This window comes from Gymnoscopelus braueri, assembly GCF_963280865.1.
Source record: "Gymnoscopelus braueri genome assembly, chromosome: 23".
Classification (NCBI taxonomy): domain Eukaryota; kingdom Metazoa; phylum Chordata; class Actinopteri; order Myctophiformes; family Myctophidae; genus Gymnoscopelus; species Gymnoscopelus braueri.
Window position 1 is genome coordinate 9,476,370 of NC_137625.1, and position 72,089 is coordinate 9,548,458.

The 72,089-nt window shown below is 41.3% G+C and overlaps 3 protein-coding genes across 4 annotated transcripts; all 3 read left to right on the forward strand.

The window, feature by feature from the left end:
* The first annotated feature begins 6,486 nt into the window (after window positions 1–6,486).
* Window positions 6,487–8,148, forward strand: LOC308079871 (galectin-5-like). 2 transcript variants are annotated; one of them, XM_080421491.1, is made up of 4 exons: window positions 6,487–6,557; window positions 6,952–7,040; window positions 7,563–7,719; window positions 7,831–8,148. In XM_080421491.1, exons 1-4 carry the CDS (start codon window positions 6,537–6,539, stop codon window positions 8,011–8,013), a joined length of 450 nt encoding a protein of 149 aa, XP_080277617.1. In that variant the 5' UTR covers window positions 6,487–6,536; the 3' UTR covers window positions 8,014–8,148. The 2 variants fall into 2 exon arrangements, 1 of the variants encoding a protein (XP_080277617.1); XR_013932643.1 differs by lacking the exon at window positions 7,563–7,719.
* Window positions 8,149–14,337: 6,189 nt separating this feature from the next.
* LOC308079394 (galectin-5-like) lies at window positions 14,338–15,916 on the forward strand. The gene is made up of 4 exons (XM_080420860.1): window positions 14,338–14,431; window positions 14,723–14,811; window positions 15,344–15,500; window positions 15,612–15,916. The coding sequence occupies exons 1-4, from the start codon at window positions 14,411–14,413 to the stop codon at window positions 15,774–15,776; spliced, it is 432 nt and encodes a 143-aa protein (XP_080276986.1). The 5' UTR covers window positions 14,338–14,410; the 3' UTR covers window positions 15,777–15,916.
* Window positions 15,917–50,829: 34,913 nt separating this feature from the next.
* LOC308079395 (galectin-5-like) lies at window positions 50,830–52,366 on the forward strand. The gene is made up of 4 exons (XM_080420861.1): window positions 50,830–50,901; window positions 51,248–51,336; window positions 51,795–51,951; window positions 52,063–52,366. Exons 1-4 carry the CDS (start codon window positions 50,881–50,883, stop codon window positions 52,225–52,227), a joined length of 432 nt encoding a protein of 143 aa, XP_080276987.1. The 5' UTR covers window positions 50,830–50,880; the 3' UTR covers window positions 52,228–52,366.
* Window positions 52,367–72,089: the final 19,723 nt, after the last annotated feature.

Genomic DNA, 72,089 nt, shown 5'->3' on the forward strand with positions numbered 1-72,089 from the left:
TGCTGTGAGCTTGTAGATCTGTCATTTCTTATCTACCTTTTTGGCAATGTTCCACGTATGTTCCATGTATGTTCCATGTATGTTCCATGTATGATCCATGTATTTTTATTTTATTGTCCTATACAGTTCAGTTCATGCAACTACACTAGTCTGTAGTGTTAGTGTAGTACCAAAACCACTTTGTGTCAGTAGATGGCAGTGTGTCTCAATGGAGTTCTGAAGCTGAACTGCCTTTTATTTTGAAAGGAGCAGGATGTTGTTCAGTTATTGTGAACAAGACACAAGAGAAGGGGCTGTATACATTGGGTATTCTATTTTATGCATTTCAGGTGATGTAGTGCAAAACCATGAAAACTGTATGGACTGTTGTGTTTATTAGTTAATGTAAATAATTCGTTTTTGTTTGTTTGATGAAAAAGAGTAAGATTTATAATTTGGGAACACTTATTAGCCTGTTAGCTACAATATTAGCATAGCTACAATTTTAGCACATGGTGTTGCTGTGGCCATACTGCTTACTGCAGAAGTCCTGCTATAAAGCTAAAGCTAATGTGTGTGCTGTATATCCACTGGATAAAGCAATATGTAATCTGGACTGTAAAGGCGGATTATGATGGGATTATGAAGGTATTCCTTTTGATTTTTAATTACTGTATTACTGTTGATATGACTATTTCTTTATTTGCTATTGTTATTTTAGATGGATGCATTTGTTATTTTTGTACTGTTTTCCATATTCATTAAAAAATTAATTGTTCATTATTTCATCTGTGGTATTTATTTGTAAAATATTGAACAAGGTTGAGGTACCAAAATGTGAAATATGTCCACAATATCACATCAAATTTCTGTACCACCCATTTGCTGTTGTACAACGTGTCTATGGTATTAGTAGATGGGAATCAAATCATTAGCAATTGATTTGTAAAAGGTAAGTTAAGTATTTGTTAATAGTTAGTAAATGAGGAGTAGTGGCAACTTTAGAATAACTACCCAATAACATATATTAACCATTAACAAATACTTAACTCATGTTAGTAAATGAGGAGTAGTTGCAACTTTAGAATAACTACCCAATAACATAAATTAACCATTAATAAATACTTAACTCATGTTAGTAAATGAGGAGTAGTTGCAACTTTAGAATAACTACCCAATAACATAAATTAACCATTAACAAATACTTAACTCATGTTAGTAAATGAGGAATAGTTGCAACTTTAGAATAACTACCCAATAACATATATTAACTATTAACAAATACTTAACTAGCCATTAGTAAGTGTTTTACTAATAGCTTGTTCATAATCCTTTGAACATATATAAGGCATAGTTATAAATCATTAGCATACAGGTAGTAAATATTTAACAAGCTATTAACAAGTCATTAACTAATAGTTTGTGAGTAATATATAAATGATCTATAAGGGATAGTTATACCCCCTTAACTAACTGTTAACAAATATTGAACAAAACAGTAGTAACTCATTAACTAATGGTTTATAAATTATCTATTAACTAGTTATAAGGCATCTATAAGACATAGTTATAAATAATAAGCATACAGTTAATAAGTCAGTTAACTAATACTCTGTGAGTGATCTATTAGCTATCTATAAGGCATATTTATAAATCCTTAACTTACTATTGAAACATATTTAACAAGTCATTGATAACTCATTAACTAATAGTTTGTTAGTAATCTATTAACTATTTATAAGGCATGGTTACAACTCCTTAACTAGCTGTTAACAAACATTTAACAAGACATTAATAACTCATTAACTAATGGTTTATAAATGCTCTATTAAGCAGTTATAAGGCATTGTTATTAATCCTTAACTAACTATTAATAAATTATTAACAAGTCATTAATAACTCATTAATTAACAGTTTATGAATGATCTATTGACTACTTATAACGAATAGTTATTCTAAAGTGTTACCGAGTATTTTTATATTGCAGTATTGGTACTTTTACTTAAGTAAAGAATTTGAGTACTTTTTCCACCACTGGCCGCCGGGTCTATTGCCTCTCTTCCCGGTAGCTTTTCACGGGAGGGGCCGTCAGGTAGCGTCAGCTGTTGGTAGAGTCCACCGGTGAGAAGTGTCTTCTTGTATGCAAGCTACATAGTCCACAGAAATGGCAAATGCATCCACTGCACCGACTACATTGACGATGGTAGTTACAACGGGGCAGTTTAACGTCATGCCCAGGACACAACACACACACACACACACACACACACGCACACGCACACGCACACGCACACGCACACGCACACACACACACACACACACACACACACACAACAAAGGTTTTGAAGGTGATAAAGGTTTTACAGATGGTGTTAAAGGTTTTAAAGGTGTTAAAGTAGTAGTAGTGTTAAAAGTTTTGATAGTGTTGACAGTGTTGAGTACCGTTATACGTAGTTTAAGATTTTTAGGGTAAAACAGTGGTTGCTAGGGTCTAATAGGTGGTTTCTAGGGTATAATAGGCAGTTGCTAGCTAGGGTCTATTGGTTGCTAATCTCTGAAAAACAGCAGAGGGCGCTGTTTTTCCTTTTTATTTGACGATGGGTTCCCAGATTGATTGGTTGCTAGTAGGGATGTCACGATACCCGGTGTTACTGGTGTTATGGGTGTGCGGGCACACCACCGAGTACGTTACTTGCACACCGATAGCACTGTTTGGGTAAAAACAAAAAGAAGGAAAAAAACGTTTTTCATTTTTTCCTTACAAAAGAATAAAAGTTAATTTTTTTGTGTGGCCTCCATGGTCGTTCTTTAAATTACTAAGCTTGTTATCAATATTTAGTCAGATGGACAGTACATATTGTCTCCGCCTGCTCTCTGCCTCAACGAGTTAAAGAGTGCAGGCAGGCAGGTCACATGCAGGGCACAGAGCCACATAAGCGTATCACGTGACTCGAGCAAGAAGGCCGCTCTAAACAAACTGCAGACGACAAACAATGGCGGAGGCGGGGGATTTGGTGTCAAAACCCAGGTCAAAGGCGCCTGTTTGGCGATATTTTGGTTTTAAACCCAATGCTGATAGGGAACCTGAGAATGTCAATGAGGTTATCTGTAAACTGTGTCTGGGTAAGGTGCAAGCATCTGGAGGCAACACCTCTAATCTACAGACTCACCTGCTATCGAAATCGAAACACAAGAGTGAGGCTGCAAAATTGGGTCTTGCTGGAAAGTCTAGGCCAAATGATTCACACACACACACACACACACACACACACACACACACACACACACACACACACACACACACACACACACACACACACACACACACACACACACACACACACACACACACACACATACACGTCATATCGCGACGCATTGTGATCTTGTAGATCAGCTATTTTCAAAAGATTTTTATACATTTGAATACTTGCATAATGAGTACTTTCTACTTTTGGTACTTTAAGTACATTTTGATACAAATACTTTTGTAGTTTTACTCAAGTCAATTTAGAATTCCAGAATTTTACTTGTAACAGAGTATTTTTCTACATTGCAGTATTGATACTTTTACTTAAGCAAAACATTTGAATACTTTTTCCACTGCAAAAAATGGAATAAAGACAAACATAAGAGTAAAACAGGTAGTTAGTTGAAGCAGAACATATTTTAAAGCAAAAGAAAATAATAATAATATGGTCCAAACTCCCTATATATATATATATATATATATATATATATATATATATATATATATATATATATATATATATATATATATATATATATATATATATATATATATTATAACAGTTAAATGTTCTCTGCATTTAACCCATTCTAAGTAACAGGAGCAGTGGGCGCTACTTAGGCAGAGCCTCAGGGAGCAGTTAGGGGTCAAGTGTCTTGCTCAAGGCCACTTTGACACATGGCTGAGGCCTGGACTCAAACCTGGGACCTCTGACTTCCCAGGCAGGCTCTCTAACCAGGGAACATGGAATAGTTTTATGTATATACTTATTTATTTATGAACGTGTACTGTACATGCTGTTTTTCTACAACTGTTGTCCTGTACCTCCATCAAATAAAATGAAATGTAATTTGAAGCGTGTGAGGTTGCGTGACAAGGAAACAAATACTGTACATTTTCCAAAAGTTTCCCCTCTCTCTCTCTGTATCTTGTTCCATCTGTGAACATCAACTTGAATATCTAGTTTTGGATAGACAATGGTCTAATTGTACCATACAGTACTCGAGTACTGTACTTAAGTACACTTTTTAGGTATTTTTACTTTACTGGAGTATTCCATTTTGACCAAGAAGTCTGTGCCCAATATATTACGGTCCTTTGCCTGCTTTTGGGTACCGACCCACTGATTGAGAAACAGTGCCGTAGAGCAAGGGTCTTCAATGTTTTTGTCTCCGCCAGGCTGAAAGGCATGGCGAGAGAGTATGTTTTGCCCCCTGTCCGTCCGTCCGTCCGTCCTTCCGTGTGTCCGTCCGTCCGTCCTTCTGTCTGTGAGCAGCTAATCTCCGCCACCGTTGGCCAGGTCGCTGTGAAACTGCACACACACACTCCCTTGATGCCACAGCAGAACCTCTGCCCCACATTTTTCAGATCAGCCTGTCATAGCGCCACCATGAGGCCAACTTTTGCCAAACACATTTTTGGATATTACTCCTACAGATTTTGTCCAAACAACACGCAAATCGGTACACAGTATCTCTATAGTCATGTGATCAATACGGATCTCTCCGATTTTCCATATGCCATCCTGATTGCCTAAGATTGTCTTCCAAAGTTTGCAGGATTGGTTCATTTTTAACATTTAAAAAAAAAATATGCCTCATTAATAATGTAATTTCCTATAGTTTGTATAGTTTTAATGTACAGAGATCATTTCTTTTTTGATATTGCACTGTTTAGACTGATGCTAGGTTCTTTGTTGACCTATGATCCTATTACTGAGGCACTACACTGTCTCTATGCATTTGATGTACGTGTTTACCTTGTTTATTGTAAATCACGCTGGATTAAGAGCATCTGCTAAATGCCTAAGTTGTAAATTGTAAAATTTAGGTCTGTTTTACAAACCATACAGTATGGTACTGCACAGGCAACATATTTGTTCACTTTATGGGAAAAAACTGAAGACAAAAGTATGACTAAGTTACAGAAGTGTTACATTTTATCACCAACTTCATGTCATGGTGGACTGGAAACAAAAGTCAGCCTGGGAATATTAATTACAGCGGCCCTCATATTTGTGATTAAAGAAATAATAATAATGATAAGTAGTGAAAGCTCATCTGTCAATCAAATAAATACAATAAAATAAATACAAACTAAAGGGCCCCAGCATGATAATCTATAGGGCAAGACCCCTATGGTCTTCTTTACAAACCAGTATTGTACTGCACATGGCTTATGAAACTATCTCATATTTTGACACTACTTGCCTTTTTTTTTACGTTATGGGAGGAAACTGATACAAAAAGACAAAATAAGAGAGAAGTGAGCAGTTACAGAAGTGGTCAATTTCATCATCAACTTTATGTTGAAATTTGTTGACCAGTAAATCATATTTCACACTAGATATACTGTAAATGGTGCTAAATAGCAGAAGTGGTTCTCTGACACGTGCAATGTTCGAATCCAGGTTGTGTTAGAATTAGAATGTCGGAATAATAGGGGGGGGGGGGGGGGAATATCAGCACTACACGTTGAAACCATGTCAATTCATTGTTGGGCATTTCAACATTGAAAAACCATCATCTATACTAAATTGATTCAACAACATTTTTTCAAATGTTGAAATGGTATCTGTAATTAAACATTGAATCAACATAGCTTTTTCAACCTCAACCAAAAATAACCAATCTGACCAAAATCCAACATTGAATTAATGTATTTTGCTATCTGGGCAGGGACCACATGCAATACCTTCACCTTAATCTAATGACAGAGGTTATAGTAAGTAAAACAGTTCATTTCCTTTGTTATGAGATATGTTTGTATTGAATTTATGCCCCTTAAAGGTTTGGGTGTGAAGCAGACAAGATTTAGCTCTATTTCAAGCAAAAGCAAAAGCTGGTGAATAGCCTAAGTAATTGTAATTTTCAATAGCCATAACGGTACAAAAAATGTACGTGAAATTATCTAATTAAATCTACAGTATTTGAATGGAAGTGGAAGATTACTGAGCTACACAAATTGATTTAGAAGTAAAAAAAACTCCCTCCAAACTCTTTGAATACACTGGATGTGTCAAATGCAGATATCAGCATTAAGTCAGCAGAAAAATGCATCATTACTCCCCCTCCCATTAACCCCAGCCCGCCACCCTGTGCCGCTCAGAATTTTAGGTTGCATGGCACCCCTGCATGGCACCATTCCAGGACCAATGCCCAGAGTTCCTTGGAATCAGGTTAAAAGGGCGTTAGGGTTTACACCCCTCTCTCTCCTACCATATAAATATGACAGGGAACAGCAGCCTGTACACATCTCTCAACATTACTAGACCTCGACACAAAGAGCTCAACTCTAAACCACAACAATGGCAGACTACATTAATCCGGTAAGTAAGCTTTTTCCACATCGGTTATCGGTTTATATATATATATATATATATATATCGTCAGGTGCTATACAAAAGTATAGCACCTGACGAAGCTCACGGCGAAACGTGTCGTGCTAATAAAATACTATAATGCAGTAGTAAGTTGTCCATCTGTTCCCTGGAGTGTGCAGTCCCTTCTTTGAAGGTCTATTCCCTTTTTTACAATAAATATATATATATTATTGGTAAGATTTATTTGATTAGGAAATAATTATTTGACACAATTCACTTCCCTAAGAAATTGGTGCTATATTACCTGATAGGACAACTCAACTGATTATGATGATGATGATGATGATGATGACGATGCTGTTGATGATGATAAATGTGTCATTCCTCATATGTCCACTAGGGCGTGCCATTCAAAGCCAACATGCCAAGGGGTTTTCCCATTGGCAGCTCCATCTTAATCCAAGGCAAGCCGAACTCCGATGCTGAAAGGTGCATAGATGACATATACATATACATATACATATACATATCTGTCTGTCTGTCTGTCTGTCTGTCTGTCTGTCTGTCTGTCTGTCTGTCTGTCTGTCTGTCTGTCTGTCTGTCTGTCTGTCTGTCTGTCTGTCTGTCTGGTTGGTTGGTTGGTTGGTTGGTTGGTTGGTAAGGTAATACATAGCTGACAATTAGAGGCTCTAGCAGTATTGTACCTTTTCCTATATTAGAATATCCAACGTTTTTGTCAACTTTTGCCTCACAAACAGGAAATACTCTTGCTTCATATTATGCAATGTTTGTATTTATTATATAGATGGATAGACAGACGGACAGACAAACAAATAGATATAGATGGATAGTCACACTATACTACACATCACAACACCCTTGTGCTATGTTAACTATACCACCTTGTGATCGTGTGAACACTTCTTATCTGCGAGAGACGAGAGATGTTTATGGTATTAAGAAAAAAATCACATCAGGAGAAAGTCTGTTAACCTCTTTTCCATCTTTCAGTATCTTAATTGACCTTCATTTCAACGGGGGCGTCGCGTTTCATATCAGCACGAGGTTCACCGAGGACCTAGTGGTGCGCAACACTAAGATGGATGGGAAATGGGGTAAAGAGGAGAGACAAGGACCCATGCCCTTCAAAAGAAACAAGACATTTGTGGTACACTATAGCTTAATACCCAATACATTTAATTTGCACTTGAGCTTGTACATCGGCTATTTTTGTCCCTGTGACGTTGTGAACACTAATACCATCATGTGTGTTTTATAGTTGAAAATCAAGGCTGAACCGGACAACTTCAGTGTCATGTCCAACGATGTCGAAGTCTTTAACTACATCTACCGCTACCGTGAAATGGATCGCATCGACACAGTGGAGGTGCATGGAGACCTGAAACTTATCTATGTGGTTACAGACGCGAACGACCAACATGACCAACTTCACTTACCATGATGACATCATCTACAGGAGTATCATTATAAGCTTTATTCTACAACTTTGTATGATGCTAATGTTTTGTTATCATTTCATGATTTTATGAATGGTCAATTGTCAATTTTAGCATAAAATATTAATTGATTCTCAAGAATAAAGAAAGGCTTTTCTTTTTAATACACTTTATTGAAATTATTCAGGTTTTACAAATAATGCATGGTTACATAACATGTTAATAGACATTTCAATACATGGTAGACATTTCAATACACGTTAATAAATATTTCAATACAAAAATTTAGTGTTTTTCTTTTTTTTTTACATTGTCAATAAGTGCCATGGCTTCAGTTTTTTTCCTCTGGAGTCAATTGTTCTTTGCCTTTTTAGCTCAGTTTTGATCTGTTTAAAGACCACCTCTCCAGAGATGGACTCCTGGTGTATCACCATGGCACATCGCGTTTTCCATAGTTGGTTGACCACAGTGCACACCACATACCAAAGGAAATCTTGGTCCATGGCAGACATTCTTTCATCGAATACTCCATACATTACAGCATTATAAGGAACATTTATATTAAAACCAATTTGTGCCATTTTCCCCCAAACATATTGTGACCTCTGACAATCTAAAAGCAGGTGTTCAACAGATTCGTCCTCATTACAATTATCTATAGGGCAATTAACTGTTTTCACAAAACAGCTCCATTTCACTACTGCTCTTACTGCCAGTCTCCTCACTGAGACCAGCCACATCATCCCTCTTTTTTTCAGTAATGCTTTTATTCCAAATATTTTTTATACACAGAGAGTCATTGAGACCTTATAGGGGAAAATGCCACCATAAAGGTCATCACACACTTTAACATAAATTTGTTTACTGGGCATTTCAGGCCAGTCAATATTTAAATGTACAACTTTGCTGACTAAATCCCCATACATAATTTTAAAATAAGGAACAGAGCTCCTTGCACAACCCTTCTTTTTGCTCCAACTCACCTATCCACAAGGCTCCTCTTTTCATACTGGAAGCCACATTTTTGCAAAAAGATATTCTTAATTTGAGTCCGAAATCCACATTCCCAAGCCCGCCATCTTTTTTGCTTTTGTACATCAAGCTTCTTTTTGTAACCTCCCTGGTAGTTCCCCATATAAAATTAACAAACTTTTTATTGATTTCTTTCAATGTCTGGTCATTGTTGCCAAAAATAAGCCACAATACATGTTTTTATGATAAAAATCTTTGTTCGATAACCACATTTTTGGTTTTCCCATTTCTCCAATTCTTCTTTTATTTCGTTGTCCTTATTTTCCCAGTTTTTCTCGTAACAACTTTTATAGCAAAATTTTATACCCAGAACTGTCATTGTGGTTGTGTCTTTTATACTAACTATAGGCCGAGCTTCCCTCCTCCCGAACCAGACAGACACCTTCTGTTTTGTCGTGGTTCAGCTTTGACCCTGAAACCTCTTCATAAAGTGACAGGTGCTCATTAACAATATCTAACTCTTTCTGTTTTTTTTATTATGATGGTGATGTCATCGGCATAAGCCAGGACGACTACCCGCTCACCACCACTAGTTTTTGTTACTGTGAGCCTTTTGTCGTTTTTAATTCTCCTTAATAATGGGTTAATAGCTAAAATATAGAGGGCTGCCGACAACAGACACCCTTGTTTGACCCCCCTCTTAATTGCGAAAGCCTCAGTTAAGACCCTGTTTACATTAACCTGCACTGTGGACTCGGCATACAACACTTTAATTATATTAATGAAATCCTGTCTAAAACCATATACTTTTAAAACTTCCCACAAATACTCTCTAGAAATAAAATCAAAGGCTTTTTTCTGGTCCAAGCTTACAATAAAAAATTCATCCTTTGCATAATCACACGTAATGTCTCTTAAAATTCCCAAATTATCCCACATCAGCCTTCCCTTAATGGCACGTGTCCGTTCCTTTTCAATAAGCCCCTCCAAATCGTTATTTATCTGATTAACCACTATTTTTGCGAGTATTTTATAATCAACGTTCATAAGTGTAACATGTCTCCAATTATCTAAATTATGTGATGACCCTTTTTTATATATTAGCGATATAACTCCATGATAAAAGGATGCATTCATTTTGCCTGCCTTGATTCCATCGTTAAGAGCTGTAGTTAGCAGATCCAATAATTATTCAGTACAAGAGAGATATAACTCACTAGGTAGACTGGGCCCGTCTGGGCCCGGTGACTTACCCTTACTTAACTGTGATATTGCTTCCCTTACCTCATTTTTAATAATTTCCCCACCCGCAGAATTAAGGCCAACCTCGCTCAAAGCATTGAAATTGAGAAAGGCGTGCAGCTTTGACTCATTGATAGGGATTTTCTGGTACATTTTTTCACACAATTCTCTAATGGTTTCTCTTTTTTCCTTCTCCTCCTCTATCATTTGCCCATTATCATTTAGGATTACACTGACATGCTTATTTTGGAGTTTCTTTTTATGTATACTAAATAGGTTAATGATATCACTCGAACCTTCTGAGTCACCCATCCCTGCCTGTAGAAAGAAAGGCTCCCCCCCCCTCATCAAACAACAAAATGGGTTATGTGGAATATGTGAAACTGTTTCTGCTTCACTCCTAGAGTGGCTTAGATCTTGACTGCTTTAAAGACCCCGTAAACAGGAAGTACCCTAACCCAGTATGAGTAGGCCTACAAGCAGTTTTGTGTATTCCATTTTTGTCAGACCACAGAATAATAAGTAATAAACCACCGAGACAAATTAGAGTGATAAAAAAGACAAAAAAAAGGATATAGAAATTGGTTTCAAAGTCATGAAAAATAAGCTGTAGTTCTTCTTGATTGATTGATGTCTTTATTGATCATGAAATAAAACATTATGTCACATGTAACATACATCTGACCCACCATAATCAAAAGGATGACGCAAAAAAGCTTACAGCTTGTTTCCATTGCGGTCCCTTCCATAATGTGTTGGTGAGGTCACCTGTTGGGGTCCTCTGAAAGGGGGTCCAATGGTGCGCCTCGCCAGTCCGGATATTACGTTTGTGATGTTGACCCACCATTCACCGTACGCATTTGACAATTTTAATATAGGATAGGCCACGTCCGATTTTATTGAATTTCGTTTGCTATCCCTTGGCCTTATGACAAGGGATAGCCTAAAAATGTGTAGAATAAATAAAAAGTTTCAACATTTTTGTCAACTAAAATTTGCGTTTGAGCCTGCAAAACATTTATTGGCAAGGCGCGAGACAGGTGGCTTGTGTAAACAAACCGGCGTGTGATTCCAAATGCAAAAAAATAAAGATAACTGATAGTAGGGGGAATTATGTGAAAAATCATTACGCGGTGGATACAGGCATGACATTTGGCACACATGTAAACTGTAAACAAAGCACCATCATTTGGTGCAAATGTGTGTGCATGTCTGTGTGTAGGGGACACAGAGAAACTGTCAGAACCTTGCCTAAAACATCCGGGACAACGCTCCATACGTCCCAGACTTCCAAACTGTGGAACAAACTCCACTTTGCAGTTAGAACTGCAGACTCACTCCCAATTTTCTGCCATAATCTGAAAACACTCCACTTTAGCCTGTAGCACTTGACCTAGCCTTGACGACCATGCAGTCTTATGCAAAGGTTAAAATATAATTTCCTATAGTTTGTATAGTTTCAATGTACAGATCCTTTTTTTTTTTTTTGATATTGCACTGTTTAGACTGATGCTAGGTTCTTTGTTGACCTATGATCCTATTACTGAGGCACTACACTGTCTCTATGCATTTGATGTACGTGTTTACCTTGTTTATTGTAAATCACTCTGGATTTATTTTAGAGCATCTGCTAAATGCCTAAGTTGTAAATTGTACATTTTAGGTCTGTTTTGCAAACCATACAGTATGGTACTGCACAGGCTTATGAAACATATTTTTTCACTTTATGGGAGAAAACTGAAGACAAAAGTATGAAGTATGACCAAGTTACAGAAGTGTTACATTTTATCACCAACTTCATGTCATGGTGGACTGGAAACAAAAGTCAGCCTGGGAATATTAATTACAGCGGTAATTAAGTAGTGAAAGCTCATCTGTCAATCAAATAAATATAGTAAAATAAATACAAACTAAAGGGCCCCAGCATGATAATCTATAGGACAAGACCCCTACAGTCTTTTTTACAAACCAGTATTGTACTGCACATGGCTTATGAAACTATCTCATATTTTGACACTTTTTGCCTTTTTTTTACGTTATGGGAGGAAACTTATTGCAAAAGTGAGCAGTTACAGAAGTGGTCAATTTCATCATCAACTTTATGTTGAAATTTGTGGCCCAGTAGATCATATTTCACACTAGATATACTGTAAATGTTGCTAAATAGCAGTAAAAGTGGTTCTCTGGCTGTGTGTGTGTGTACTTTATTTTTTGTTTTGATTGTATTGCTGTATTGTTGTATTGTGCTTTCTGCTTTGGCAATGTAAACGTATGTTTTCTCATGCCAATAAAGCCCATTGAATTGAAATTGAATTGAATTGTGTGTGTGTGTGTGTGTGTGTGTGTGTGTGTGTGTGTGTGTGTGTGTGTGTGTGTGTGTGTGTGTGTGTGTGTGTGTGTGCGCGTGTGTGCGTGTGTGTGTGTGTGTGTGTGTGTGTGTGTGTGTGTGTGTGTGTGTGTGTGTGTGTGTGTGTGCACGTGCGCGTGTCCACTATGCAGAAACAAGAAGATACATGGTTGGTACAGTATCAATAGTGCAGCAAATATTCAGATGGATTGAAAAACGTATATATTTGTGACAAAACTAAAACTGCAGACTAGAAACAAATCTATGTTTTCCACTGAAAAAAAGAATACCGGTACATTCATATTATTTTTATTTTATTTATTTTTTAATTGGCGTGAATTATTCTTGCCCTAACTAACCCTAGCATCCCTATTCTGGGTATGTCATTGGCAAACTTTTGGTGGAAACAGCAGCGGAACAGAGCTTAACAGCTATTTTTTAGAAAGCTTTTTTTTGTGGTTACAAAACACTCACATACAGTAGTGTCTTGATTGCATCATGCCCTGAACACACATCTCCATTCTGCCTTCTGCATGACTGTGATTGCTTTATGAGGCAAAATTTGCACGCACATTCCCACTAGGCCGCAGAAGAAATGCCACCCTTTTCACATTGCCCTGTTATAGTGCCACCAGCAGGTCTACTTTAGCAAAACACATTTTTGCAACAAAATGCCTCAAATCATGAATGCACGCACATTCCCACTAGGCCGAGGAAGAAATGCCACCCTTTTCACATTGGCCTATTATAGCGCCACCAGGAGGCCACAATAACCTACCTGACCTGGCGGAGACCTGTGCTCCGAGGAGCACTTTTTCTAGTTATTTACTGAGATATGCTAGTGGTCCAGAGCTAAAAAAAGATTGAGAACCACTGATCTATTCCTTTCCCATGGTTGCCCTTATTCTGTTCTCTTAACCTTCCTTATTAAACTCATGTTAACTGATTCATTGCAACTGTATGAGCAAGCAGAGACATGCGATTGATTATGGGCACATTTCCTAATAATGGTGACTCGACCAGACAATTCGGTACAGTTTCCCTTGAGATTCTAACTCCAATTTCTGTGGAAGTTCTTGACATCAGACTTCCCAGTAACTGATAACATTGATGCGTCATCATACTGTTTCTCAACTAGCGGACGATAAAATAAAATAAAATACAAATCTTCACTTTCCTACATTACTAAATGCATGGTCAGGGACCACATGCAATACCTTCACCTTAATCTAATGACAGAGGTTATAGTAAGTAAAACAGTTCATTTCCTTTGTTATGAGATATGTTTGTATTGAATTTATGCCCCTTAAAGGTTTGGGTGTGAAGCAGACAAGATTTAGCTCTATTTCAAGCAAAAGCAAAAGCTGGTGAATAGCCTAAGTAATTGTAATTTTCAATAGCCATAACGGTACAAAAAAATTACGTGAAATGATCTAATTAAATCTACAGTTTTTGAATGGAAGTGGAAGATTACTGAGCTACACAAATTGATTTAGAAGTTTAAAAAAAAATCCCTCCAAACTCTTTGAATACACTGGATGTGTCAAATGCAGATATCAGCATTAAGTCAGCAGAAAAATGCATCATTACCCCCCCTCCCATTAACCCCAGCCCGCCACCCTGTGCCGCTCAGAATCTTAGGTTGCATGGCACCCCTGCATGGCACCATTCCAGGACCATGTATTGCCCAATGCCCAGTTCCTGGGTATCAGGTTAAAAGGGCGTTAGGGTTTACACCCCTCTCTCTCCTACCATATAAATATGACAGGGAACAACAGCCTGTACACATCTCTCAACATTACTAGACCTCGACACAAAGAGCTCAACTCTAAACCACAACAATGGCAGACTACATTAATCCGGTAAGTACGCTTTTTCCACATCGTTATCGGTTTATATATATATATATATATATATATATATATATATATATATATATATATATATATATATATATATATTATTGGTAAGATTTATTTTATTGGGCAATAATTATGTGACACAATTCACTTCCCTAAGACATTGGTGCTATATTACCTAATGTGATAGGACAACTCAACTGATTATGATGATGATGATGATGCTGTTGATGACGATGACGATGACGATGCTGTTGATGATGATAAATGTGTCATTCCTCATGTGTTCACTAGGGCGTTCCATTCAAAGCCAACCTGCCAAGGGGTTTTCCCATTGGCAGCTCCATCTTAATCCAAGGCAAGCCGAACTCCGATGCTGAAAGGTGCATAGATGACATATACATAGCTCTCTGTCTGTCTGTCTGTCTGTCTGTCTGTCTGTCTGTCTGTCTGTCTGTCTGTCTGTCTGTCTGTCTGTCTGTCTGTCTGTCTGTCTGTCTGTCTGTCTGTCTGTCTGTCTGTCTGTCTGTCTGGTTGGTTGGTTGGTTGGTTGGTTGGTTGGTAAGGTAATACATAGCTGACAATTAGAGGCTCTAGCAGTATTGTACCTTTTCCTATATTAGAATATCCAACGTTTTTGTCAACTTTTGCCTCACAAACAGGAAATACTCTTGCTTCATATTATGCAATGTTTGTATTTATTATTTAGATGGATAGACAGACGGACAGACAAACAAATAGATATAGATGGATAGTCACACTATACTACACATCACAACACCCTTGTGCTATGTTAACTATACCACCTTGTGATCGTGTGAACACTTCTTATCTGCGAGAGACGAGAGATGTTTATGGTATTAAGAAAAAAATCACATCAGGAGAAAGTCTGTTAACCTCTTTTCCATCTTTTAGATTTGAAATATGGCTTAATTTCAACGGGGGCGTCGCGTTCCATATCAGCACGAGGTTCACCGAGGACCTAGTGGTGCGCAACACTCAGATGGATGGGAAATGGGGTAAAGAGGAGAGACAAGGACCCATGCCCTTCAAAAAAAACAAGGCATTTATGGTACACTATAGCTTAATACCCAATACATTTAATTTGCGCTTGAGCTTGTACACCGGCTATTTTTGTCCCTGTGACGTTGTGAACACTAATACCATCATGTGTGTTTTATAGGTGAAAATCAAGGCTGAACCGGACAACTTCAGTGTCATGTCCAACGATGTCGAAGTCTTTAACTACATCTACCGCTACGATAAAATGGATCGCATCGACACAGTGGAGGTGCGGGGAGACCTGAAACTTATCTATGTGGATACAGACGCGAACGACCAACCATGATGACATCATCTACAGGAGTATCATTATAAGCTTTATTCTACAACTTTGTATGATGCTAATGTTTTGTTATCATTTCATGATTTTATGAATGGTCAATTGTCAATTTTAGCATAAAATATTAATTGATTCTCAAGAATAAAGTCTATTGCATCAATAATCAATCTTAGAAAGGCTTTTCTTTTTAATATACTTTTATTATTACTTTAAATTATTCAGGTTTTACAAATAATGCATGGTTACATAACATGTTAATAGACATTTCAATACATGGTAGACATTTCAATACACGTTAATAAATATTTCAATACAAAAATATAGTTTTTTTTTTTTTTTTTTTACATTGTCAATAAGTGCCATGGCTTCAGTTTTTTTCCTCTGGAGTCAATTGTTCTTTGCCTTTTTAGCTCAGTTTTGATCTGTTTAAAGACCACCTCTCCAGAGATGGACTCCTGGTGTATCACCATGGCACATCGCGTTTTCCATAGTTGGTTGACCACAGTGCACACCACATACCAAAGGAAATCTTGGTCCATGGCAGACATTCTTTCATCGAATACTCCATACATTACAGCATTATAAGTGACATTTATATTGAACCAATTTGTGCCATTTTCCCCCAAACATATTGTGACCTCTGACAATCTAAAAGCAGGTGTTCAACAGATTCGTCCTCATTACAATTATCTATAGGGCAATTAACTGTTTTCACAAAACAGCTCCATTTCACTACTGCTCTTACTGCCAGTCTCCTCACTGAGACCAGCCACATCATCCCTCTTTTTTTCAGTAATGCTTTTATTCCAAAAAAAATGTATACACAGAGAGTCATTGAGACCTTATATGGGAAAATGCCACCATAAAGGTCATCACACACTTTAACATAAATTTGTTTACTGGGCATTTCAGGCCAGTCAATATTTAAATGTACAACTTTGCTGACTAAATCCCCATACATAATTTTAAAATAAGGAACAGAGCTCCTTGCACAACCCTTCTTTTTGCTCCAACTCACCTATCCACAAGGCTCCTCTTTTCATACCGGAAGCCACATTTTTGCAAAAAGATATTCTTAATTTGAGTCCGAAATCCACATTCCCAAGCCCGCCATCTTTTTTGCTTTTGTACATCAAGCTTCTTTTTGTAACCTCCCTGGTAGTTCCCCATATAAAATTAACTAACTTTTTATTGATTTCTTTCAATGTCTGGTCCTTAGGAGGAAACATTGTTGCCAAAAATAAGCCACAATACATGTTTTTATGATTAAAATCTTTGTTCGATAACCACATTTTTCGTTTTCCCATTTCTCCAATTCTTCTTTTATTTCGTTGTCCTTATTTTCCCAGTTTTTCTCGTAACAACTTTTATAGCAAAATGTTATACCCAGAACTGTCATTGTGGTTGTGTCTTTTATACTAACTATAGGCCGAGCTTCCCTCCTCCCGAACCAGACAGACACCTTCTGTTTTGTCGTGGTTCAGCTTTGACCCTGAAACCTCTTCATAAAGTGACAGGTGCTCATTAACAATATCTAACTCTTTCTGTTTTTTTATTATGATGGTGATGTCATCGGCATAAGCCAGGACGACTACCCTCTCACCACCACTAGTTTTTGTTACTGTGAGCCTTTTGTCGTTTTTAATTCTCCTTAATAATGGGTTAATAGCTAAAATATAGAGGGCTGCCGACAACAGACACCCTTGTTTGACCCCCCTCTTAATTGCGAAAGCCTCAGTTAAGACCCTGTTTACATTAACCTGCACTGTGGACTCGGCATACAACACTTTAATTATATTAATGAAATCCTGTCTAAAACCATATACTTTTAAAACTTCCCACAAATACTCTCTAGAAATAAAATCAAAGGCTTTTTTCTGGTCCAAGCTTACAATAAAAAATGCATCCTTTGCATAATCACACGTAATGTCTCTTAAAATTCCCAAATTATCCCACATCAGCCTTCCCTTAATGGCACATGTCCGTTCCTTTTCAATAAGCCCCTCCAAATCGTTATTTATCTGATTAACCACTATTTTTGCGAGTATTTTATAATCAACGTTCATAAGTGTAACATGTCTCCAATTATCTAAATTATGTGATGACCCTTTTTTATATATTAGCGATATAACTCCATGATAAAAGGATGCATTCATTTTGCCTGCCTTGATTCCATCGTTAAGAGCTGTAGTTAGCAGATCCAATAATTATTCAGTACAAGAGAGATATAACTCACTAGGTAGACTGGGCCCGTCTGGGCCCGGTGACTTACCCTTACTTAACTGTGATATTGCTTCCCTTACCTCATTTTTAATAATTTCCCCACCCGCAGAATTAAGGCCAACCTCGCTCAAAGCATTGAAATTGAGAAAGGCGTGCAGCTTTGACTCATTGATAGGGATTTTCTGGTAAATTTTTTCACACAATTCTCTAATGGTTTCTCTTTTTTCCTTCTCCTCCTCTATCATTTGCCCATTATCATTTAGGATTACACTGACATGCTTATTTTGGAGTTTCTTTTTATGTATACTAAATAGGTTAATTATATCACTCGAACCTTCTGAGTCACCCATCCCTGCCTGTAGAAAGAAAGGCTCCCCCCCCCTCATCAAACAACAAAATGGGTTATGTGAAATATGTGAAACTGTTTCTGCTTCACTCCTAGAGTGGGTTAGATCTTGACTGCTTTAAAGACCCCGTAAACAGGAAGTACCCTAACCCAGTATGAGTAGGCCTACAAGCAGTTTTGTGTATTCCATTTTTGTCAGACCACAGAATAATAAGTAATAAACCACCCAGACAAATTAGAGTGATACAAAAGACGAAAAAAAGGATATAGAAATTGGTTTCAAAGTCATGAAAAATAAGCTGTAGTTCTTCTTGATTGATTGATGTCTTTATTGATCATGAAATAAAACATTATGTCACATGTAACATACATCTGACCCACCATAATCAAAAGGATGACGCAAAAAAGCTTACAGCTTGTTTCCATTGCGGTCCCTTCCTTAATGTGTTGGTGAGGTCACCTGTTGGGGTCCTCTGAAAGGGGGTCCAATGGTGCGCCTCGCCAGTCCGGATATTACGTTTGTGATGTTGACCCACCATCAGAGGTGGAAAGTAACGGAGTAAATTTACTTGAGTACTGTACTTAAGTACATATTCTGAGGATCTGTACTTTACTTGAGTATTAGATTTCTTTGATACTTATTACTCTTACTCGAGTACATTTTCAAGACAAATATTTTACTTTTACTCGAGTAGATTTCAAGGAAGGCTGAAAAGTACAAGTTACTTTTAGGTTCGCTGGTTGTTGTTTTTTCCCCCTAAAATGCAATTGGGTGTGTGTGTGTGTGTGTGTGTGTGTGTGTGTGTGTGTGTGTGTGTGTGTGTGTGTGTGTGTGTGTGTGTGTGTGTGTGTGTGTGGGGTGTGTGTGTGTGCATATTACACAGTGCATATTATCGACCTGGTGACCTATGATGACATGTCAATGTTGTCAGTTTTTGGGAAGTCAAGAAATTCCACAGAAAAGGAAGATAGAATCTCAAGAAGGGGAAGTGTACCGGATTGCCTGATGGAGTCATCATTATTAGGAAATGTGGCCATATAATTGCAAAGTTAAGGAGCCCAGAGGGCTTGGGTTAAAAAAATATGAAGAAAAAAAAAGAAAGTCTAAAATTAACTTGTGAGGTGTCTAACTAGGGCAGGGGCTTTCAACTGATTGTGAACCAGGGACCACCACCCTGACTAAGACTCAACCTGGGGACCACTGTTGTGTTGGGAGGGGATATAGGCTAAGATTGAATTTTTTTGGTAACACTAACACTATGCATCCCAGGTCTATAATATATTATGATCAGCTTATAACTCTGTATGATTAGAGTTATAAGAACTAAAATATGCATAACCCTTTATAACACTGTTTCTCAACCACTTGTCCATAGACACATGTTCTTAAATAATGACTGTTAAGGGCTTGATATAATTCATTGCACGATACTATGCGCAACACTTTTAATCAAGCCCTTAATTAACAGTCATTATTTAACTGAAATATAATGCTAGTGAGCATGGCGTTTTTGAGTGTTTTTGAGAATTTCTCTTACTTCATCCAGCCCTCTATATTAAACTCATGTTAACTGATGAGTTAGCAGACACATGCTATTATATGGGCATTATCATGATGATGATAATGTCTTTAATTCCTCAAATACAAAGTTAGTAAGTTTCTCCAAAAAAATAAATAAAAAAATAAATACATTTAAAAGAAAATCTTCACTTTCCTACAATACTGAATGCATGATTAGGGACCACATGCAATACCTCCACGGACCACCAGTGGTCCACGGACCACCAGTTGAAAACCCCTGAACTAGGGGTTTTCAGGGGTTTTGAATCCATTCCAACCATTATGTTTGAGTGAAAATGTCTCCCTGGCCATATAATATTGGTATATTGGTTATTGTTAAGCTGTAATGTACAGCACAGTGTATAATCAATAGTAGGGATTGGGGTGTTGTTGAATTGATTCTATTCTGAAAAATAAATTAAGAAAATATTGCTAAACACTTGATAAGAATGTACACCTACTGTGCACATGCTCAGTGGGATACACTGTCTGCATGTGGGGACTTAAAGGAGAATTTTGGACTAAGGTTTTCTTACCTTTTCTATGACGTTATGATATCTTAGGATGAATGGTACAGTAGAAAAAATTCATAACTCCATCCCGGGTCCGCCACAGCTTAGAACGTGCGTGGATAGGCCTTGCGCTAGATCACGTATTTTCATAGCTTTTCTTTTTTTTTTTAGATCTGACGTTCATAGTGACAGAACACTATGCAACCAAAAAAAAAAAAACTTAAGTCTTGCTAGACGAGATTGAAATCTCGAGATTTCGATCTCGTCTAGCAAGATTTCTTTCAGTGTTCTGTCACTATGAACGTCAGATCTCACAAAAAAAAACAACCAAAAAGCTATTAAAATACGCGATCTAGCGCAAGGCCTATTGGCACACGTTTTAAGCTGTGGCGGACCCGGGATGGAGTTATGACATTTTTCTACTGTACCATTCATCCTAAGATATCATAACGTCATAGAAAAGGTAAGAAAACCTTAGTCCAAAATTCTCCTTTAAGGAGCCCAGAGGGCTTGGGTGAAAAAAAATTAAAAGTCTAATATTAACTTGTGAGGTGTCTAGGGATTTTCAGGGGTGCTGCATCTATTCCAAACATTAGTTTTAAGTAAACAATCAACTCATTTTCCATATAAGAACATAATTTATTACATATTGCAGGAAAAATTTAAAGTATTGATGAAACCTGGTGTCAGTCTTACCCAGCCAACTCCTCATCTTCCTCACTCCTTTTCTCGTCTGCCTGGTTGATGTTCTTGCATTCTCCATTACACTTGCCACAAGCAGATATACACTTGACCCCCTGCTTTTTACAGCAGCACCTACGTGTACAGTCTCCCTCACAGTTGCAGCTGATGAATTTCAGTAGATAGTCCGGGTAATGGGGTCTGTGGTAGGGACTGGTGCATAGCCTTCTCCTCCCGGTTTCCAGCATGTTCAGCATGCTTGCTGAACATCTCAAATCTCAAGTCCCCCAAGTCTTATGGTGGTTTCCCGTGGTACATGAGTTTGAAGATTTCACAGCCGGCTGCGATGATGGCATCTTTCTGGGCTTCGATGTCAAGAAAAACGTCCATGGCTGTCTCGGCTTGGTCCGTCTTGCAGAGTTTACGTAGTATAGTTGGTTTGCCAAAAAACAAAAATTGAAATCGTCAAACTCATGTACCACGGGAAACCACCAAAAGACTTGGGGGGAGATTTGAGATGTTCAGCAAGCATGCTGCTGCTGGGAATATCAGACCAGAGAAACTGCCCCCGACTACAAGAGCTGCAGCACAACATTCTCTCCGGGCATATCTCCAAACCAGAGACTGGCTACTGCTACAAAGTCCATCACTGGATGTCCTTGACTATGGGTGGAAACTGGGAGGAGAAGGCTTTGCACCAGTCCCTACCACAGACTCCATTGTCCCAGACTATCTACTGAAATTCATCAGCTGCAACTGTGAGGGAGACTGTAGTACACGCAGGTGCTGCTGTAAAAAGCAGGGGGTCAAGTCAAGTGTATATCTGCTTGTGGCAAGTGTAATGGAGAATGCAAGAACATCAACCAGGCAGATGAGAAAAGGAGTGAGGAAGATGAGGAGTTGGCTGAGTAAGACTGACACCAGGTTTCATCAATACTGCACATTTCTTAAAATTTTTCCTGCGATATGTAATAAAATGTTCTCATGGAAAATTAGTTGTTGTTTTTTTACTCAAAACGAATGGTTGGAATAGATTCAGCACCCCTGAAAACCCCTAGTTAGACACCTCACAAGTTAATCTTAGAATATTTTTTTTGGTTCATATTTTTAAACCCAAGTCCTCTGGGCTCCTTAACTTTGATTGGCTCTCCAGGATTTTCCACGAGGATTTGGGTTTGCATTAATTGAGAGATGATTCTAGACACCTATAAGAACACATTGGTGAAGTACAGCTATAGCTATTGGTAGTAAATTTTTTCACAGATGGTCCAAACATCTTGCTAAAATTCCCTAACTACATGGAATGCACGCATACAGTAGCAAGTGTTAGCAAAGCACTAATCTTAGCTCTAATCTCACCCAACACAACAGTGGTCCCCAGGTTGATTCTTAATCAGGGTGGTGGTCCCTGGTTCACAATAAGTTGAAAACCCCTGCTTTAGAGAGTTTAAAACTATAAATCTCACTGGAGTTTAGGCTAGCACTAGTATTTCGCTTTAGCACATAGCAGTGACATATGGTACTTTTTTGCCTTGAATATTCTTGAAAGGCAAAGAGTGACATGCTTTGTTTTTTGAAAACAATGCATGCACCTTGAAGGGGAAATGTTTTTATTTTAGGACTCATAGAATCACAAAATGACCCTGGGCTGGGACCCATTCAAATGACCACTCCTGGGTCCTGACACCCACTAACTACATTGAAAACCTAACATCACTGCTACTGCTTAGATGAGGAGTTATTTTGTTGCATTGGCATTGCTGAGGTTTTAGACATATTTTAGTTTGTTCAAGACAGTATATTTAAATGTAATATTTTGTGGTTATTTGGTTATTTTGTGTTGCACACCTTGGCTATAAAGATATGAATTTAGATTACTTGTTTTGAACCAATGCTGCACTAATTTGACTTGTGATTTTAAAAAGACATATACTGTTATGACCCGTGTGTGTGTGACCCAAACGCACAGCAAGGAGGAGGCAATAAAGGGTTAAAGCCCACCCGGGCGAGTTTATTAACAGGAGGTTAAAGAACAAGGTGGGGGGAAGAGGGGTGTGGGCTCCGTAGGTTGGCACGGCTCAGCTAGGAATCCCGGACACTGGAGAAGAGAGGAGAAGCAGGTTCAGTAAATAGATTCACAAGGAGGGAAAGTGCACAGTAACTGCGTAAAGTTAAACTGGCTATAGCTCTACAACACTGGAATCTAAGTCTAGCTGGCTATACTTTACCAACCATAGACTGGTGAAGATCTGGCGCCGAGCTGCACGCCAGCCAGGCTTTTGTAGCCTCTGGAGGTGATTGCAGATGACGACCAGGTGAGGAGATTGGGAACGGGACACAGGTGTGCTGAGGTGTGCTGTGGTGTGCTATGGAGCCCTCAGGTGGTGATGCCGGGTACTGAGAGACCACAGCACCAGGATGTGGAGGCGAGGAGGAGCGAGACGTAACATATACAAAATGTAATGTGATGTGAAATTCATTGATGTGAAAAATAAGAAATGTACTTTTACTTTTACTTGTACTTACGTATTTTTAAAAGCATTTACTCTTGAATACTTAAGTACATTTAAAAGCAAGGACTTTTTTACTCTTACTTGAGTAATATTTTGACTGAGCTACTTTTACTTGTAGTGGAGTAAATTTAACCAGGAGTACTCTGTACTCTTACTCAAGTAGGGGAGAACGGGGTAAGATGAGCCGCCGGGTAAGTTGAACCACCCCCTGTATCTTTAAAACTATACACATGAGTGGTCATGTGACCTTAAAATCAGGACACACCCATCATTTCTACCTGGCAGTGAAGGGGAGACACACATGGGCACTGTGGTAAGCATATTTTTACATAAAAAAGTGTTTTGTGCTGGTCAAAGTTAAATTTTTACTTTTCTGGTATAATGATGTTTATTTTAAAGCAAATGTACCCAGGCCTAAACTTATATATCATGCATGTTGGTGATATTCTTATGTATGAAACCATGTGAATCATTTAACTAAAGCTTAGCCTGAAGCATTAAGCTAGCCAGATTTGTCAAAATGGTGGCCATGGGGCAAGATGAACCAAATGCCTTGGGGTAAATTGAGCCAATTATCCTAATATGAATCACCATTCATATTTTTTATTATGTCTTTTCTTCTCAAATTATGCTGTATGACCTTTCATTTGGATGAATACACTCATTTAAGAGAAGTTTTCAATATTGTATTAACAATTGCAAATATTAAAAGGTTCTGAATAACAAACATTATCTAATTAGTTTTATATTGTTTACATACCATTAAGAACATAAATAAGACAAAAGGCAAAAGGGAAATGTGTTATTAAATTATTGTTGATACGTGAATACATTATTTGTTCAAGTCTAAACTTGAAAATGCAAAATATCATATGGGTAAATTTACCCCTTGACTAGGATCAACTTACCCCTTATCTGGGGCAAATTGAACCACATGACCACTTTTTTTTGAGAACCCATATTTTTACAACCATTTGTCATAGATGCACACTCATTATTTCAATTGATGGAAGACATCTTGAAGTTTTAGTAGATGCTTAGATTTTACTTCCATCTAATTCTTCCTTGCCTAGAGGTCAACATAAGTAAAAAGTGGTTCATCTTACCCCGTTCTCCCCTACTGGGGTCGAGTACTCTGTCCACCTCTGCCCACCATTCACCGTACGCATTTGACAATTTTAATATAGGATAGGCCACGTCCGATTTTATTGAATTTCGTTTGCTATCCCTTGGCCTTATGACAAGGGATAGCCTAAAAATGTGTAGAATAAATAAAAAGTTTCAACATTTTTGTCAACTAAAATTTGCGTTTGAGCCTGCGAAACATTTATTGGCAAGGCGCGAGACAGGTGGCTTGTGTAAACAAACCGGCGTGTGATTCCAAATGCAAAAAGATAAAGATAACTGATAGTAGGGGGAATTATGTGAAAAATCATATACGCGGTGGATACAGGCATGACATTTGGCACACATGTAAACTGTAAACAAAGCACCATCATTTGGTGCAAATGTGTGTGCATGTCTGTGTGTAGGGGACACAGAGAAACTGTCAGAACCTTTGCCTAAAACATCCGGGACAACACTCCATACGTCCCAGACTTCCAAACTGTGGAACAAACTCCACTTTGCAGTTAGAAGACTCACTGCCAATTTTCTGCCATAATCTGAAAACACTCCACTTTAGCCTGTAGCACTTGACCTAGCCTTGACGACCATGCAGTCTTATGCAAAGGTTAAAATATAATTTCCTATAGTTTGTATAGTTTCAATGTACAGATCTTTTTTTTTTTTTGATATTGCACTGTTTAGACTGATGCTAGGTTCTTTGTTGACCTATGATCCTATTACTGAGGCACTACACTGTCTCTATGCATTTGATGTACGTGTTTACCTTGTTTATTGTAAATCACTCTGGATTTATTTTAGAGCATCTGCTAAATGCCTAAGTTGTAAATTGTACATTTTAGGTCTGTTTTGCAAACCATACAGTATTGTTAGGTTTTATGCTATTTTTTATATAGTTTTAGAATTATATTTCACCTGTTTACAGGTCGGGGTGATTTATAGTTTATTTGTAGGTAAATAGGTCTCCCTAGTGGTTGTCAGGAGTTATTACAAATTACCTTTATTATTTATCTGTTTTATAAGTTTACAATCTTTTCTTGCGGTTTTGGGACGGGAGAGTATTTTGTATATTTTAAGGGGATTTAGAGGTGATTTACTGATTAGTAATGGGTTCATGTTTCGGCTGGGTTTTAGAGGTAGGACGCTCAAAAGCCGCCCTTGGGAGGGAATATTTTAATACGACTCTGGAAGTCCTTTATGCGCAGGCGCGTCTGTTACGTCCCTCAGTGTGTTGTTGCTGTTTAAGAAGCCGGACGGATCAATGGTGAGCAGAGACGCTAATGTGTATAAATGTGTATAATTGTGATGTAGAGTACTATTATTATGTTCATATGAGTGGGTTATACGGTCTGTAATATGTTCTGTTATTGATAATTGTGTTTGTTTGTTTGTTTCTGTGCTTTACAGTAAAATAACCTGCCGTTGCTACATTCGCCATTGCTTGCTGCTAGCTAGCTAACCCAGGCTATACTAATGCCTCGTGTGTGGAGTACACGGGCTGGTCATATAATAATACTGTGCACAGTTTAGGTAGAAGTGTGTTTGTATGTGTATGAGTGTGTTTGGTAAATAAATGACAAAAAGACAAGGTTGTTATTTATTGGGTTTATTTGTAGTGTGGTTGAGTGGTTTTCACTGACAATCCGGATTAAACAGTACCCTGTGCGGAGGGGTTTATACAGGTTAAGGTAGTTAATTTTGTATATCCGTACAGTTATTTTACATAAGTGGCCCGGTGTAAGCCACAGGTTAACAATTGACCAGCCCGTGCAGCGAGGTTCGCACGGTTAAGTCCGTTGTTATTGCCAAAAAGAGCGGCATCAGCCGTGTGATGAAGAGGAAGGTACGAGCTGCGTCTCAAGTCGACACTCCGCCATCCCCTTGAGGTAGTCGGGGGTTTGACCGGGTCGAGGAAGGACGCCCGTCCCTGCATTGAGAAGCAAGCACAGGCCCATCCGTCGCAGCGCCTACACGTCGCCGACAGTACAGCACCGCTGCGGTCGGCAGGAGAGGAGTGGAGGACGCGCGCGCGTGGAGAACGGCGTGTTGATCAACGTCCTTATCCCTGAGCTCAATGTGCATTGTGTGATAAAGTTGCTTGTGACTCAAAGTTGCTCGTAACAATAAGCTGGCGACGGCCAAAAAAGAGCCGTTTGCCAGTATTAAAGTGTCGGTCTGAGGTGCTATGTGCATGAAAATACCTGAACAAAGAACGTGCACGCTAATGGGGGATGAGGTGTTTACTTGCTAATCTAATGGGACAACGTGGTGTTTCTTGGCTCTGAGCTGACCTGCTAATGCTAACTTTCATTGACTTTGCCACTGCTGCTTGCTCACCTTTTCATTGACTCTGCCACTGGTGCTAAAGCTAACCTTCATTGACACTGTTACTTGCTAAAGCTAATGCTAACGCTACTCTTGAGTGTGCAATGCAAGCCGCCATTTTGAGGCACACGGCCGCCATTTTGGATCGAGGAGTCCCTTCTCAAGGTGAGCACGGAAAAAGGGTAGCGCTCTTGCTAAGCTAGTTACATTGACTGTTGCTACGCTAATTCTCATTGACTGCCACCATTGTGTGAAGCTCACGTGCTAACGCTAACCTTGGGTGTACACTGCAAGCCGCCATCTTGGATCAGGGGGTCTCTTCTCAAGGTGGGCACAGGAAAGATAGTGTACGTTTCAGTGCACTGTTTATATGGCTATGATGTCACTTGATGACTTAAAAAAGAGGCGAACCACAGCACAGAGAGACTTCACAAAGAGAGCGAATAAGATTGATGATTCTCTGGACACATATAGTGCGGATGAGATAAAAAGTGAACAGAGGGGGCTCAAGGCATGTTATGATGTATTGTGGGGAAGTACAGATGACTACCTGGGCGCCTTGGAGGAGGAAGCAGACACGGACTACAGCAAGGAGGTAACCGAAATGAAAGTTAAAGGAGAAAAATGTCGCACAAGGTTCAGGGAGACAATGGAGCAACTCAAAGACATATTATGGAGAGACACTGTGTCAGACCAATTTAATAAATTAAAAAATAGGCTAAGTAGTGAGTTTGACACAGCCAAAGGTCTGGAACAGAGTGAGATAACTCCTGAACAATATGAGGACGTGTGTAGGCGTTTGGAGACCGCTGTCACAGAACTTGAGGAGATAACGGACAAGTGGGGCCCCTTTGTCCCCAAGGAGGGGGGGGGTGTGTTGCGAGAGAGCCTCAAAGACAATGACCGGGAGTTAAAGGAGATCATAAAGACATTAAAACGGCAAGTGTGTGGGTTTAGTGGAGGAAGTGAGACGCATGAGGACGCTCCCGAGACACACCCAGAGCCTGGGGTCCTTGACCTCACTGCTAAGTTTTCACTTGTTGATGGCGTGAAAGCCAAGGAAGAGGTGACCACCAACCCAAGCTTGCCACCAGTCGCTGGTGTGGCGTCAGGGGGGCAGGACCACCCGTCTGGCGATGTGCTAGGCCGTAGTGCTTCGCTGTTTCATCCCCCAGGCCTGCCACCAATGCCATCGCTGCGGGACGCGAACATGATGCAGGATGCCCGGGTGCGAGGTATGTTGAGCAGCGGCGGAGTAAGGCAGGCCAGCGCTGTGCCCGGTGTCATGCCAGGCGCACAGGGCCCCACGATGAGGGCGGCGGCGCCACGGTTGAAGCTGGTTCCTCTTAGCCTACCCAAGTTCCATGGAGAGAGGAGGAACTATTTCCGCTGGAGAGACAATTGGATTAAGCTGCAGAATCTGGCCGAGCCATCGGGCTTACCAGAACTACAATTGTTTCACTTGCTGGACAGTCTTGATAAAGCGGTGAAGGACGAGCTGAGACTGGATTATTGCCGTGACGCGATTGACGTTTTCCGTAGTTTGGATGATCGATACGGGGACGTGTCGCTCATCGCTGATGACATTGTCATGGAGTTGCAGGAAATGTCGGTGGTGCGCGGAAATCAGCCAAGAGAGACTTTGCTTTTAATTCAAAAAGTGGAACGCGCTTTGGATGACCTGACTGACTTGCAGTGTGCGGGTGCTATCAACAATCCGTTGGTGGTCCGTGCACTTGAAAGCAAGTTACCACACGAGTTGCAGACAAGGTGGCTTGTATTCCAATGCGACCCGATGAACAGGGTCACCGCGTTGAACCGGTTTACTGGACTTTTGGAGTTTCTTCGTGGTCAGAAAATGGTCCTGACGCGGCAGGAGCAGTTGCAGGCTGCGCGACCGGACAATGCCAGGGCAGGTGAGCCGAAGCCTCGCAGCAAGCCGGGGGACAAACCGCAGGAGCGGCGCGCATTCACCAGGGCAACAGTGAGCGGGGAGAAGAGCAGCTCGTCGCAGGTACCTTGTGTGGTGTGTGGAGAAAATAGACATTCTGGACAGTTGTATCGTTGCTGGACCTTTAGGAAGGCCAGTGTGGCTGACAAGAGGGCGCATGCGAAGAAGGCTAAAGTGTGCTTTAAGTGCCTGGATCCCCATGAGGGGTCGTGTCAAAGAAACTTTTTGTGCAGGAATGAGGAGTGCAAAAGGGGCGAGGCTCAGTCAGCAGATCATCACTATATGCTATGCCTCAAAACGCAACCCTCTAGTGACACCAGGCCCAAGGACAATGCTAAAGGGGGGAGCGTTGCTGCTAAGGGGGGGGCTAAGGTGGAGTATAAGAGGAACCCCCGGGGTCCAACGGTTGAACAAGAAGCCATGTTTGCCGAGGCACACCTGTCACCGGAGCAGTTGGCCATAGTTCGCAAAGCAATAACGAACAAAGTATCCACAACGGTGTGTGCGGACAGTGGGAGGCCGGATGATTGCCCAGTTCTCCTGATGTTACTCGATGTCACGACTAAACGGGGGGACTGGGTGGGTACTTTAATTGACCTTGCCTCGGACACGAACTATGTTACCCACCAGGCGGCAGAAAGACTGGGGTTGGATGGTGAGCCCGTCACGCTGGTCGTGCATGGGGTGGGTGGGATGGAGACCAAGGTCAAAACAAAGAGGTACTCTGTGGGCCTGAAGGTAGAAATGAGGAAAGGAACTTTGCGAAATTATGACCTGATCTGTTATGGACTTGACGAAATCGCCACAGTGGGCTATACGGTGGACTCAGAGCGTTTGGAGGAGCTCTTTCCAGACGAAGTCCAGCCGGGGGAGCTGAGGCGTCCACACAAAGTGGAAATGCTCATTAGTGCCCGAGAGGGTCGTCTCGCCCCTCAATGGATGGGGAGGTGCGGAGATCTGGTGCTATGGGACGGCCCACTGGGGAAGACCGTCAGTGGGGCACATCCTGATCTGTGCGAGGATGTGAAGAAAGGAGCACTGACTCATTTCGCCTGGTCCATGAGGGCGGAGGCCGTAAGAGTTGAGATTCCCAACAGTGTGGGGGTTAAGACTACCGCTGCCTGCAACGCGGAGGTCCTGAAGTGGCTGGAGTGGGACAGTATTGGAGCTGCCTGCGATCCTATGTGTGGCGGGTGTCGCTGTGGAAAGTGCGCTCCTGGGGGAAAGGAGATGTCTCTAGCGGATGAGAGAGAGCTTGAGATTATCAAGAGAGGCCTAACCTTCAAATTGAGTGATGCGCACAGTGACAAGCCCCACTGGGATGCCAGTTACCCGTGGAAGGAGGACCCCTCTACCTTGCCGAATAATCGCAGGGCTGTCGAGGCCACGTTCTTGAAGTCGGAGATGCGTCTTGGACGGGATCCGGCGTGGAAGGAGGCTTATGCAAAGCAAGTGCATGACATGATCGAGAGGGGGGCTGCTGTCAAGCTTTCTAAAGCTGTAATGGACAATTGGTGCGGAGCTGTGTGGTGGGTTAATCACCTCGTAGCGCCTAACCCGCACTCCGTTTCCACGCCAGTGAGGATAGTCTGGGACAGTAGTCAGGAGTTCCGGGGGGTGAGCATGAACGGCATCCTATGGAAAGGTCCGGACGTCCTGAACCCCATCCGAGCAGTGTTGCTGCGATTTCGGGAAGGAGAATATGCTGCCATCGGAGATATATCCAAGATGTACAATTCCGTTTGGCTGGAGGAGCAGGAGGTGCATGTGCATCGGTTCTTGTGGAGAGACTCGCCTGAAGACAAACTCGAGGACTATGCTGTGGTCCGAGTAAACATGGGCGACAAGCCAGCTGGGTGTATCGCACAAGTGGCCATGCGCGAGACTGCCTGCTTGCCGCAGTTCATTGGCATGGTGGATGAGAGAAGTGTCATTGTGGACAACGCCTATGTCGATGACCTTCTTGTGTCCCACAACGACCCCAAGAGGCTGGGGGAGATCCTAGTGGGGGTTAAGGCCATTCTGGCTACTGGGGGCTTTCACCTTAAGCCCTGGGTGCAGTCTGGCCAAAGTGGGAGGGAGGGAGTTGAACCGACCGGGCCAAAGACTATTTTATTGCCTAATCAGATGCGGGAGGAGGACAATAAGGCCTTGGGGGTTGGTTACCATGTGCTGGAGGACAAACTCTTCCTCATGGTGGCCATCAATTTCTCTGTCAAAAAGAAGAAGATCCGCACGGGGCTAGACCTCACTATGGAGGAGGTGGAAGAGAAGACGCCGAGCCCTCTTACTCGCCGTGTGCTCCTAAGTCAGGTAGCTGGACTTTATGACCCCATTGGTCTTGCTACACCCCTGAAACAGAAGGGCGTTATTCTGGTCAGAAGAGCGTTTCAGGAGGCCGGGTCGCTGACCAAAGACACATGGGATGAGCCGCTATCCGACGAGCTTCGCAGGAGGGCAATCGAGCTCTTTAAGGAGTACGCTCGGCTGAGTTCGATCGTTTTCCCCAGGTGTATTACTCCACCCGGCTGGGTGGGTAAGCCCTGGGGAGTCACCTTCTCCGATGGAAGTTCAGAGTCCTATGGAGCAGTGCTCTACTTGCGCTGGGAGACTGCAAGCGGAGTCGAAACCCGGCTGGTGGAGTCAAAGGCCAAGCTGGCTCCTCTTGACCAGAAGGGTGATGCGGTAAAGGCGGAGATCTGTGGGGCTGTCTTTGCCACCCGATTAAAGGGGTTCATGTTAAAACAGGGCCGGCTGGAGGTGGAGAGATGGTTCCATTTCGTCGATAGCCAGACGGTGTTGGGAGCCATCCAGAAAGACAGTTATGGGTTCCAGACCTTCTTCGCAAACCGGGTTGGTGAAATCCAGAGGGCTGGGCCCGTGACTGATTGGTGGTGGATTCCAGGAGGTGAAAACATAGCCGATCTTGTTACGAGAGGGTGTTCTCCTGAGCTGCTGGATGGAGACTCCCTGTGGCAGAAAGGTCCCGGGTTTCTGACCAAACCAATAGAGGAGTGGCCTATGAAGTCTGCTGCGGAGGTGGCTGCTGAGTCCAGGGAGGCTGTTAGTACGCTGCAGAGGAAGGCGTTCTCTGCAGTCGTTACAAGGGCTCAGGCGAAGCGCCAGGGAGCTTCGCAGAACGATGACGGAAAGGCTTCGCCAGTCAGCGATGGAGGGTCTTCGGTGATCGACGTGGGGTCCACGCCAAAAGCAGCTGTGGGTCCTCTTGCAGCGGCGTCAGATGATGGGACACAGAAGTTGCGGGGAGCGGTTCTCGTGAGCCAGATGGACCTGACGAGGAGCCGCACCTTATCGGTGCTCTGTGGGGCCGTGGGCTACGTCCGCAGGATTCTACATGTCTGGGGCCACGGCAGGACCGGCTCTCGGGTGCAGTGGGAGGCTGTGCTCTCAGTCAAGGAGCGTGAGGCGGCGTTCAAAGACTTGTGCCTTGCTGCCCAGACAGGGGCATCTTTCCCCACAACGACTCTTAATCGTCTGGTAGTGAGTAAAGACGAGGTAACGGGCCTATTACTATGCCATGGCCGTATTCAATCCGTGAGTAAGGAGAGTCTCGGGGTTCCGCTGATTCCATACGGAGAAAGAATCAGCACTCTTCTTGCCGAGGAGGCTCATTGTGCAAACCATGAGGGAGTCGCTGGCACACTTCTGCGGATGAGGAAGAAGGCCTGGGTAGTGCAGGGTCCAAGGGTCGCACGCAGAGTGATCGACTCGTGCCTGCATTGCCGGAAGAGGAAAGCCAGGTTGAACACTCAGGTGATGAGCGATCTTCCGACAGTGCGTACAAGTCCAGCAGCTCCTTTCGAGTATACCACACTGGATTTGTTCGGCCCTTATACAGTCAGGGACGTGGTGAAGCGGCGTACCAAGAAAAAGGTCTGGGGAGTGGTCTTCAGCTGCATGGCCTCACGCGCGATACATGCAGATCTAGTAGATGACCTTTCTACAGAAGGCTTCCTCCAAACATACCAGCGATTCACTGCCCTGAGAGGCCATCCCAGAAAGTTGTGGTCTGACCAAGGGACTAATTTTGTGGGGGCCAAGCCGGCGCTGGAGGACCTCTATAGTTTCCTGGCAGTCATAAACCAGGATGTCGTCCAACGAAGGGCGGCAGTGGCTGGGACTGATTGGGCATGGGAGTTTAGCCCAGCGGACTCACCACATCGTAATGGGGCGGCGGAGGCAGCCGTCCGTATTCTAAAAAGGGCGTTGAGCAGTGTGGGACAGAATGAAGATCTGTCTACCTTGGAGTTCCAGACTCTACTCTACCTCGCTGCTAATCTCTCAAATGAGAGGCCGATCGGAGCCAGAACTCAGGTTCTGGATGAATCGGTGGACATTATCACACCCAACTCGTTGCTGTTGGGGCGGGTGGGGCCCATGGGAGATACCCAGGGTTTTGATTTTCCTACCTACCCTTTTAGTCGACTTCGAGCAGTCCAGCTAGAGGTGGACAAGTTCTGGAGGCGGTGGAGCCAGTTGGCGGGACCTCACCTGTACGTCCGGCAGAAATGGCACATTCCGGCCCGGAACGTCGCTGTCGGTGACCTGGTATGGGTGGCGGACCAGAACTCTCTCCGGGGTCGGTTCCGGCTGGGTCGTGTCGCGGAGGCGTTTCCAGATGGCCAGGGAGTCGTCCGAGATGTCAAAGTGCGGACTTGTCCGAGTCTGCCCATCAGCTGGTCCCAGATGAGGAAAGACGGGGTGTCGTGGCCATCCACCTTCCTCCACAGAGACGTGCGGAGGCTGGTGGTTCTCATCCCGATTGAAGACCAACAATAAGTTGGGAAGTCCTCAGTGAGAATACCCAAAAGGACTGGATAATTGTGTGTATTTTGGGTTTTTATTCGACTTAGTGGGTATTCCGTGAGGCGGCTGAGTGGTTAGAGGGTAAACCAGCACTCAGTGAGGGGCGAGGCGGTGGTGCCGACCTCCTAGGAGTTAAAAGTAAGATATATTCGCTGCATAAATGTAATCTATCTTTTCTGTTTATTCTATTTTGGGTGCCTTCCTACCGTTGGTTTTAATTTTTGAGGTGCAGTTTAAAAGCATGTTTATTTATGTGTGTGTTTAGTGTTTGAGTACGAGGTTATGTGTGGCCTCTTCGGTTTGTTAAACCTATAGCCCAAGTGGGAGGTGTTAGGTTTTATGCTATTTTTTATATAGTTTTAGAATTATATTTCACCTGTTTACAGGTCGGGGTGATTTATAGTTTATTTGTAGGTAAATAGGTCTCCCTAGTGGTTGTCAGGAGTTATTACAAATTACCTTTATTATTTATCTGTTTTATAAGTTTACAATCTTTTCTTGCGGTTTTGGGACGGGAGAGTATTTTGTATATTTTAAGGGGATTTAGAGGTGATTTACTGATTAGTAATGGGTTCATGTTTCGGCTGGGTTTTAGAGGTAGGACGCTCAAAAGCCGCCCTTGGGAGGGAATATTTTAATACGACTCTGGAAGTCCTTTATGCGCAGGCGCGTCTGTTACGTCCCTCAGTGTGTTGTTGCTGTTTAAGAAGCCGGACGGATCAATGGTGAGCAGAGACGCTAATGTGTATAAATGTGTATAATTGTGATGTAGAGTACTATTATTATGTTCATATGAGTGGGTTATACGGTCTGTAATATGTTCTGTTATTGATAATTGTGTTTGTTTGTTTGTTTCTGTGCTTTACAGTAAAATAACCTGCCGTTGCTACATTCGCCATTGCTTGCTGCTAGCTAGCTAACCCAGGCTATACTAATGCCTCGTGTGTGGAGTACACGGGCTGGTCATATAATAATACTGTGCACAGTTTAGGTAGAAGTGTGTTTGTATGTGTATGAGTGTGTTTGGTAAATAAATGACAAAAAGACAAGGTTGTTATTTATTGGGTTTATTTGTAGTGTGGTTGAGTGGTTTTCACTGACAATCCGGATTAAACAGTACCCTGTGCGGAGGGGTTTATACAGGTTAAGGTAGTTAATTTTGTATATCCGTACAAGTATGGTACTGCACAGGGTTATGAAACATATTTTTTCACTTTATGGGAGAAAACTGAAGACAAAAGTATGAAGTATGACCAAGTTACAGAAGTGTTACATTTTATCACCAACTTCATGTCATGGTGGACTGGAAACAAAAGTCAGCCTGGGAATATTAATTACAGCGGTAATTAAGTAGTGAAAGCTCATCTGTCAATCAAATAAATATAGTAAAAAGAAATACAAAATAAAGGGCCCTAGCATGATAATCTATAGGACAAGACCCCTACAGTCTTTTTTACAAACCAGTATTGTACTGCACATGGCTTATGAAACTATCTCATATTTTGACACTACTTGCCTTTTTTTACGTTATGGGAGGAAACTTATTGCAAAAGTGAGCAGTTACAGAAGTGGTCAATTTTATCATCAACTTTATGTTGAAATTTGTGGCCCAGTAGATCATATTTCACACTAGATATACTGTAAATGTTGCTAAATAGCAGTAAAAGTGGTTCTCTGGCTGTGTGTGTGTGTACTTTATTTTTTGTTTTGATTGTATTGCTGTATTGTTGTATTGTGCTTTCTGCTTTGGCAATGTAAACGTATGTTTTCTCATGCCAATAAAGCCCATTGAATTGAAATTGAATTGAATTGTGTGTGTGTGTGTGTGTGTGTGTGTGTGTGTGTGTGTGTGTGTGCGTGTGTGTGTGTGTGCGTGTGTGCGTGTGTGCGTGTGTGTGCACATGCACACGTGCGCGTGTCCACTATGCAGAAACAAGAAGATACATGGAAGGAGGCATGGTTGGTACAGTATCAATAGTGCAGCAAATATTCAGATGGATTGAAAAACGTATATATTTGTGACACAACTAAAACTGCAGACTAGAAACAAATCTATGTTTTCCACTGAAAAAAAGAATACCGGTACATTCATATTATTTTTATTTTATTTATTTTTTAATTGGCGTGAATTATTCTTGCCCTAACTAACCTTAGCATCCCTATTCTGGGTATGTCATTGGCAAACTTTTGGTGGAAACAGCAGCGGAACAGAGCTTAACAGCTATTTTTTAGAAAGCTTTTTTTTGTGGTTACAAAACACTCACATACAGTAGTGTCTAGATTGCATCATGCCCTGAACACACATCTCCATTCTGCCTTCTGCATGACTGTGATTGCTTTATGTTTTGCAGAGGGAGAGAGACAGAAACAGACAGAAATATTCATATGGCCATATTATGAAATGATTCATTCATGAAAATAATGTTTGTTTCACACATTGCTTATTTCTCTGATATATAAAACAATGAAATGACAAACACAATGTCTCCCTTTTTGTGTGTGATCACATAGTTTGTTTTATCATTATCAAAACTGTAGACATAAACAATGTGGCGCAAGCCACTTTCTTCAGTTGGGTGGAAAGTACCTACAGTATACCATATTTACTCAAGGACTGTACTTGAGTACAATTTTGAGGTACTTTTACTTTACTTGAGAGTTTCCATTTTACAATACATTATACTTGTACTTCACTACACCTCAGAGGCAAATGTTGTACTTTTTACTACACTACAATAATATGACAGCCTTATTTTTGGATATTACTCCTACAGATTTTGTCCAAACAACACGCAAATCGGTACACTGTATCTCTATAGTCATGTGATCAACACGGATCTGTCCGACTTTCCATATGCCATCCTGATTGCCTAAGATTGTCTTCCAAAGTTTGCAGGATTGGTTCATTTTTAACAAAATGCCTCAAATCATGAACGCAGCTTGCCATTTCCATAAAATTGCACATGCACATTCCCACTAGGCCGAGGAAGAAATGCCACTTAAAACTTTTAAAATCAGCCTCATGGTGGCGCTATAACAGGCCAATTTGCATTTTTAACTATAACTGCACCGATCTGCGTGAAACTTTGCACGCATACTCCCTAGAGGCCAAGGAAAAACATTTGCACTGCATCTGCTTTTTACAGCGCCACCAGGAGGCCGACTTATGTCAATAACATTTTTGGATATTAATCCTTCAGATTTTATCCAAACATCACGCAAGTCGGTACACAGTATCTCTATAGTCATGTGATCAAGACGCATTTGTCCGATATTTCATATTCCATCCTGATTGGCTAAGGTTGGCTTCCAAAATTTGCAGGATTGGTCAGTTTTGAACAAAATGTCTCAAATCATGAACGCAGCTTGCGATTTCCGTGAAAATTTGCACGCACATTCCCACTAGGCCGCAGAAGAAATGCCACCCTTTTCACATTGCCCTGTTATAATGCCACCAGCAGGTCTACTTTAGCAAAACATGAATGCACGCACATTCCCACTAGGCCGAGGAAGAAATGCCACCCTTTTCACATTGGCCTATTATAGCGCCACCAGGAGGCCACAATAACCTACCTGACCTGGCGGAGACCTGTGCTCCGAGGAGCACTTTTTCTAGTTATTTACTGAGATATGCTAGTGGTCCAGAGCTAAAAAAAGATTGAGAACCACTGATCTATTCCTTTCCCATGGTTGCCCTTATTCTGTTCTCTTAACCTTCCTTATTAAACTCATGTTAACTGATTCATTGCAACTGTATGAGCAAGCAGAGACATGCGATTGATTATGGGCACATTTCCTAATAATGGTGACTCGACCAGACAATTCGGTACAGTTTCCCTTGAGATTCTAACTCCAATTTCTGTGGAAGTTCTTGACATCAGACTTCCCAGTAACTGATAACATTGATGCGTCATCATACTGTTTCTCAACTAGCGGACGATAAAATAAAATAAAATACAAATCTTCACTTTCCTACATTACTAAATGCATGGTCAGGGACCACATGCAATACCTTCACCTTAATCTAATGACAGAGGTTATAGTAAGTAAAACAGTTCATTGTCTCCGCCGGAGGTGGAGAGTATGTTTTCGCTTCGTCCCGCCGTGTGTTAGCATGGCCCCTAGCCAAGCTAACATTGGTCAAGCTCCACGTGACACGTGTCAATATGTTGACACCAATGCCTTTGATTGGCTAGAGGGACGTATGACGAAATAAAACCCTATAAATAGGTGTGTCACTTCAAAAGACCAATTATGTCTTTTGAAGTGAGGTAAGACAGGATCAATCAGTCTTGATTGGAACAGTACCTTCCAGTACAAATCACCCGTCCGTGCGTGTGTGTGTCCCTCTGAGAACACCTAACAATGGTCAAGCAAAGGCGCAGATGGCCAAAGCTAAGAAAGCATACTCATCTACAACAGTAACACAGAAGAGGACTATAGAGTTGAATTGATCCCACAACAAGGCCGAAGTCTTAATACTGTAACAATTGGCCACCTTGATCAAATACATTATGTAGCACTAGAGAAAACTGACATAGATCAAACACACCAAACAACTGCTGAAACTGTTCAAGACAATGAAGATGAAGAAGACAGACAAGCATTTGAACAAACCAGTCAATTACGACGACTCCCATATGACACATTGCTTCAAGAAGAAATTTTTTTAGATGCAGACACTACATATTCAGTCGCCCCTGCAGAACACCAAAAACCACGCGCATTCTACCAAGACGACCCATTCTACCAAGACGACCCGTGCTATTAAAATAGCACGGGTCTGCTGGTGGAGACTTGTGCTCCGAGGAGCACATTTTCTAGTCTTTTATATATTTTTGGGCGGTGAAACCGCCCCTATAAGTGAGGTTTGGAAATTTGTACAATTATCTTGCGCTGTGATTGGCCAAAAGTTACCCCGCCTAACCCTGCACCGTGATTGGCCAATCACAATCTATTCAGGACTGTGATTGGCCAGTGTCACATGACACATGTGCATAGCCCTATATAAGAAACCATAACTTAAAAAAACCCATTCATTTGTTTTTTTAAAGTTATGGTTTCGTCCATCATAAAGAGTGTTTGTACATTGTGCATCGGAATATGACTATGACTGAATATGAATATGACTATGAATATGACTTTCATAAAGAGTGTTTCAATAAATGTATTTATTTTTTGTACATGATTGGTTGACTCCATTCAGTATTGTGATTAGCTAGCAAGACACCGCCCACTTCACACAGGGTGTGATTTTTCTCCTCTTTCCTCTTTTTCCTAACCTGAAAAAGTGTTGATATTCTCAGTATGAATTGTACTCATTACATAACATTAGTAACTGTGCAGTTTAGTGCCCCATGGATGGTTCCCCCCAAGTGCCTCTTATGTCACCTATAGCAGTGATACTCAAAGTGGGGTCCCTGAGAGGAGTTGAACCGGCAACCTTCTGATTCCCAAACAGCCTCTCTACCCACTCAGCCACCCAGGGGCAGTGGGGCATTGCTTTGTCATAGTCCAGGAAGCTATTATTGTTTTGTTGTGACGTAAGGGAGCACTTTTTTTCGGTGGAGGCGACGGAGGTGCGCCGTCTCAAGTGGATCTGAGCCACGAGAGGCACCGCCGAGCGAGCTTAGGGGAGCGAGTCACCGTGCCGAACGTTGCGAAGTCCGCTTGAGCCGACTCAGCACTGTCTGAGTTATGTTCTGATAAGGACAGAATCGTAAATCATTGACCCCCCTAATTTCGGTACTTCCGACTTGTTTACACCGTCTCGTGCACAGTCCATGTGAACACAGCCGAGCGCTCCCTACCCCCGTTTCAGCCAATCTCAAGCCGTGTCTCGTCTCGCATCCTACAGTATTCAGAATACTATAGATCTAGCCTATAACAGATGCATTCTCAGATCATTATAGCCAACCCTTGTTTTCTATACTTTAGCTAACTAGCCAAAGTTCTGATTGCATGCAGACTAATTTTTGCATGTAATCATGTTCATATTTCACCCATTCATAATAGTCTGGTCTAATTCTTATGTCCAGGTTTGTAATAGGTCCAATACATCATCTCCAGTGGAGATGATCTCTCCAGAGTATCTTTCTGCCAGTGCCATGATGTGCTTTAGCCAGCATCCTCCTTATAAGAGCAACACACTCTCCTTGTTTGTGAGTACTGTAGGCTAACTATCATATTTATGGGTTGTGTAGTTGTGTATGATAGTGAGTACTGTAGGCTAACTATCATATTTATAGGTTGTGTAGTTGTGTATGATAGTGAGTACTGTAGGCTAACTATCATATTTATGGGTTGTGTAGTTGTGTATGATAGTGAGTACTGTAGGCTAACTATCATATTTATGGGTTGTGTAGTTGTGTATGATAGTGAGTACTGTAGGCTAACTATCATATTTATAGGTTGTGTAGTTGTGTATGATAGTGAGTACTGTAGGCTAACTATCATATTTATGGGTTGTGTAGTTGTGTATGATAGTGAGTACTGTAGGCTAACTATCATATTTATAGGTTGTGTAGTTGTGTATGATAGTGAGTACTGTAGGCTAACTATCATATTTATAGGTTGTGTAGTTGTGTATGATAGTGAGTACTGTAGGCTAACTATCATATTTATAGGTTGTGTAGTTGTGTATGATAGTGAGTACTGTAGGCTAACTATCATATTTATAGGTTGTGTAGTGTATGATAGTGAGTACTGTAGGCTAACTATCATATTTATGGGTGGTGTAGTTGTGTATGATAGTGAGTACTGTAGGCCAACTATCATATTTATAAGTTGTGCAGTTGTGTATGATAGTGAGTACTGTAGGCCAACTATCATATTTATAAGTTGTGCAGTTGTGGAACAATGATCACTTGTGTAGTTATCATTCATTTTACTCAAGGCTACAGAACATGGAGGGAGGTTTTTCAGTAAAAGTGGTGTTATTAGGGCTTGTGTGTTTGTGTGCCTCGACAGAGCGGGCGGTACAGTATCTGCTATCTGCGTGCCGGTTGTGGTGGGCTGGTCTGGGCCAAAATGTCAGGGCCAAATTTCTGTCCCAGTCCAGCACTGGATAAAGGCACTACATGTATATAATTGCACCGTTTACCAAACATTTGATCATTTAAAGTGCATGATAAAGATGATTATTATAAACATGGACATGAAATATAGCATGTTTAGTGACACAGGAAGGCTGATCGTTTGCATGGTGAGTCATGCTGTGGACTGGAGGGAGGATGTAACTTTAGGCAGCTCTTGTTTTCTGGTGGTTTCCTGCTTCTCTATATGCTGGTGTGTATGACATTAATTAAATAAATAAAATGCTGCTACATTGTCTGAAGGAAGACAAACAGAAATAAGTTTTATTCTCATGTACAGTAGCTGTGCACAAGATAAACAATAAAGAACATCCTTGAACCTTGAGTAAAATAGCGTGTTAGACAAGTGGTTCTGAAAGTAGGGTCTGCAGACCATCAGGGGTCCTTGAGGGGGTCCTCACTAAAATGAGGAAGATTTTAACCACTGTAACCCTGTTTGATACTTCTGCTATTCAAAAAAATATAGCTGACCTACAGTATAAGCTTGTAGCTCAGTGGCCTTGTGGTTAGAATGTCTGCTCTGAGACTGAGAGGTTGGGGTTCGGTCCCCTGCTGGGTCATAAAAACTGTTCCTGCTTGGCACTCAGCATCAGGGGTTGGATTGAGGGTAAATCCTTGTGACATACTACTCCAGTGGGAGTACATCAAGCTGCCTTATGCTACAGAAACAAGAGATAGGCTCCTCCCCTACATGGCTTGGAAAGGCTTACTTACTTTTCGATTGCCTATTTTCTAAACATTTTGAATAATCTAAAATGTTGAAACTTTTCAAAACAACTCTTCTCTTAAGGACCACTGGTCCAAAATATGTTCAAATGGGGATCTGCGGCCAAAGGATGTTGGGGTGCTTGACATGAAAATGTTTGAGAACCACTTAAATAGATAAAGTGAAATGATGACTTGTAGGATGTAGTTATAGTATAAAGACAAATATAAAGACAAACATATGATATTGTTGTACAATTTAAGTTTAGTGTGTCCATGTTGTTACACAATGTCGTTTGTCACATCTAGCAGTATGATGGTAAGCAGTAAGACAGTGGTTCTCAACCTTTTCCCCAAAATAATGATATTTGAACAGGGGACCCCCCACCCTGACAAGCACTTGAAATGTCGAAATTGAGGCATTGAATTTGGTTTGACTCGTTTCCACAGATAACTATTGTGAAAATAGCAGATCTACAACACTCAGTGAGCTTGTAGATCTGCTATTTTCAAAATATATTTGAGTTATTTAACAATTTGGCCAATGTTTGACCAGTTTTACTTTTTGTAGTATAGTTTGTTGATTACTTTTGATGCAATAATGGTATTTTCTACCCTTTTGTATCTCTTTTATTTATTTTTGAGGTATTAAAAAGGTCTTAAAAGTCCTTAAATTGTCACTTCACTGTCATATGGGACCCCCAATGATGAGGAGTACAGAGGTGTGGTGGAGAACTTCACCAAATGGGCTGAACATAACCACCTTCTGCTGAACACAAAGAAGACAAAAGAGCTGGTGATCGACGCCAGACGGAGCAAGAGGAGGACCCCAGTACCCATCACCATCCAGGGGGAAGAGGTGGAGATCGTGGACTCCTACAAATTCCTGGGCGTCCACCTGAACAAGGATCTGGACTGGAAGAACAATACAGATGCTGTCTACAAAAAGGGACAGGGCAGACTGTACCTCCTGAGGAGGCTCAAGTCCTTCAATGTGTGTAGTAGGCTATTGTCTATGTTTTATAAATCTGTTGTAGCCAGCATTTTGTTTTATGCAGTGGTATGCTGGGGTGGGGGCATCAAGGCTAGGGAGCTAAACAGGCTCAACAAAATCATAAAGAAGGCCAGCTCTGTGGTTGGCCTCCGCATGGAAGGGCTGCAGTCGGTCGCAGAGAGGAGGATTAGGGACAAACTAGATTCCATCCTGGCTAACCCCTCCCATCCACTCTATGGCGAGCTGCAGGATAGGGTGAGCACCTTCAGCCAGAGGCTCACTCTCCCCCCGAACATGCACACTGAGCGGTACAGACTCTCATTCTTGCCAACTGCCATCAGACTCTACAATGCCTAAGAACTCTCCCTAAATGCATGTTGTCGACCCTGGTCTATGTTGTGTCCATCTGTCTCGTTGTGTTTTTGTTTGTATGTTGCTTACTTATTTATTGTTACACTGTGCTGCTGTGACACAACAATTTCCCTTTGGGGATAATAAAGTATTTCTCATCTCATCTCATCTCCCCCCTCCAAAAAATATTACGTGGGGATCCCCCTGGGTGTCCCAACCCACAGTTTGAGAACCACTGCCGTAAGCAGCAGCATTTGATACAGTCAGTGATGCAGGAGACATAGAATCGTAGAATCGTCCTCAGGTCTTAATGGGTTAAAGGCTGAAGACAACAATGAGTTGTCAGTAGAGTAGAAATGTACAGGAAGCAGGAACACAAGTGGTTTAGGCTGAAGTGTGGTTTGGATCATGTGACAAAGGTGTGAATGTACAAACATTCACTTTGCTGGGTTGGATAGTATGATCACTAATGCATTGAAATAGTATCCTGCACAATTAAATGTCTTTATCGTTATGCTTAATCTTTCTAACTTTCAGAATAGGGACCAAATTAACAACACAACCATACTCAATTCAAGGCATAATACTATCACAAAATATGCTGAATATCAGCAAATAATAGGTGTGTTTAGGATAGCTTACAGCTTTGGAAATTCGCTTTACCTAGTCAGAACCTAGTCAATACAATCATAGATCATCTTTATGAAAGTTAATCATATTATAATGTGTTAGTTGGGTTGTCATAATGTTTCTGCACACTGAAGGCCAGCCGCAACAAGTTGCAACTGCAGCCACAACAGAATCCTAAATTTACACTGACCTGCAGATCAATTCATACAGTAACCCTGACCTGTAAGCTAGTTGTACAGAAACCTTCACCCTGCTGTATGTGGAATCAGTATGAATTATACTCATTGCATTAGTTACTGTGTAGTTTTGGCCCCCATCAGGATGGTGCCCTCTAGGTCAGTGGTTCTCAACCTTTTCAGGACGTGACCCCCAAAATAATCATATTTGAACTGGGGACCCCCCAAATAAATCATATTTGAACTGGGGACCCCCCAAAATAATCATATTTGAACTGGGGACCCTCCAAAACAATCATATTTGAACTGGGGACTCCCCAAAATAATCATATTTGAACTGGGGACCCCCCAAAATAATCATATTTGAACTGGGGACCCCCCACCCTGACATGCACCTGGAATGTTGGAGTTGAGGCATTACATTTTGTTTGACTCGGTTCCACAATAACTAATGTGAAAATAGCCAATCTACAAGCTACAACATAGCAACATTATTTGGTGCAAATGTGTATGCATTTCTGTGTGTAGGGGAATTTCCTATAGTTTGTATAGTTTCAATGTACAGATCATTTATTTTTTGATATTGTACTGTTTAGACTGATGCTAGGTTCTTGGTTGACCTATGATCTTATTACTGAGCCACTACACAGTCTCTATGCATTTGATGTACATGTTTACCTTGTTTATTGTAAATAACTCTGGATTTAGAGCGTCTGCTAAATGCCTAAATTATAAATTGTAGGTCTGTTTTGCAAACCATAGCTACAGTATGGTACTGCACAGGCTCATGAAACAGCTTTTTTCACTTTATGGCAGAAAACTGAAGACAAAAGATACAATTAGAGAAGTATGATTAAGTTACAGAAGTGGTAAATTGTATCACCAACTTCATGTCATGGGTGGACTGGAAACAAAAGTCAGCCTGGGAATATTAATTAGAGCTGCCCTTTAATATTTGTAATTAAGGAAATAATAATAATGATAAGTAGTGAAAGCTCATCGTTCAATCAAATACATACAATAAAATAAATAAATACAAATTAAAGGGCCCCAGCATGATAATCTATAGGGCAAGACCCTTACGGTCTTTTTTACAAACCAGTATTGTCCGCACATGGCTTATGAAACTATCTCATATTTTGACACTACTTGCCTTTTTTTTTTACCTTATCGGAGGAAACTGCTTACAAAAAGATAAAATAAGAGAGAAGTGAGCAGTTACAGAAGTGGTCAATTTCATCATCAACTTTATGTTGAAATGTGTGGACCAGTAGATCATATCTCACACTAGATATTGTCATGAACTGAATCACATCATGACAAAAGTGGGAGACGACACACAGAGGGTTAGCTTTAAATGTATTTATTTATAACTGGAAGAACCAAAAAAAGTTATACTTAAGTAGAATGGGGTGTGTATAGTCAGTGGTATCAGTAGTGTAGTGCATGTATGGATGTGTGAAAATGTAGTGTATGTGCAAGGTGCAGAAACAAGGTAGAACTAAACTCAAAAGGAACCAAAAGCAAACAATGTTTCCTGTGTAGGGGAGAGAGACAGAATGGCCCTGACCAGCCTGCTTAAAGGGGAAATCCACCCATTTTCAATATTTAACTATGTCATTAATATAGCATAAAGGAGTTGTGTGGAAATAAGAAAAAATTAAAAAAAAAATTAACATTGCAAAAAAAATTAACATTGCAAAAAAATTAACATTGCAAATTACACCATGATGAGTCATCACAGTGTAATTTGCAATGTTAATTTTTTTGCAATGTTAAATTTTTTTGCAATGTTAATTTTTTTTTAAATTTTTTCTTATTTCCACACAACTCCTTTATGCTATATTAATGACATAGTTAAATATTGAAAATGGGTGGATTTCCCCTTTAAATACTCCAGCAGGTGATTGGAGTCAGGTGTGCCTCGTCGTCTAGGCACACCCCTGCAGGCTGGTCCCCTCCTCCTACACAGAAACAGAAAACCATTAGAACTCACAGCAACACTACACACAATAGGATGGGTCGTCACAATATACTGTAAATGGTGCTAAATAGTGTGTGTGTGTGTGTGTGTGTGTGTGTGTGTGTGTGTGTGTGTGTGTGTGTGCGCGTGCGTGCGTGTGTGTGTGTGCATGTGTGTGTGTGTGTGTGTGTGTGTGTGTGTGTGTGTGTGTGTGTGTGTGTGTGTGTGTGTGTGTGTGTGTGTGTGTGTGTGTGTGCGTGCGTGCGTGTGTGTGTGTGCGCACATGCGCTTATTTAGTCATACTTTCAGCATAGTCTTATTTGTTTTACTCTCTGCATATCATTTATTTTACACTCATCTTCTTGATCATTACTGTTCAGTATTGACTCATGTGTGCCATTTGACGCTCTTACTAGACTGCCTCTCTACCCACTAAGCTACTGCCGCCCCAAAGGACAATTTGATATACAGTACTTCCAGCAACTATAGGCGTCTAATCTATAAACTGTAAACATAGCAACATCATTTGGTGCAAATGTGTGTGCATGTCTGTGTGTAGGGGACACAGGGAAACTGTCAGAACCTTCCTTAAAACATCCAGGACAACGCTCCATACGTCCCAGACTTCCAAACTGTGGAACAAACTCACCTTTGCAGTTAGAACTACAGACTCAGTCCCAATTTTCCGCCGTAATCTGAAGACACCTCAGACTCCACTTTAGCCTGTAGCACTTGACCTAGCCTTGACGACCATGCAATCTTATGCAAAGGTTAAAATGTAATTTCCTATAGTTTGTATAGTTTCAATGTACAGATCATTTATTTTGTGATATTGCACTGCTTAGACCAGGGGTGATGCAACTTTGATGAGGGAGAAGGCCACTATATTTCCACACTCACTCCAGGGGGCCACATTGCATATTGTTGCTGTCGGGCAGAAACCTTTTATCTCCATATTATAACTTAATTTATTACGTAAATTAATGTCCTTCGTCATTCTACTATGTCACAAAAAATTGCGTTTGAGCTTGTAGATCGGCTATTTTCAAATTGGAAAAGTATTTTTTTTATTTAATTTCAAATGCATAAGTTATACTAATGTTCACTTTATGAACTTAAATAGAAATATTGGACATAAAAAAGACAATAACATGTCATACTAGTCATTAAACAACCAATATAGACTTAAGTAATTAATGCGGGTCATGTTTGCATGTTTGGAATTGGAACAGCTGAAATCAACAATATATCAGTATTCCGATATTAACCTGTGGGCCGCATTAAGGGAAGGTGGGGGCTTCATGTGGCCCCCGGGCCACCAGTTGCCCATGTATGGTCTAGACTGATGCTAGGTTCTTGGTTGACCTATGATCCTATTACTGAGCCACTACACTGTCTCTATGCATTTGATGTACGTGTTTACCTTGTTTATTGTAAATCACTCTGGATTTAGAGCATCTGCTAAATGCCTAAATTGTAATTTGTAGGTCTGTTTTGCAAACCATAGCTACAGTATGGTACTGCACAGGCTCATGAAACAGCTTTTTTCACTTTTTATTTTTCACTATTGGAGAAAACCGAAGACAAAAGATAAAATTAGAGAAGTATGACTAAGTTACAGAAGTGGTCAATTGTATCACCAACTTCATGTCATGGGTGGACTGGAAACAAAAGCCTGGGAATATTAATTAGAGCTGCCCTTTAATATTTGTAATTAAAGAAATCATAATAATGATAAGTAGTGAAAGCTCATCTGTCAATCAAATAAATACAGTGAAATAAATACAAATTAAAGGGCCTCAGCATGATAATCTATAGGGCAAGACCCTTACGGTCTTTTTTACAAACCAGCATTGTCCGCACATGGCTTATGAAACTATCTCATATTTTGACACTACTTGCCTTTTTTTTACGTTATGGGAGGAAACTGCTTACAAAAAGATAACATAAGAGAGAAGTGAGCAGTTACAGAAGTGGTCAATTTCATCATCAACTTTATGTTGAAATGTGTTTACCAGTAGATCATATCTCACACTAGATATACTGTAAATGGTGCTAAATAGTGTGTGTGTGTGTGTGTGTGTGTGTGTGTGTGTGTGTGTGTGTGTGTGTGTGTGTGTGTGTGTGTGTGTGTGTGTGTGTGTGTGTGTGTGTGTGTGTGTGTGTGTGTGTGTGTGTGTGTGTGTGTGTGTGTGTGTGTGTGTGCGCGCGCTTATTTATTATTACTTTCAGCATAGTCTTATTTGTTTTACTCTCTGCATATTATTTATTTTACACTCATCTTCTTGATCATTACTGTTCAGTATTGACTCATGTGTGCCATTTGACGCTCTTACTAGACTGCCTCTCTACCCACTAAGCTACGGCCGCCCCAAAGGACCACTGAGTGAGCTAAAGCGAACGAGTTGCCGTCCCGAACGTTGCAACGTTTGCTTGAGCCTACTCAGCGCCGTTTGAGTTATGTACCGATAGGCACAGAATCGTACATTTTGTTGTGTTGTGGGGACTGCTCTGCTTCCGGGTTGCAACCGGTTACGCCCACCGTGGGACTCGCCGTACATATGCACGGATTTTCGGGTTTTCTAGGCAACAATGCACGGAATGACGTGCACTGAGTCCGTGCAATGTACACTAAATTGTGTGAGATCAGGCTGATAGACAAACATATGATAATGCTGTAGGATTTAAGTTTAGTGTGTCCATGTTGTTACACAATGTTGTTTGTCACATCTAGCAGTATAGTGGTAAGCAGTAAGACAGTGGTTCTCAACCTTTTCAGGCCGTGACCCCCCAAAATAATGATATTTGAACAGGGGACCCCCCACCCTGACACAAGCACTTGAAATGTAGAAGTTGAGACATTGAATTTGGTTTGACTCGGTTCCACAGATAAATATTGTGAAAATAGCAGATCTACAAGCTCACAACCCCTCGCAACGTACCGCTCAGTGAGCTTGTAGATCTGCTGTGTATTTGAGTTATTTAACAATTTGGCCAATGTTTGTCCAGTTTTACTTTTTATAGTATAGTTTGTTGATTACTTTTGATGCAATAATGGTATTTTTACCCCTTTTTTTCTTTTTGAGGTATTAAAAACTTCTTAAAAGTCCTTACATTGTCACTTCACTGTCATATGGGACCCCCCCCCTCCAAAAAACATTACGTGGGGATCCCCCTGGGTGTCCCAACCCACAGTTTGAAGAACCACTGCCGTAAGCAGCAGCATTTGATACAGTCAGTGATGCAGGAGACATGGACTATAATATGAAATGAACAAACAAACAACATCATGAAAAGCAGTTTGTAGAATTGTCCTCAGGTCTTAATGGGTTAAAGGCTGAAGACAACAATGAGTTGTCAGTAGAGTAGAAATGTATAGGAAGCAGCAACACAAATGGTTTAGGCTGAAGTGTGGTTTGGATCATGTGACAAAGGTGTGAATGTACAAACATTCACTTTGGTGGGTTGGGTAGTGTATGATGCACACGCACGCACGCACGCACGCACACACGCACGCACGCACGCACACGCATAGAAACCTGTCACCCTGCTGTATGTGGAATCAGTATGAATTGTACTCATTGCATTAGTAAATGTATAGTTTTGGCCCCCATCAGGATGGTGCCCGCTAGGCCAGTGGTTCTCAACCCTTTCAGGCTGTGACCACCCAAAATACTCATATTTGAACTAGGGACCCCCCAAAATAATCATATTTGAACTGAGGACCCCCCAAAATAATCATATTTGAACTGGGGACCCCCCACCCTGACAAGCACCTGGAATGTATTACATTTAGTTTGAAAATAGGCATTGTGAGCTTGTAAATCGGCTATCTTACTGAGAGTATGTTTTACCCTCCGTCCGTCCGTGTGTGTGTCCGTGTGTCCGTGTGTGTGTGTGTGTCCGTGTGTGTGTCCGTGTGTCCTGTCTGTGTGTTAGCAGCTAATCTCTGGCACCGTTGGCCCGGTCGCTGCGAAACTGTGCTCACACACTCCCTGGATACCAATTCAGAACCTCTGCCTCAAATTTTTCACATGGGCCTGGCTGGTATAGCGCCACCTGGAGGCCGATTTGTGCAAAACCCATTTTTGTACATTACTCCTACAGATATTATCCAAACGTCACGCAAATCGGTACACAGTATCTCTATAGTCATGTGATCAACACGGATCTGTCCGATTCCCATATTCCATCCTCATTGGCTAAGGTTCGCTTCCAAAATTTGCAGGATTTGTCTGTTTTGAACAAAAGGCCTCAAATCATGAACGCAGCTTGCGATTTCCGTGAAATTTCACAAACACATTCCCACTAGGCCAAGGAAGAAATGTCACCCTTTTTCACATTGGCCTGTTATAGCGCCACCAGCAGGTCTAATTTAGCAAAACAATTTTTTTTAACAAAATGCCTCAAATCATGAATGCAGTGTCCGATTGCCATGAACGACCTAAGAATAAATGGCACCTTTTTCACATTGGCCTATTATAGCGCCACCAGGAGGCCACAATAACCTACCTGACCTGGCGGAGACCTGTGCTCCGAGGAGCACTTTCTCTAGTTTCCTTTGTTATGAGATATGTTTGTATTGAATTTATGCCCCTTAAAGGTTTGGGTGTGAAGCAGACAAGATTTAGCTCTATTTCAAGCAAAAGCAAAAGCTGGTGAATAGCCTAAGTAATTGTAATTTTCAATAGCCATAACGGTAAAAAAAAAATTACGTGAAATGATCTAATTAAATCTACAGTATTTGAATGGAAGTGGAAAATTACTGAGCTACACAAATTGATTTAGAAGTAAAAAAAAAACTCCCTCCAAACTCTTTGAATACACTGGATGTGTCAAATGCAGATATCAGCATTAAGTCAGCAGAAAAATGCATCATTACCCCCCCTCCCATTAACCCCAGCCCGCCACCCTGTGCCGCTCAGAATCTTAGGTTGCATGGCACCCCTGCATGGCACCATTCCAGGACCATGTATTGCCCAATGCCCAGTTCCTGGGTATCAGGTTAAAAGGGCGTTAGGGTTTACACCCCTCTCTCTCCTACCATATAAATATGACAGGGAACAACAGCCTGTACACATCTCTCAACATTACTAGACCTCGACACAAAGAGCTCAACTCTAAACCACAACAATGGCAGACTACATTAATCCGGTAAGTACGCTTTTTCCACATCGTTATCGGTTTATATATATATATATATATATATATATATATATATATATATATATATATATATATATATATATATATATATATATATATATATATATATATATACATATATATATATATATATATATATATATATTATTGGTAAGATTTATTTGATTGGGCAATAATTATGTGACACAATTCACTTCCCTAAGAAATTGGTGCTATATTACCTAATGTGATAGGACAACTCAACTGATTATGATGATGATGATGATGATGATGACGATGACGATGACGATGCTGTTGATGATGATAAATGTGTCATTCCTCATATGTTCACTAGGGCGTGCCATTCAAAGTCAACCTGCCAAGGGGTTTTCCCATTGGCAGCTCCATTTTAATCCAAGGCAAGCCGAACTCCGATGCTGAAAGGTGCATAGATGACATATCTGTCTGTCTGTCTGTCTGTCTGTCTGTCTGTCTGTCTGTCTGTCTGTCTGTCTGTCTGTCTGTCTGGTTGGTTGGTTGGTTGGTTGGTAAGGTAATACATAGCTGACAATTAGAGGCTCTAGCAGTATTGTACCTTTTCCTATATTAGAATATCCAACGTTTTTGTCAACTTTTGCCTCACAAACAGGAAATACTCTTGCTTCATATTATGCAATGTTTGTATTTATTATATAGATGGATAGACAGATGGACAGACAAACAAATACATATAGATGGATAGTCACACTATACTACACATCACAACACCCTTGTGCTATGTTAACAATACCACCTTGTGATCGTGTGAACACTTCTTATCTGCGAGAGACGAGAGATGTTTATGGTATTAAGAAAAAAATCACATCAGGAGAAAGTCTGTTAACCTCTTTTCCATCTTTTAGATTTGAAATTGAACTTAATTTCAACGGGGGCGTCGCGTTCCATATCAGCACGAGGTTCACCGAGGACGTAGTGGTGCGCAACACTAAGTTGGATTGCAAATGGGGTAAAGAGGAGAGACAAGGACCCATGCCCTTCAAAAGAAACAAGACATTTTCGGTACACTATAGCTTAATACCCAATACATTTAATTTGCGCTTGAGCTTGTACACCGGCTATTTTTGCCCCTGTGACGTTGTGAACACTAATACCATCATGTGTGTTTTATAGTTGAAAATCAAGGCTGAACTGAACAACTTCTGTGTCATGTTCAACGATGCCGAAGTCTTTAACTACATCTACCGCTACCATGAAATGGATCGCGTCGACACAGTGGAGGTGCGGGGAGACCTGAAACTTATCTATGTGGATACAGACGCGAACGACCAACCATGATGACATCATCTACAGGAGTATCATTATAAGCTTCATTCTACAACTTTGTATGATGCTAATGTTTTGTTATCATTTCATGATTTTATGAATGGTCAATTGTCAATTTTAGCATAAAATATTAATTGATTCTCAAGAATAAAGTCTATTGCATCGATAATCAATCTTAGAAAGGCTTTTTCCCCCCTTCATCAAACAACAAAATGGGTTATGTGAAATATGTTAAACTGTTTCTGCTTCACTCCTAGAGTGGGTTAGATCTTGACTGCATTAAAGACCCCGTAAACAGGAAGTACCCTAACCCAGTATGAGTAGGCCTATAAGCAGTTTTGTGTATTACATTTTTGTCAGACCACAGAATAATAAGTAATAAACCACCCAGCCAAATTAGAGTGATAAAATAGACGGAAAAAAGGATATAGAAATTGGTTTCAAAGTCATGAAAAATAAGCTGTAGTTCTTCTGCTAATGACTGTGGGTGTTCACTGAAGGCAGTTAAAGAATTATTTTAGCCTAAAGATGGTGATGCACTCTAGGGTATGGCATCAGAAGACTGGTATACCTTGGCAGAAGACTGGCAGACACTGTTGACATCACTGAAACTCACCTGAGTGTGTTAACAGGTGAGTTGTTTAGCCCCGCCCAGAAAAACTGCTCTCATCAGGAAATGCCCAAAACAGGGCTCTTTAAATAGAACAAAGAGTTAAGTATGGAACCAAAAATGGTTCTATTCTTTGATACATGTAAGGCAGTGGTTCTCAAAGTGGGGTCTGGGGACCATTAGTTAATATATCATCAAAATCGGTTCAAGGTTCAAGGAGTTTTATTGTCATTCCATAAAAAAAAGTGCTCCTTGGAGCACAGGTCTCCGCCAGGTCAGGTACGTTATTCTGGCCTCATGGTGGCGCTATAATAGGCCAATGTGAAAAAGGTGCCAACCGTGCCATTTATTCTTAGGCCTTTCACGGCAATCAGACACTGCATTCATGATTTGAGGATTTTTTTTCCAAAAATGTGTTTTGCTAAATTAGGCCTCCTGGTGCGCTATAACAGGCCCATGGGAACAATTTGGGGCAGAGGTTCTGAATTGGCATCCAGGGAGTGTGTATGCACAGTTTCGGAGCGACTGGGCCAACGGTGCCGGAGATTAGCTAGTAACACACGGACAGGACACACAGACACACGGACAGACAGACACACGGACGGACGGACGGACGCCATGCCTTTCGGACTGGCGGAGACAATTAGTGTTAATTTTCAGACACTCCTTAGACACTGGTAGACACTGTTCATGCAGGGCATCTTCTAGACCAGTGATTCTCAACCTTTTCAGGCCATCACTTTGAATGTAAGAGTTGAGGCATTACATGTTCAGTTCCACAGATAAATATACACAACAACAGCTCACAAAATATTTTTGTGCCAGTGACCGCCATACAAGTTTTGTGTTGTTAAAATGTTTCCAAAATATGCCTAGCATTTTAAAATTGTAGTTTGTTGATTACTTTTGATGCAGTAATGCTGTTTTTATTCTATTTCTTTGACGTATTGAAAAGGTCTTAAAAGTCCTTAAATTGTCACTTCACTGTCATATGGGGAACTGTAAAAGAGTTCTTTCTGATGAGGGCTAGGTGGACAGAATGACAAACCTAATGTTTTAATAATCCGGATTTATTTTCCGGATGCACAAAAATAATGTTCAAAAATAGTTTCCAAAAAAATGTAATAAAAAAAATACAAAACAATAAACTTACATGCTTTTCAAACAAGCAAACAGTCTAGCGAATACACTGACGCTGATAGACTGAGTTAAAGGGCAGAGCTTCTCCGCAGCATTGTGCCCATGACTTCCCTCTCTCGTGCCTGAGACAAGACTGACTCATATAGGGCGCGTTCGGATATGCACCGAGAATGTGCCCGTCTGAGTGCACTGGCGGTGACGTCATAGAGCGCACTGAGTTCTTCTGATTTACGAACGACCAGTGGGGCAGCGTTGCGCCTTTCAGCCTGACAGCCGATACACCAGACTTTTCAAAGCGCGTTTACGCGCGGAATTTGCTGCGTGTGTACAGTGCGTTTGGAAAGAACCAGTGAAGGTAAACAAATTTTCTGAAAAGCAACATGGCCGAACCCTGTCCCCCCCCTCCCAGTGAGTTGTGGCGTTCCGCAAGGAAGTATACTAGGACCTTTACTGTTCCTGATATATGTATTTTTTTAAACTTTTTGTTTATTTGTTTTTGTTCTTTTACATACTCATATGTAGTACAAACATTTACTGAAGCAAATAGGCAAAAAGACAGAGTATCTCCAAACAGTGAAGAAAATAATTAACAGGATAGACTAATATCAGTAAGAAAAATGATAAAATTGAGTAAGATATAAACAACATCGAAACAAAACTAAAACAAACAGACAACACTCACAAAAGACAACAACAGACAACAAAACAAATACACAACGTAAAATCTCCAAGATTGTCAACGTGCGATAGAAAAGGCTGCCATGCCTTATAGTATTTTGAGATAGAGCCACGCAATGTGTATTTTCTAATTTTAAAAAGTATAGTATATCACAAATCCAGCAGGAATGGGAGGGTGAATATGTTTTCTTCCAATGGATCAAAATAAGACATTTCGCCAACAGAGTCACAAAAGCAACAAAGTCTGATTGATATTTGGGCAGAGAAATGGTCTCAGGGAGAACGCCAAAAAGGGAGATAATAGGGGATGGATCTATGGGCCTCTGTAAAACATCCGAAATAGTATCAAATATAGATGCTGTTCCTGATATATGTGAACGATATGTCATCAGCTTGCGACTGCAACCTGTTCCTGTTCGCAGATGAGCCTGCATCAGACAGACATCAGACAGACAGACAGACAGGTGTTTGATACATACTCTGTTAAATTTGCAAATAAAGACGAGACATTAACAATGTTAATGTAGCTTTCCACCACATGGAAGTTGAGTAGAGTTGTCAGTATTGTCAGGAAGTGAAATATGCTAAATGACTTACTGTGTGACAGTTGAAAGAGAAGTTAGAGACTTAGAGAGAAGAGAAGTACTCTCCATGACAAATGGCCTTTCGTTTTCTTTCCAACTGATTGGATATTCTAAGGCGAGTCATGTACAGTAGCTGCTTAGCATTAACCTGTACATGCAATAGAGCTTAATTGTGTGTAAATACTTTTATTCTATTCAGGATAAAGCATTGTAACATTGTAATTATGTTACTGATGTTTGGCACTTTAAAGCAGTTTGCACAGTTGTATTTTGCACAATTAATATCATGATTTTAAGTATTTATTGAATGATAATCATGAGGGACAAGTGCATTGTGTAATATATATGAGTGCAATAGAGACCAATATGTATGAGAGGTGCAATATGGGTAATACTAAGTTATTATTGAAAGCTTAACAAGTACGAAGTGGTGCTGTTCTGTGGCTGGACCAAGTCAGTAATTGGGCTGGACCAAGTCAGAATGGCAGAGGGCGGTTGTGATATACATTTGTAATTGCTAAGGATATTGTGGTGGTGTAATTTTGTAGTAGTGTGAAGAATTTATATTTACTTGTCGTTGAAAGTTTTAAGATGTATGTGGGTGTATTTATTGTACGTTTATTTATGTCTAGATCTAGAAACACCCCTTGACATGGTGCAGTCCAAACTCATTACCTCAGCTGGGGTATAAATCGCTGCCAGTAATGACAGTAGAGAGCTGTGAGTGTAGAGTCAAACACCACCATGCCAAAGGTGCTGTAGAGTTGGTTCATTTGTATCAGTCTTGTCTCTGTGGTGATAAATAAATACACCTTCGGGGGGGGGGGGGGGGGGGGGTGTGTGTGTGTGTGTGTGTGTGTGTGTGTGTGTGTGTGTGGTTTAAATCTGATGTAATATAGGCTATGACCAGATATGTATCCTATATTAAAATTGCCTGGTGGGTGGACGTCACAAACATAACATGCAGACTTACGAGGCACACTGCTGCTCCAATCTGCACCAAACTTGGCACAAACACTCTTCAGGGGTCTGCCATGACAATATGTCACACCAAAAAAACTAAATTGCAAACATATGGGACACTACAGCAATATTACAGCAGTGTCTAACATTTCAAATGGCCATAACTCTGTGACCATTGCTCTGATCAGTGCAATATAAGACTGGATCTGAAAATCTAGTATTATTAAACTACGCCCATTAAACTTTTATATATTAAATAAATATAATAATGTTTGGTGTCGCTACAAGCAAGGCAGCATCAGATGACTCACAGTGGCTTATAATGACTGTATGCGGCTGCTGCTGAGAGCTCCAAGCAGCTCCAGTGCAAGCCATATGTTTGTTAGTGTTGGGGTACCCACCTGCTCTGCTGTGCTACGCAATCTCATGTATAGATTTATGTGTAGGGCATCTGAGTCAGTAAATGACATCATTTCTGTCATAAGAAACCGTTACGTAGTTCTGTCAGGTTCTCCTCTAGACTGTGGAACCATTGGCGTACTTGTCTGTATGTTCGAAACTGAACATGGTGGAATTATTTTTATTGTATTTCTTTTTCTATTATTGTAATATTTTGTATGGTGTTTTTTATTTGTGATATGGAATTTAATTGAATTTCTTTCTGATACTCAAGGCTCCCAACCTACTCTGGGCTATAGGAGCCATGAACATGGGTACAAGAGCCAAGGTGATGACCCCAGACGACAACATTGCAGAGTTTGACATCCTGGCAGGGGTTTTGCAGGAGGGCACCCTTGCCCCCTACCTCTTCATTATAGTCCTGGACCATGCACTTATGCAGGCTATCGGTGGAAGGGAGCAAGAACTTGGCTTCACTACTACTCTTAACAGACCTAGACTATGCAGATGACATCTGCCTGCTATCTGACCATGTGGAGAAGGTACAGGTGATCCTGACCAGAGTTGTGTCAAAGTGTGTCAAGGCCGGTATAATACCCTCACAGACCGTGCACCTCTAATGACAACTGGAGGCAATGCCCTGAAATAAGTAATGGACTTTAAGTACCTCCTGGGCTCATGGGTCAACGGCAACGCAACCTTTAAGTGAGGAAATCACTTACGTGGAGGGCTCCGACGGGCATGTCTAGTGTGTGGAAGTCCAACCTCCCCCAGCGTATCAAGCTCAGCTTCTTCTCAGCGACTGTAGAGTCTGTTCTCCTACGGCTGTGAGTGCTGTGACTACAGAAGTCCCTGGCCACTGCGCTACACCAGAATGCTGTGTAGTACTAAACATCAACCAGGATGAACATGAGACCAACAAGCATCTGTATGGGAAGAGTGGCTACCGAGGGTGGAGTGAGAAGATGGCAGCCAGGAGATTGAGGCTGCAGTCGGTCACTGGCACTGCCAGTGGTGGAAAAAGTACTCAAATGTTTTACTGAGTAAAAGTATCATTACTGCAATATAGAAATACTCATTACAAGTTAAAGTCCAGAATTCAAAATGTTGTTGAGTAAAAGTACAAAAGTATTTTTAAAAGTTTTCAAATGTATACAAATCTTTTGAAAATAGCAGATCTACAAGCTCACAATGCGTCGCATTGCGACTCAATGTGAGCTTGTAGATCGGCTATTTTCAAATGGCCGAAATGTATATAGGTTGAAGTGGGTAATGTATGCTTTGTAATAATAATCAAAATTACAAAATCAAAGTAGCTAGTAACTAAAGTAATTGTTGTGCAGTAAAAGTACAATATTTGTCTCTTGAGATGTAGTGGAGTAGAAGTAAAAGTGTTGAAAATTGGAAATACTCCAGTAAAGTAAAAAATACCTCAAAATTGTACTTAAGTACAGTACTTGAGTAAATGTGCTTACTTTACACCACTGGTCACTGCCATTGACACCGGGAGCTCCCAGCAGGGGAGGAAAGTACTGGCGAAGCAAACCAGATATATATGGAGGATGGAGATACCTGGAGATGCCGCTGGAGGGCTTGTCTGAGGCTGAAGTAGAGAGAGCAGGGTTCCAAAGCTTGACCCTGGCCATCACTTACTCAACTGAGGAAGTCAAGTAGAAGTCTGCTCAAGGTAGGAACCCTTTGTCCCTTTTTCTTTGCTGCTGCTGCTGCTTGTGTTGTATGCTGTGTGTATACGGATGTGATTCAAGCTGTCTACAATTGCTGTCATTTTGGGACCCAATTGACTGGGTGGAAATGAAACCTGTTCAGTGAATGTTTGGGCTTGAATGCTGATGGGAACTGTATTGGGTCGGATTGGCTTGGTGGCAAGTAGGCATATTCCCCATGACCATTTTTCTATCTGTCTATCTGTCTGTATGTCTGTCTGGTAATGCAATTACCAAATGAGCATTAAATGCAGCCTAGAGTAAATATCTTTATTACTGACCTGCCCATTGCGATGTGATTGGTTAAAAACTGTAACATTTCCTGCTCATTTTCACTTGACTGGTGTAATTCCCGCCCAATTTACGGATATCACACAGACACGGGCCCTCTCAGACACACGGAAAGTGTAATCCCGTTGTCTCGCCAACCCACCTCCGGACCTCTGGTCCTCTGAGGGCTGAGACGGAAAGCAGTGAACTCCAACGAACCACATCAGCTATTCAAATTTTCATGCTTTTGATATTTGAAAGTTAATTGATGTCAGGAGCTTAAAACACGTTTTGATATTGAAGAGGCAGAGGGAAAGAGAGAGAGAGAGATGGAGAGGGGGAGGGAGAGAGAGAGAGCGCGCGAGAGAGAGATGTCAGGCTGAATACATGAAGATGTCTGGATCTTCAAGGTCTCTCTTGATCTCAGATATCCCCCAAGCATCAACCAGTCTGTTTTTCCTGCCTGGCCTTCTTGACAACAGAGTCAGACATTGCAGTGGGGAATTGAAAATGATTTCAATTGATTGAAAGTGTGTTTATGTGTGTTGATGGCAGTGACTGGCTACTCATTCTCCTGACTGCTATATCTTCTCTGGTTCGTCCTGTTTTATGTTTAGTGCAGTCTTTAGCAGTCTCATAGACAGCGCAGTGTTTTTCAACCGTTTTCATATCAAGGTCCATTACTTATTTGAGCATTTTTACGCATTTGAGCATTTGATGAGATTTAGACTCTCAGTATTTTGTTATCGTCGGACAAGATTTGGTCCACAATTCCATGCTGTATTGATGTTGGTACCATAGGAGAGATAACAGGCAAACGTTGATCAAAATATCAATTCTTAGATTAAGTAATGCAGATGTTTAACAATAATTTTACTCTTGAGAGCGTAAAATGAAACCAAAAAGGGTCCATTTGGTTTCATGTTACGCTCTCAAGAGTTAAAGACCTACAGTATAAGGGTCCATTTGGTTACCAACTCTCCATCATTTAGCTGGGGACCCCCTGGAACCCCATCAAGGACCGCTGGTGGTCCCCGGACCACTGGTTGTTGCTATAGCGCCTTTCTCACTGTGCACCCATTTTTCACACAGATGGCAGAGGCAACCATGCAAGGCACCCAACCTGCTCGTCAGGAGCAATTAGGGGTTCCAGTGTCTTGCTCAAGGTCACACAAAGCCAGGAGGCGCTGCATGGGGATTGAACCGAGAACCTTCTGGGTACAAGACAATCACTCTACCTCTGGAGCCACTGCCACCCACACGCAGATAACCCTTTTACCCACACGAACACGCACACACACACACACACACACACACACACACACACACACACACACACACACACACACACACACTGACAAACTCAAAATTGAAATCATGTATTCGAATTTTAGGCCTTTGTGTCTGGTTTTCATCTCTTGCATAGCCGTTAATTGTATCCTCTGTTGTCTTTGCGAGAAATCTTTTTAACCCATTCAATCCGGCAACAAATCTGTCATTTGCTATAACCCATTATTTTATACTTTGGGCTATTAAAAGAAAGAAGATCTGCAAGCTCATAGTGCGGCACCGAGTGCTGCGCTATGAGCTTGTAGATCTGCAATTTTGTATACATTTATAATTCAACAAATCTTTGCTTCTCGGGGGGGGGGGGGGGGTCCCCTTATTTTCATAAGGGGGGGTCCGCGGACAAATACATTTTGGGGGCCCTTGACATGAAAAAGATTGAGAACCACTGATTGTAGCAACATGAGTTTTTCAGAAAACTGTTAGGATTTCGAAGACATTTATAGAATCCCCAGAAGCAAAGATTTGAGTTATACAAATATATTGATCTACGCTCGTAGCGTGGCACCGAGTGCCGCGCTATGAGCTTGTAGATCGGTTATTCTTAAAATGACACAGATGCGTTCCCGGTCTTAATGGATTAAAGCAATTTACGAATAGACTAAATGGACCGTCTCATCTTCAATGAGAATGATGAGGAAACTGGGGCAGCACAAAGTTGATCATGTCTGGTGTCATAACTTATTAGCGGCATTTTAATCCACAGTTTGCATATTGGAAAACTGACAAATGACTATCTAGATATCTGTAAATGCACACAATCTCTGTGTGTGTGTGTGCGTGCGTGTGTGCGTGTGTCTATACTGTATGTGTCCTGTCAAGGAATTCTGTATCATTGAGTAATTGTCGAGGCAAACCGAGTCGTAGACACTTCACGTTATAAAGAGACGTCTTATACATGAGCTCAATGAAACATTCAGGGAGGTGGCACAGTAGCTCTCGGGGAATGCAGGGAGAATGTCTACTTATTAGATAAGACACACTGGCGTGTGTCATGGGACCAAGCACACAGTACACTAAACCAGTGGTTCTCAACCTGTGGGCCGGGACCCCCAGGGGGACCCCCAGACGACGGTTAAGTGAGAGTTTAAGGACTTTTGATAAGGCCTTTTTAATACCTAGGAAAAAATATGAAATGAAAGAATACCGTTACTGCATCAAAAGTAATCAACACACTATAAAAACTGGTCAAACATTGGCCAAATTGTCAAATAATATAAGAAAGAGGCTTTTTTTTTTTAAATGCCGATCTACAAGCTCACACACGAGGCGTTGTGGGCTTGTAGATCTGATTATTTTTTTATCTGAGGAACCGAGTGAAACTAATTTGAACTCTTCCAAGTGCTTGTCGGGGTTGGGGTCCCCAGTTCAAATAGGATTATTTTGGGGGGTCCCCAGTTCAAATAGGATTATTTTGGACAGTCCCCGGTTTAAATAGGATTATTTTGGGGGGGTCCCCAGTTCAAATATGATTATCTTGGGGGGTTACGGCCTGAAAAGTTTGAGAACCACTGCACTAAACGATAGATACCAGGCTTGTGCCACGGCATCTTGACTCTATGATATTCAGATGGTCAGAACATTATCATAAGGCAAAAAGGTGAACAACATAACATGATAACATAACAATATATGGTGTAATGCTACCATCATTTTTGTACAATCTCCTGCATAGCTCGGTCATATTATGACTGGTTGACTTCAAACTTAACTTTTTGCCGAGGACCCAAGCGAGTGATGTGCCAAATGGGAAGTTGGTTAGATCAGCAGTGGTCCAGAAATATCTGTATATCCACACATGTTTGTCTGTCTATCCGTATCCCTTTTATGCCCATACTTGTATGGAGTTCTCGGTGTGTGTCTGTCTGTCTGTCTGTCTGTCTGTCTGTCTGTCTGTCTGTCTGTCTGTCTGTCTGTGTCCCCTTGCTTTTATGCCCATATATGGAGATCCCTGATGTCATCAACATGACAACATCATAGTACTGACATCATAGACTGGCAAGTACTCTGACAACGGCTACAATGGGTATTGCAAAGGGGAAGTCATTCCCAACGGGTATCATCCTAGTATTTCTATTTGCAGTGCTTTCAACTTGTACTTTCAAATGTCAATCGACCCCAAATCACATGATATGCGACCTGAAATGGTCACACAACGCTAGGACACAAAATGTTATCGTTTTAACCAGGCCAAATGATGCATCGCCACTGCAGCACGCAGGCACACACCCACACACACATACACATACACGCATGCACTGTCATCTGTTCTCATACAGAAATAGACCAGTGTGCCGGAGCCACGGAACATCAAGTTCGATCGAATCAGTGATCACAGGCCCATTATACGACACACTCCCCGTGATGTTCAAATATATTACCATCAGGGAGGGCACATTAGATTTGATTACCTGGATGCACCATTTGCCCCCTCGCACCTTCCCAACTTTGCACCTTTTTCAAAAGGGGTTGTAGTGAGCTACACTCAGTGGTGGAAAAAGTACTCAAATTCTTTACTTAAGTAAAAGTACCAATACTGCAATATAAAAATACTCTGTTACAAGTAAAAGTCCAGAATAAAAAATTTACTTGAGTAAAAGTCCAAAAGTATTGGCATCAAAATGTACTTAAAGTACCAAAAGTAAAAGTACTAAATATTTGAAAATAGCAGATCTACAAGCCCACAACGCGTCGCATCGTAGATCGGCTATTTTCAAATAGCCGCTATGTATAAAATAGGGCTAAAGTGGTTAATGTATGTTTTATAATATCATAGTTTATATCTGAAAAGTAACTAGTAACTAAAGTTTTCAAGTAAATGTAGTGGAGTAAAAGTACAATATTTGCCTCTGAGATGTAGTGGAGTAGAAGTAAAAGTATTGGAAATTGGAAATACTCAAGTAAAGTACAAATACCTCAAAATTGTACTTAAGTACAGTACTTAAGTAAATGTACTTAATTACTTTCCACCACTGGCTACACTGTCTAGTAGTGTATGGTGTCACCTCTTTTTGCGATGTGACATTGAACCAGAATAGGATACAATAATGGTTTATGGTTTGTGATGTGCTTATAGGTACATCTATTAGTGCAAGGTGCTTGGTGTAACAGCTGGTTGCTATGCAACTATTGGGGGGAAAAAAAGTGATTTGAAGCATGGTGCTTTTTTAGCTGAACTGTCAACATTGCTCACATCGTGTCACAAGGCAATGCGCTGTGAGCTTGTAGTTTTCTTAACCCATTCAGACCTGGAACTGTGTCATTTTTAGATTTGAGCTAAAAAGCATTATTTTACACTTTGGCTATTCAAAAATAGCAGATATACAAGCTCATAGCGCGGCACCGAGTGCCGCGCTACGAGCTTGTAGATCTGCTATTTTAGAAAAATCGTGAAAATGTGTGCAAATCTTTGAATATATATTTTTTTAAAGCGAACATTTTTAACTCAAATCTTTGCTTCTGGGGGGTCCCTGGAACAAAACATTTTGATGGGGGTCTGCGGCCAAATACATATACTTTTGGGGGTCCTTGACGTGAAAAAGATTGAGCACCACTGATATAGAAACATAGGTTTTTCAGAAAACTGTTGAGATTTAGGAGACATGTAGTCATCGGCTTCAGGTCTCAATGGGTTAAAGATGTTCGCCTATGATAACGTGGCCAAAATAGGAGTGCCAGGGTCAAAGTGTGTCGTCTCATCGCTGTTGAGGACACATTACAACAGCATCATATTCTTTCACTGGAAAACAGGGGTAGGGGGCGGTCAGGGTAAAACTCTCGCCCACCACCACCACCACAGAGACCGGCTTTAATTCCCAGACAAGCTGGTGTGCCTCCCGCTTGGCAAGGCACTCCAACAAACACGACTGGCAGCGTTTCCCGGTGAGGGAGCATGTCGTCAGTGTACCGCATGGAAACCTCATTATGTCCAAAACAGTTCCTTTTCTTTTAAAGGGGCCACACCATGAATTTCATTTTTTTTTTTTGGGGGGGGGGGGGGTATTTTTGGGGCTCCCCAGTGTCTCTTGTACCCCAAAAAATATTTTTTTTTAACATTCAGTCATTCATTCTCATTTCAGAGATTTTCAGAATGGGCGTGTCTGAACAGGCCATTTCAGAATGGCAATGCAAGTGACATCACTTGCATTGCCATTGCATTGATGCTGGCCAGACAGAATTGCTCAGTAGCCCCCCCCCCCCTGCCCAAGAGGACGTTTTGGTATTGCAGCTGAAAGTGCTGTATAAGCCAGAGACAATTGACTTGGGATGAGTATATCTGAGTGATGATTTAGGCTCAAACCTTTTGAAAAAGGTTTGAGGGACATACACCATATGATATTAAATATCAAATATATTTTTTTAATTCATGGTGTAGATCCTTTAAAAAGAAAATGATAGTGAAAATAGCTGCTCTACAAGCGCAACGCGTTGTGAGCTTGTAGATCGGCTATTTTCACTACTTTTGCATGATGAAGTAGGGCATTAATTTACGGAAAAAAACTTAAAAAGTTAAAATATAGAGATAAGAGATTTCTACTTTCTAACTGTGTCCCTTTTAACACATTGATTGCCAAGATATTAAACATAGTTTTCTATCCCCGTGCCGGCGTATAATTACCTCAATCCGATGATATTTGAAACGCCGTGGAACCGACATTGTGTAACAAAAACACACGGAAAAAGTTTCCTGTGAGTAGACGGAAGGATCTGTGTATCCATGGGAACGACAAGTTTCCAACCGCAATCCGCCATTTTGGAGCTTTGGTCCGCTGAAAACGGGTGGTTTTCAATGGAGAAAAAAAAGAAACTGAGTTACAGCCGTTTTTCTGAAAATCCCATCATTGGGGCGGATGGAAGTGACGTTTTTTGGAATGATGTCATATCCACATTTTTCTTCTCTGAGAGACGATCGATCATTCCAAAGCTGTGTTAGGTCGCCCCTTGTGGAATTTTCCCCAAAAAATGTAAAAACGAGTTAACTCGATCTAGGCAATCAAGCGATGGATTCTAAAAACGAGTTGACTCGATCTAGGCAATCAATGTGTTAAGCCCATGGAGATCCCTGATGTTATTAGTATATGCCCATACCCTGTATATCGCCTGGATTGGCGGTTCTGGACAACAGGATATATATGCCCATATATGGACATATATGGATATCCTGTTGTCCAGAACCGCGGATCCACGGGGTTCGGATCGGCGGTTCTGGACAACTGTATATCCGAACAACTCGGTGGCGGGCACCACACTCAGTCCTTTGCCGATGCGCAAGTTGGGTTTGAAGTCGGTTGATCCCATACATTATGCACATGACCATATGTGCATAGCGGTCAGATCTATGGCTATCTCATATACGCCTGTATATGGGCATATTGGGTTTGTTTATGGTTATGTCTGACTCGAGTCAGCGTGATGTGGCCATGAGCTCGGGGGGGGGGGCACAGTGGTAAAGGTCCTGCCCACCACCACGGAGGTTGTGGGTTCGAATCCACCGTGGTGCATCCGGCTTTGTCGAGCGTCTATATACGAACACAATTGACCCGTGTTCGGGGGAGGGAAGCCGGACTGGGAGGGTGATGTCACTGCACGTAATCCTACGGGCTGGGGCGGCACCTGTCAGCGGGGAGTGTTGGGCGGGAGGAGTCAGTAGGATCCAACAGCAGTGACAACATATAAAGTGTGTGGGGAGGACTTAATTGGCAAAACGACTACATTTGGGAGAAAGAAAAATATTGACGTGGCCGTGGTCCTGCCTATATGGGGTTTGTTTATGGTTATGACTGAGTCAGAGTGACGTGGCCGTGGTCCTGCCTATATATGGACATATGGGGTTTGTTTATGGTTATGACTGAATCAGAGTGACGTGGCCGTGGTCCGCCGGCCCGCCAGCCGGTCCTCCCTTAAGCCAATTTTCATATAGGATGTAAAAAACTAAAGTTGAGATACATCTGTGACCTACTGGTATTGTGCGCAAGATATTTGGATATTTGATGATTGGCCAAGCGGTTTGCACACACACACACACGCACGTGTGCACACACACACACACACACACACACACACACACACACACACACACACACACACACACACACACACACACACACACACACACACACACACACACACACACACACACACACACACACACACACACACACACACACACACACACACACACACACACACACACACACACACCCCTTATAGACGGCTAGCCTCATGCAAAGCCATGCTGTAAAATGACACCAGCATCGAAAAGAGAGGTTCCTTCTTGACACACGACCCAAGATGTTCTGTGGTAGAGTAGATGAGGGCCATGGGCATGACTTACCATGACTAAATAAATTGTCTGCTGGAAGGTCAAGTTTTAATTTTATGTTTTCATCTTGGTGCAATATTCAAGCCAGAAGGCACTGTTGGCATGCTTTGTCTGCAGCCAACTGCACAGTCTGCCACGCGCCTGCTGGCTCTCAAGTAAGGCACATAAAGGCAGGAGCACCGCTGAAAGGAAATGCAAGAAAACAGATAATGCAAAACAGTCTGTGTCTCACTTTCAAGACCTGTTCTCTTTTCTGAATCAGAATGTTTGTGTGTTTCCCCTATATGCATTAAGCAGTGGCGGGCCGCCACCCCTTAAATCCGACTGCCACAGTACGATTTTTTTCTGTAGAAATTAAATAAATATATACAGTATATATATATATATATATATATATATATATATATATATATATATATATATATATATATATATAATTTTTTTACAGAAAAAATTATATCAATGCTCAAATGCATTGATATAATGCTCAAATGCTCTCAGGCAGGATGCCATCTGTGCCATCACTAGTTGTTGATGTGTGACTGACTGATTTGTATACTTTCGTCTATACTTTTGTCTAATAAAAGTATATTTTCCTAAATCTGGAAACAATTCATATGTAAAATATACAGATTATTATTGTGCACATGTACTATATAAGCTATAAGACTTTGTGTTTGAGCATAAATATGCATTTTTAGAACCCTTTTTTCCCGCCCAACTTCTTTCCACGTGCGCGCGAAGCATGCCGCGTTCCTCCCCCACACCTTCAGCTTCTGGCTAGGGGAAACACTTGTATGTATGAAGAAACATTTGTGTTGCCACTTGGTCATGGCTGTGGGGGTTCAGCAGTCATCTGTGCTCATTGCAAACATTGCTCTGTGTATAATGCTGCCTTTTTTATTGTCTCTTAGGGGGTCATTATCTTCATAAAGTCCAAAATTGCCTTCACCCCTATAGCAAGGGTTCCCAAACCTTTCCATGCCAAGCACCCCTAAATAGCCATAGCCTCTGGATGAGCCCCCCCCCAACAACAAAAAAGAACAAAAACACGAAAATAGCCAATGTACAAGCTCACAACGCCATGAGCTTTTCAGTTGGGAGCTTGAGTTGTTTTTTCTTTCCAATTGGCCCCCCACTGCCCTATAGTATCCCAATCTGCGCTTACAGTACACGATGAAGCGAGAACTCAGAGGGAATTCTAAATGAGGTAATTAGTCTTACCTTAACTGGGTTGCTGAGTGGACGAGAGAACCACCATTTTAAAGAAAGCCAACTCAACAGAGGTGCATAAACCAGACACGGGTATATGAACTGAAACAGCTGTCATTTTGGGGCAGTGCAGGGGTTTGACTGACAGACCCATACTGAAAATGTTCCTGTCTGTCAAACTGTGTTCTGTCGAGGTGTCCTTGAGCAGGACGTCAGATTGCTTTGCCTGCTCGCTCGCTGCAAAGCCAGGGCATTTTCTTAACCACTTTTTACAAGCTTCGCATCGCAGCACAACATGCTGTGAGCTTGTAGATCTGCTATCGCTATTTTTCTTTACGTAAAAAGACTTTGTATGGACACCAGGGTTAAGATTTTTAAATGTTAAATTATGATATTATCAAATATAAATAGCAAACACTTCAGACAGTCTACATTTCCCCAAAAAGAAATGCATGTAATTCAGTCTGACCAGAAGCAGGGATAAAACATATTCAAACTGGCGATAAATCCATGCAAAGTGCATGGATTCCGCTCACTCACCGTCCACCCCTGCAAATTCAACCCTGGTTAACACTGCAATCCGGAATTCATTTTAATGAATGAAATTAGTTTTATTTTCTATTTGAAAAAAAAGTTATTTTAACCAATCTGTATGATAGAGCATATTAATGGAATATAACCAGTAGCCTACATCAGTACATCTTTCATAGAGACATTTTGACCCTGCTGTCAAGTAGGACACCTACTGGTTGACAGGTAGTACTTGCCTTGCGTGGCCTTGCCTGAAGATCATAATAAGGGCAATATCTCCCCTGGCCAAATGCATTATTCTTTTCAACGCTGCTATTAAACGACAACACTTGATGTGATGTTCAAATATATTACCATCAGGGAGGGTACATTAGATTTGATTATCTGGATGCACCATGTGCCCCCTCCCACCTTCTCAACTTTGTTCCTTTTCAAAAGGTATTGTAGTGAGTTACACTAGTAGTGTATGTGTGTATTATATATATATATATATATATATACATATATATATATATATATATATATATATATATATATATATATATATATATATATATATATATATATATATATATATATATATATATATATATATATATATATATATATATATATATATATATATATATAATAGCAAGGTGCTTGGGGTAACAGCTGGTTGCTACTGTTGCTATGCAACTATTGGAAAAAGATGATTTGAAGCATGGTGCTTTTTTGCTTAACTGTCAAAATTGCTAATAAGCTCACATCGCTTCACAATGCAATGCGTTGTGAGCTTGTAGATTTTTAAAGATGTTCACCTATAATAATAACATGGCCGGAAATCCAGCCCATAGACCTGCACTACCTGCCTCTGTTTGGATTCTTGGCAGCAAGGGCCAAGAAACCTGCCTGTGAAATGTGGTCAGGGCCAGGTTCAAATAACTTACTAAATCCTGCATCACCAGTGACCTCGATAGCTCCCTGTGTTGCTATGCTTGGCTCCTCTCCTTAAGATCATGGGCTTGAATCCCACTGGAGGCGTGTGTGTCTTCCATGTGGGAAACCCAGGTTTGAATGTAGAACATAACACGTACAGTATGTATTGCAGTTTAAAGGACCATGCCGGTGTTATTGCATGTTTAACCTACACTGACTACTACTTTATTGTGCACCATGTAAATACAACTAAGCCATATGATCTTATGCTAATTGTCACTACATTGGTTCCTCTAGCTCAACTGCTAGAAAGTTGAACCCACAGGAAAATATTAATACAATTAAAACACAGTTATTTGCTGTTTGTCTTAAACAGCATAGGCCTGCAGCACTGTAAATTGCATGGAGTTTTTTTTGCCTGTCTGTCCATGTAACTTTTCAGTCGTGCCATCTGTGATTAATATTTGCCCGGAGGATTCAGTTTCTCTTTCTGCCATGTCCTCATGCAACCCCACGTGTTTGTTTGCAATGAACAGGCACATTATAAATTGCTTAGATGCGCTGTGGGAGCTATTCACAAGTGAAGAGCCTGAGTCATGCTCTCTGCACTAGGCGACTGAGAGGAGAGGAGAGGAGAGGAGAGGAGAAAGGAGGCAAGGGGAGAAGAGAACAATGTCAGGCTGTCACCACGGCAACCCGCTGTCACTTGAAAAGCTTTCGTGTAACAGCTGTTGTGATGTGGAGCGATGAAGCGCTGTGTTCTCCTCATCCACGATTCACTGCCTAACAATGGCAGGTGGAGGTGAAGACTGAGGAGGAAGAGGAGGAGGAGATGGAGCGAACGAATATAATTTCTTAACCACTTAAACCCTATATACTTTGTTGACGGGAGTCCCCCAGGGGTATAGTAGGCCCCCTCCTTTTTTTTTCCCTCTACACCAAATGTCTTTGCCGAAAGGAGCCTATCTGCAAGCTCACGCCGCATCGTGAGGGTTCATGTTGTTGAGAGTTGGCTACTGCATGACTCAGACCGCAGTACAGATGACCCTTGAAAGAGAACAGGGGGACTTACTAGAGGGAGGGAGAGGCTGTAGGGATGGGGGGGGAAGAGGGACAAGTTGGACAAGAAAATAAAAGCAATGAAGAAGAACAAGAAAGAAAGAAAAGAGGCCCAGAAGCTATATGGGGATTTATGACCAAGTGCAGCCTCAACGAGCAAATAAGAAACTGCCTTTCAAATAGAACGGTGGGCGCATTACCTCGTCTATAGCGTGTCGGTACTTTCAATATCACATTCTACTGCTGACTCTGAGCGTTGTGGAGGAGAGAGGAGAGAGAGAGAGAGAGAGAGAGAGAGAGAGAGAGAGAGAGAGAGAGAGAGAGAGAGAGAGAGAGAGAGAGAGAGAGAGAGAGAGAGCGCAAATATGTGTCTGCATAAAAATGGCTGGAGGTTTCAAGGGAGCGAGGTGGCATTAATGGCCCATTGTGAAAAGCCCTCTCCTACGGGGTTAGAGGAGCGCAGTGCTGTAAAATCAAACCTCATTATTCAGCACCATCTCTCTCTCTCCCTCTCCTTCTGTCATTCTCTCTTTCTGGAGCAGTATGTACTTTAGGAGATGAGGCTGTGACAATACATATTGAAATCTCATTTGTGCTCACGTGCGCACTGCTGTCGCCGTGCATTCTTTGCTAAACTTCTGTTGACACCGGATATTTTGTGTGTGTGTGTGTGTGTGTGCGTACTTTTTCTTTTACTATACTTGTTGTGAGGTCCAAATCCCCATAGCAGCATTTGAGAAATGGGCATTGAGAGGACAATTTCCTTTCCCTCACAAGAGAACTGGTTGTTTTATGGTAAGAACAAGTTCTGCCTGAATTATACCGGAAATAGCAGATGTACAAGTTGTGAGCATGTAGGTTGGCTATTTTCAGTGAGCGCACTATTGGCACAAAACTACAACTCAGGCTGGCTTTAGGGATAAGTTCTAAAAGTGTGTGTGCGTCACGTGTGTGTGCGTGTGTGTGCTGGTTTAATGAGACATGTTTCATTATAGAGCACCCCCCCCACAAACAAACACTTTCTCCAACTCTTTATTCCCATCTTCCTAGTATGTCTCTCTCCCTTGATTCTCTGTGCCATAGTAAGAGCTATAAAACGGGGCTGTGTTTCTCTCATTTTATGTGGAGCTATCATTCCGTATAATGAACCAGCAAGGGCTGGATTATACCCAAACTGAGAAGAAAGTTTCTGGAAGCAGTATAGCTTACTACTGTTTCTTTGCCTGCAATCGTTCTTACTTTTTTATTTTATTGTATTGTCTCCGCCAGGCCGAAGGTGTGGCTGATTTTTATTTTATTTTTTGCCCCCTCTCCGTCCGTCCGTGTGTCCGTGTGTCTGTGAACAGCTAATCTCCGGCACCGTTGGCCCGATCGACGTGAAACTGTGCACACACACTCCCTGAATGCCAGAGCAGAACCTCTTCCCCAAAGTTTTCACATCGGCCTGTTCTGGTGTCAATTCTTTTTATTATTCCTACAGATTTTTTCCAAACATCACGCAAATCGGTACATAGTGTCTCTATTGTCATATTATAGTATTTCATATTCCATCCTGATTGGCTAAGATTGACACCCAAAGTTTGCAGGAGTGGTCAGTTTTGAACAAAATACCTCAAATCATGAACGCAGCATGCGATTACAGTGAAACTTTGCTCGCACATTCCGGCCAAGGAAAAAAATCCACCCTTTTCACATTGTCCTGTTATAGCGCCACCACAGGAGGCCCATTTTTGCAAAACATTATGTTTTTATATTACTCCTACAGAGACTGAATTCCGAACATTGCCGGCCCACAATAACCTACCTGACCTGGCGGAGACCTCTGCTCCACTTTGACTAGTTTTATATATTTTTTTAGATTGTGTTCGATGACTTTGCTGCCAATAAATCACTGGCAACATTCCAAGCATAAAATTGTTTCGCACTGACTTTATTGAACAGAACTTTTTTCCATTGGCACAGATGGCCGAGGTTCGCGGCGAGTGCCGAGTACATGATGGGAGGACACACACACACACACACACACACACACACACACACACACACACACACACACACACACACACACACACACACGGTCACCCTCCATTCCTCACACCACACAATTTCCAGAATTT

Coding starts and splice junctions, on each gene's coding strand:
- LOC308079395 (XM_080420861.1), top strand. CDS start 50,881: ATGGCAGACTACATTAATCCG. Junction 51,337..51,794: donor CCGAACTCCGATGCTGAAAG/GTGCATAGATGA, acceptor TCCATCTTTTAG/ATTTGAAATTGAACTTAATT. Junction 51,952..52,062: donor AAAGAAACAAGACATTTTCG/GTACACTATAGC, acceptor TGTGTTTTATAG/TTGAAAATCAAGGCTGAACT.
- LOC308079394 (XM_080420860.1), top strand. CDS start 14,411: ATGGCAGACTACATTAATCCG. Junction 14,432..14,722: donor TGGCAGACTACATTAATCCG/GTAAGTACGCTT, acceptor TGTGTTCACTAG/GGCGTTCCATTCAAAGCCAA. Junction 14,812..15,343: donor CCGAACTCCGATGCTGAAAG/GTGCATAGATGA, acceptor TCCATCTTTTAG/ATTTGAAATATGGCTTAATT.
- LOC308079871 (XM_080421491.1), top strand. CDS start 6,537: ATGGCAGACTACATTAATCCG. Junction 6,558..6,951: donor TGGCAGACTACATTAATCCG/GTAAGTAAGCTT, acceptor TATGTCCACTAG/GGCGTGCCATTCAAAGCCAA. Junction 7,041..7,562: donor CCGAACTCCGATGCTGAAAG/GTGCATAGATGA, acceptor TCCATCTTTCAG/TATCTTAATTGACCTTCATT.